This window comes from Python bivittatus, unplaced genomic scaffold, assembly GCF_059951505.1.
Source record: "Python bivittatus isolate LINGU-HERP-01145 unplaced genomic scaffold, Pbiv_v1 ctg000840_np1212, whole genome shotgun sequence".
In the NCBI taxonomy this organism is placed as follows: domain Eukaryota; kingdom Metazoa; phylum Chordata; class Lepidosauria; order Squamata; family Pythonidae; genus Python; species Python bivittatus.
The window spans coordinates 12,411,244-12,483,332 of NW_028277113.1; the positions used below are offsets into that span (position 1 = coordinate 12,411,244).

Consider the following 72,089-nt stretch of genomic DNA (forward strand, 5'->3'; position numbering starts at 1 on the left):
TTTAGCATGGAAGCTGAAATGTGAACTCTACCATTTTCAGTATGCAAAATTGTCTAAGTACAATGGTATTTTTCATCTTTAAAAATTCTTGTTTGTAATTTTGTTTCTTCACCTTTGTTGACCACTGGCCTAGTTGCCAAGACGTTTTTGGTAGCCAACTAAATTCCCTGGTATGTGTCAAAGGGAAATCTATCAAATCCCAATGACTTTTCCAAGCCAAACAGTATGCTCATTTTTAATGTGCTGCAAGCGTTCATTTTCAGTTGATCAGGATAAACCTCAAGTTGAACTTATTTAAAATCAATCATCCAGGAGAGGATGTAGGTATTCATTTTATAAACTAACAGATCAGGAAGCTGAAATATTCAGCTTGGTCTAGTGGCTAAGGCACCAAGCTAGAAGTTCTAGCCCCCCTTTAGGCATGAAAGCCGGCTGGGTGACTTTGGGCCAGTCACTCATTCTCAGCTCAACTCACCTCACAGGGCTGTTGTTGTGGGGAACATAGGAAGAGGAAGGAGTATTAGGAATGTTCACCATCTTCAGTTATTTATAAAAATAATAAAGGCAAGATAAAAAACCTTAAAAAAAATAACCACTATGCGGCAAAGGCCTCTTTATAAAGCCAAATGATTAGTAACCTATCTTCATTTCAGCTGATTATATATGCAAGAAATTGGTCAACATTGGAAAAGAGAAACATATCAACAGTACCTATCACAGTGAGCACTAACTATTCTTTTCTCCTAGGACAAAGAAAGACAAGCCAGCAAAAGTCTTTCAGCCAAATGAACCATCAAAGTCTTCATGTAACCTATAACAGATGGACTACTTGTTTTCACATGTCTCCCTTCTCAAGAAGGACAGAGAGAAAAAGGACAAAGGAATTACATAAGAATTCAAAAGATGAAATTTAGGCACACCTTGATTATTCTTAATGATTTTAGGCTATATTTTAGATTTTTTACTTGCCTTATATGCGGTATTTACCTGGGGTTTCCTTTTCATGAGCCCCAAGAAATGAACGAATAAAAAATGTGCATTAAAGAAAGGACACTCCTTGAAGTCCTGGCAGTTGTGTTGCTGCAGAATGTTTGCATGCCATTCTCTGTGAAGGACACTAAAAATCTAATTGCAGCAAAAGATACGTTGCTAGATCAGAATTATTCCCGTCCACGCATCCCTGTGTTAAAGATATTTTTGTAGCTTCAGATAAAATGCCATTGACTTTTTAAAAGCATGCTTCAATACACCTTTAAAGTTTATTTATTAATTTACAATACTGATATATTCTTGATTCCACATGGATTCCCAGAGGTTTACAACATATCCATAAAACTAAAAGACCAGCTAAAAGCATATCATAATGTAAAATAACCATACAATAAGTAACTTGCCTTGGCAACCAGAACCCAAACACATTATAAATTATATATTAAAATGATAAATTAAAAGCTCTGCAGAACAGTTCCATTTTTATTGTGTTCCTGAAAACCATGAGAAAAAGCATAATGTGTAACAGAAACAGAAGAATATTGAGTTCTGGCCCCTCTCCCCAAATTTCGCATGGAGAGGACCTTCAACATCTAGTTTGCAATGCCTGCACCAGATGACATGGAGGAGTTATACTTGAAGCAAGGGGTGCTATAGATACCTAGGAGACACATTATAGGGGCCTTTATAGATGATAACCAGCACTTTGATTTTGGAAGGTTACCAGAAACCAATGCAATGCCCACAGTTGCTGCATTATGCGATTATGATGTTTCTCACTTGCAAATAAACTGGCTGCTGCTTTGTATTCCATTTAGGCATAATGGAAGACAGGATTTTTCAGTTTTCATGGGAGTTGAAGCAAGAATAACAGGGTGTCCACAAACAGTTATGCCTGCCAAGAATAACCACAGTTATTTTAAAAACAAGAATGTTCTTATTTCTTACTTCTATAACTCCTGCTGAAGTGATGTCTTCAGTTAGATTATAAAGATTACTGAGTTTACTGGTTATAGCAGCTGAGTTTGGAAAATACTGTATGCTAGACCAGAACCTTTTTATACCATGGCTTAGCCCAATGTGTGAGCTCAGTGTTGCAGTATGTAAGTGGAAGAGTTACTTAGCTGGGAATGGTATTTTCTCATATATGTAATCATATACAGAAATGATGAAGGTTAGCTAATACTTAAAGACTAGAATGGCCCTGGTCTTTTGCTGCCCCCTTCTGAAACATGAAAAAATCAGTGAGGAAAACTGTTAAAACACAGTTTTGTTTTTCACATTACAGTATTCTGTGTTTTGTCTTTTGGTGTAATAGTAGAAGGCCCTTCAAGACCATAAAAATATCAAAAATAGGTTACTATTATCTTAGTTTATGCATAAAACATTTCCTTTGCAGAATCTTAAGGATGTTTCTGAGTTTAGAAGTCATAAAACTAGTGCATTGCCAAGGTTATTTGAATGGTGGCTGGTGTGGGTCTTCCCGGCTGTGTGGCCGTGTTCTGGAAGTTTTGTTTCCTAACGTTTCGCCAGCACCTGTGACCGGCATCTTCAGAGTGCAGGAGCACAGACAGGAGCAGTTCTCTCTGTGCCCAGGGTGAAGTGACCCTTCTGTGGGTATTTATAGAGATTTGAGGGGGGGGAAGGGGGGATTGGGGGGGGTGGAGGGGTTGGGTTACTGAGTGGCTGCTTGTTCTGGTGTTAGAATCTGTGTGTATCTTCCTGGGATTAGGCAGGGTTTTTTCTTCTATTGAATTGTTAACAAGGGGCTGCTGGGGGTGATTAGCAAGTTCATTGTGTGAACTGTTCACACTTCCTGGTGGTTGAGCTGAGTTCATTGACCTTTTGCAGGCTGTATTTTTCAGGATTGGTACCCAGGTTTTGTTGATTTTTAGACTCTCCTCTTTTTTATTGAAACTGTGCTGGTGTTTGTGAATCTCAATGGCTTCCCGGTATAGCCTGGTATAGTGGCTGTTGGTGTTGTCCAGTATCTCTGTGTTTTCAAATAGGATTTTGTGTCCAGTGTGCTTGAGAGCATGTTCAGCTACTGCAGATTTTTCTGGTTGCTGTAGTCTGCAGTGTCTTTCGTGTTCTTTTATCCTGGTATGGATGCTGCGTTTTGTGGTCCCGATGTATACTTGCCTGCAACTGCATGGTATGCAGTATACTCCTGCGACGGTGAGGGTATCCCTTTTGTCTTTTGCTGATTTTAGCACTTCTTGTACTTTTCTGGTGAGTCTGAAGATTGTTTGGAAATTGTGTTTTTCCATCAGTTTTCCCATGCGGTCTGTAGGGCAGAAATACTTTGTTGGTGGGTGGCCGTTTTTCTTCTTCAGTCGCATGTTGTTTTCTTGGTTTGATGACTCTTTTTATTTCATTCTTGGAGTAGCCATTCGCTTGTAGGACCCAATTAAGGTGGTTAAGTTCAGAGTTTAGGAATACCCACAAAAGGGTCACATCACCCTGGGCACAGAGAGAATTGCTGCTGTCTGTGCTCCTGCACTCTGAAGATGCCGGTCACAGGTGCTGGCGAAATGTTAGGAAACAAAACTTCCAGAACACGGCCACGCAGCCCGGAAGACCCACACCAGCCATCGTATGCCGGCCGTGAAAGCCTTCGACAATACATTATTTGAATGGCTTTATTATTTATCAAAGAGACAAATATTCTATAGTTCCAATAGGAACCTTGGAAACGTGCAGTTCTTCCCATTAGCTAAAGCAGCCTTCCCCTACTTGGGGCTCTCCAAAGGATAACTACAACTCCCATTATCCACCAGTCAAAGGACAAGAAGTATCTTTGTTACCTTTAACTGAACTACTCACTTGTAACTGTTAGATGAGCCTCTGGAAATGAGCAGGGTCATGTCAACCAAAGATTACTTAAGTGATTCCAGCTCCCCCCGTCCCCCCACACACTATATCAGTGTTTCTCAACCTCATCGGCTTTAAGATGTGTGGACTTCAACTCCCAGAATTCCCCCAGCCAGCATCCTGGGTGGGGAAATTCTGGGAGTTGAAGTCCACACATCTTTAAGTTGATGAGGTTGAGAAACACTGCTCTATATAAAAAGGAGAAATCCAACGCTGTCCACCTCTTGCTATTGCCATAGAACCACAAAATTATTACTAATATCAGTTACATCTCGTCTCTATTGCACAAGGCAATTTATGTCCAACCTGCCATTTCACCTACAGAAACTGCAGAAATGTTTTTCTAAGAACCACTTACTTTTGAAAGCATTGGTAAATGAAACATACAGTGAAGGTGACGAGCCTTCAATAATATGTTAGATAAGGAAAGGAGGGGAAGGGCCACCCAGCACTCTTTCCTGAGAAGTTAAGTGGCAGACAAACTCATTCTTTTAGGATGCCTTAGACACAAAACCTCTAACCCACAGCAAGCATGAAAAGACCAGGATTGATGGGAGCTAAAGCCTCCCCATGTGCTCCATAATATCAACTTTTGAAAGGCAACTCTTACTTTTATCAAGGAAATTGTGGACTCAGCATCCCAATCCTCTTTTGACTGTGATTTTTCTTCTTCCTTACTGTAGAGTTGAAAACATGCTCTAATCTGCCATCAACCTGCAGTTCTAAACATCCAAAATTCCCTCTAAACTAGACTAAGGCATGGGATAATATACACATAAGGGACCTAGTGCTCTCCAGATGTTTTCAGTCCTTGAGTGCAAAATGGGGCAAAAATGAGAGCTTACAAGTCAGGTACACTGTCTGTGTAAGTCAGGAGTAGGCATGTGGCCCCTCAGGACATGTAAAACTCCTAGCACCCCATTGACTAAATTTGGTTACAAAGTGGCTGAATTTTGATATGCAATTTGCTCTCCTCCCCTACCAGATAACAGGGGGAGTGGGGAGAGGGAGCAAGAGGTCTCTGGAAAGTTACCTGCTCCTACTCCCAATCTACCCTTAAACCTCTGAAATAATAGACTGTAATATTGACACAAACATTCAGCCATTTTGCTACACTATCATTCCAGCTCATATTTTAGGAGTTGGCAGGGTGGTGTTTAGGTGGAAAGGAAAGAGCTTTGGTTCCCCACACAGCGAAAAATTCAATCCTGTACCTTCTGGTGACATTACCAGGTGGCCTCCTGTGGCATTCTAGCAAGATGGGAGACCAACTTGCAGCTTTGATCTTCAGGAATTTGTTTACTCCTATCCTTAATGAACTGCCTTGGTCAAGATCTTCTCATCTGGATGTTTATGAAGATTCTCAGTCATCCAGGTAGAATTGTCTGAAAGTTGAGTCATGGCAACTGGACTTCTTTTCTTTTGGTTAGAGACGTTTCGCTACTTGTCCAAGCAGCTTCTTCAGTCTAAAAAACATTATTGTCAACAAATGAGTGTCCTTTTTCCTTTAGATGAAGGTAAACTGCTGATTCTGGTCCTGTGTTGTTGCTCCTCCTGTGCTGGGCCATCCTCTTGTGTAAAGGCTGCTTGGTTTCCCCAATGTAGAGCTCTGAGCATTCCTCACTGCACTGGATTGCATATACTACATTGTTCTTCTTAGGTCTTGGTATTCGATCTTTAGGGTGTAATGTTCACATTTTGGACAGAGAAGATAGCTGCTTTGAAAGAGGAGTGAAGGAATCCATTTATGCCAAAGTGGAAAATCCTTCCCTCAATAGAGGTGGAGGCATCAGACACAACTTGTCTTCTATTTTCCAGGCTGCCCTTTCCACAGCCCCAGGAAGATTAAGTTCAAAGGTTCACCAGGAAGCCAACACTTAACATCCCCTTGGGGATGAGTGAGGGACTAGGAATAAGACATCTACATCTCAAAGACTCTACTAATCACATCTCCAAATGTCCCTTCAACGAGCCTATCATGCTAGTAAGAAACACAGACACCCTGGAAGACTTTTATGGGGTCCCCCTAACCAACTTTTTTAGACTGAAGAAGCTGCTTGGAGAGGTAGCGAAACGTTTCTAACCAAAAAGAAAAGAAGTCCAGTTGCCATGACTCAACCTCCAGACAATTCTCATCTGGACATTTTTCTTCCTCCCTTCATTGTATTTCAGGTTGTATCCGGGCCAGATTTGTGCTTCTTGACTATTCTTTTCTACTTAGATCACTTTTCATCTAGTTTCCAAGACAGTCTGGAATATCAACCTACTTGTGTTATTTATGACAGGCAAGAATGAATGTATTATTGCTGAGAATCTTGTACATACACAGAAAAAGAGGGAGATAAATATTGTTTGAAAACCTGAATGTAATACAAGCAAGCGGAAACCCAGAACTTTGCCATTACAAAAGAAACTAAAATATAATAAAGTTATTGCCTCTTGTGCCATTTAATATGCCCAATTGTCAAGCACAGAGATGGTTATCTACTGCTATCCTATTAAAGAGGGCAAAGCATCAAATGAAAGACACAGACTTTTGATTTGCAACTCATTCTAACTATTGCATCTACCCAGGCATAAGTTGAACATGAAGCTGCAAATATAAGGTAATAGGGCTAGGGGACTGAGAGTGTAAAGCTTATATATTATTTTCAGAAATATGATAGAAGACGGGAAAGAACAGAGAGGTAAAAACATCCGCCATAAAAAAAAAAAAGGATTATCAGAAACCACATTGAATAGGATGATTAAGGGCTGTACTTCTGTGCTTTCTCCTGAGGTTGATCCTGGGCATCAGTGCCCACCTGGGGGCCCCTGAGCAAGAGAGAGAAGAGATTGCAGAATGTGGCTGTGAAGGGGCTGTAGAGATTAGAATCTGTTCAGCAGATTGTATCTACACCAACAATTCAATTTGACGCTGCATGCTTGCCAGGATTTGTACAGTGTTGGCACAATCCCTCTTACGGTCTTGCAGCTCTGCTGTGGCATACCAGTTCAGAGATGACAGGATTCTGTCGGTTACTGTCTGAATCCTTTTGTCTGCTATTCATGATAATTCCGTGACCAAGTCATTTTTCGTTTTCCTCTGCTGCTTATGGACACTGGTCAAACATTCTTCAGAAGGAAGGGCCATGCAATTGTGCCACAGAGCCAATGATGAGGATACCAAACTTGCATCTGAAGATACAAAAACAGCTATTCAAAGCCACACATCAAAATAAGAGAAGACTCATTGCAATATGACTTAAAGGACTTCAGGCATGTCTAATATCAATAAAATGAGTCAATACTACATTTACCCAATCTTGAGCCTTTGGTTAACAAACTGCTTGTGTTGCTGGGTGGGGAAGTAACCAAATGATTAGATGGTGGGGAAGGAGCCAAATGATTAGCTTCTAATAGGAACAGGAAAAAGTAAATTATAATTGCATTAAACATAGTTTTGTATATTTATCAGCAATGTAGTTCATGTGCAGAACAATATTCATAAAAGCTTACAGAGATAGCAGCAAAGTACAACTTCGCAGTCAGTTGCATTCAAAATACAAAGTGGTGTTCTTATGTGCCGCTGGCCAAGATAGGCTCACTGACACTGCTACTTCTACTGTGGGATGCCATGAATTGGTACCCTCTGAGAATCCTTCTGGGAGAGTCACATTTTGCAATGTTCTTGGGAGCTGAAAGCTAGATTCCTTAAAATTCATGTTTTTTTAAAGAACAGAGTTTACGATCTGAATACTAACGAACATATTTGTTGATGGAGAAATTTGCATCCATGACTTTAATAAATAGGACTTAAAATCCCATTGCTGGATTATAAATATTACTTGTGCCATCTTCACAAAATAAATTTACTGTACCTTCAAAGAACAATATATAAGCCAAAATAGCAAATGCATATTTTAGACTCAGTTACTAAAAAAGACTAAGTTCTTTTATGCTGCGCTAGTCCAAGGACCTTTGCAATTATACGGTCATCTAATACCGTACTCATTATTAATCATTCATGGAGAAAATCTATCTATGTAGTCGCTGGGAGTCGAAAACGACTTGATGGCGCTTAATCAAAATACAATGAGTTCAATCATTCCTGGACCAAGTAAAAACTGATCAGTCCCTTGAGGTGATGATCAGCACCAGAAACCTTTGTTACTACGGCGTTGAGTTGGGGATTAATTTCATTTTAACTGTACCGCTGTTGCACTTTGTTTTGCACATAACCTCCTATGCCCGTTGCTGGAGCGTGTCCTTTACAGAGGCTCCCTAAAACAGAATGTCCCATTATTGTCTGAGGAGATCTAAGAGACATATTCCCTTGCTTTCTGTTTTCGTAGGATCACTGCCATACCCGGGGCAAAAATATTCGTAATTATATGTGGAACAGAGAAAGGCTCTGCTTTCTTCTCAATGGCGTCCCGGGCTAATTTTTTTGCAACCAACGCTTGGCAGATAGCTCGGCTCAACAAAGAGCCGGAAGTAGAATCACCGATAAACCCTTATTCGTTCGATCTCCCAGTCGACGGAAATTATTCCCCTTTTCCAGGCTCGCGATGTTTACCTCATTTCCGGTTTCTAAAACGACCAGCAAGTTTTTTGGCCTTCACCTTCTGCCGCCTCGTTTTTGTGTTCGTAGTGCGCATGCGCCACTCACCAACCTCCTCACTAGTCCTCCGTGGTGGCGGCGAAGAAGGAGTTTGGGAGTTCAAAATGGCTGCGGCGACGGTGGTGGAGTTGGGGATGCGGGGACGCGGGTAAGTCTACTTTTTTAAGATAAAGACTCTCTCTGTCCTTGTTAGCCACGCTTCACATACGAGGAAATGCGAGGAAGCAGAGGAAAAAACGAGCGGAGGGCCGAGAACGCGCCATTGCCGGGCTGTTATAACGGTCGCGAGGCGGCCTTTATTGGGCCTGACGCTGGAGTTCTCGGAATCTGCTTCTTCTTAAGTATGGAGGCCGGCCTCCCTTGCTCGATCCGTCACACTTAGTTGTGCAGTCCTGACCTTACCGTTGCTTCCCTGCTCAGTCGAGAGATGAAGGCCTTACAATATACTTCGAGGCTCGTCCGAGTCCTTGCTTTCGGCTGCACAGGCTGCTGACTTCCAAGGCCCTCGCCACAATCCTTTGGTTAGAGTGCCGGAAAAAGAAAAAAAAAAACATGAGCCTTTGAAAAGAAAGCCTTCTTTGTCTGCTTTAAATCATGTAGAAAGATGATGCACGTGTAGGTCCCTGTGTAAATATCACATTCCCAAATGTGTAGGTACACATGCACAGTAGGAATAATCTTACTAGTAGATAGGCATTTTTTCATAGAGGAAGTATGTAACAAAAAAATCAAGGACAAGTAAGTGTTCATATGCACTCTTATTTGAAAATAAATTAAAATAGGTTTTTTTGAGGAAAGTGGAACTTGGATACAACTGGGAATGTGAGCCTTCATATACTTAAAGATATTTTTTTGTGTATCTACTATATGGTTGATATTTCACTGTTTATTCTAATGTACTTCAGGTAACAGTCTGTCTTTTTGAGTACTTGTAAAGTGAGAGATATTACTCTTTATGTAGGTTTGACACAAATTCCCCATAAACTGTAGTGGACTACAGTAGTGTTCTGTAGTGTTAGAAGAATTTGATCCTTCTCTGTGACTGATTTCACAAGTTACACTAAAATATAACTAGGACGTTAGAGATCAGTCTGCATCATCCCTGACCATTGGATATAGTGTTGAAGGCTAATGAGAGTTGGGCTCCAACAACATAATGAGTTTGGCTAGCATTAGATTCTAAGTTGTTGTGTACACATTTTTATGGAAGAAAATTTGCCTGAAATTGACTGGGTGGTAAAATAGCTATAACAATAACTTAGATATATAAAAATGAAAAGAGAAGATGACATACCAGTCTTAAATAACCTTTTTAATAACCATACATTAAAGTCTGGTATCTAAATATTAAGTTTCAGCTTCTTTAAAGTACTATACCTTTTGATTAGACAATTGCTAAGTACAGTGAAACCACAACTTCAAATACAATGGACCAAATTTGCATTAGACTACACCCCCAAAATATTGGACAAATTAGTTGGTTCTGATCTGTCTGTATAGTTATCGTTGTGCACATGCCTTGGTGTTTTTCCTTCTGTGCATCTACTGGCATTCTTGCTCACTGTCCTTGAATCACCCCCCATCTTCTATTTCAACAAGAAGGAGGGATAGATGTTTCTTTAGTGCTTCATGTCTCTTTAGTGCTTATTCTCCACCTCCTCTGTGATACTTTGCAAAGGCTATCCCTCACTCCTCACCACTTACCACTTCAGCCCTCAGGTGCTATTTTCCATTCCTTTGTCTGCTGCCCTCTGTATTCCTTTCCAGCCCATTCTGCAGCTCCCCATTTCTCACTTATGGCACAGATCATTTGGGGAACCTTTTTGTTCCTTGACCAGTGTGCATGCAGAGCCATTTTCTCTCCATACTATTAACAGCAGCAGAAAGACAAGGTTAACTGTATTATCTCTTCATTTTATTCCACGCCCCATATTTTCTCTCTTTTTCTACTTTGGATTTAATAGATCTTTGACTTAAAGGCCACCCCTTCCTTCTGAAAGGTCCATTTAATCAAGATTTTACTGTAAATAATATGTGCTTGATATTTGTGGAAATTTTTAAAAAATTGAACTAGACTGATTTGTTTATTAGACATTAGAAGTAATTTATGTTTGGATAGTGCAAGCTGAATTAGATATGCTTTCATTTATTAAATTAACTGCTACTTTCTCATTCAAAGCTGGATTCTCACTGCTATTGTTTTCATAACAACTCATGCCCATCATGTGGTCAGACAAAACTTATTTGAGGATAGGTTGGCATAAATATAACATTTGGGGAGCTTGCCTATTCATTTCCTTCTTTGTTTTCTCAAGCAGTAAGGATATTGATAAGGTGAGATTTCTGATATAAAAGGGCAATCTATTTGTATAAATAAGCACTATGTAAATAAGAATGATTATATATTTTTCTTAATATCCCTACTCTTCACTAGTATTAGGCTACATTATTTGTGGTAAAAAAAAAAATTGAATCTAGCATATTTTCTGAGATTTGGACATTATATTTAAAGAAACTAAGAACTCTGATAAGTGGAGAAAAATATGTTGTAAGAAACCATGTTTCAGTGTTGGAAACAACTGATTAATAAGCAGTTAAATAATATGCAGTTGCAATGTATTTTAAGTTTGTCAGTGTTTTAGAACAATCACCTGTAAAACAAGCATCATACATCTTAAAAAGTGCCAGACTTTTCTGAAATGGAACATTTTAATCCCAGAAAATTTTCTGTCCACTTCTGTTAAAAACAGGTTTAGAAGGGAGAATGTTTATCCATTTTGTCACCAGGTGTCAAACCTGGTTCCCTGACATCTCACTATTTTCTTTGCCACTTCTACTTTTTGTGTGAAGTTCTAAATATTCCATCTATATAGCTTTCAGCTGGAAATAATTTCTCACCCATTTTCTGCATATTTTGCTATTTGAATTATATAATATGACATCTATTTGATCTAAGCAGTAGAAGTAAACATATGCATGCCCAGCAGATGATTTTGTTGTCTCTCTACCCTAAAAATGTTTCAAATTGTTTAAACTTCTTAAAAATTGTCTGATTGGAAAGTATAGCATAAAGAATATTTTGTTGACTTAAAGTTATTTAGATTCTGATTTTTGAAATATATTTACAGAATTGAAGAAGCTGATATTTCTGAGCGAAGTGCAAATGAAGAAAATGGGGATATTTCAGAAGGAGACCAACCACAAATTAAACACAGCCGACATAAAAAAAAGAAACACAAACATCGAGGCAAACATAAGAAACATAAACATTCTTCAGAAGAAGATAAGGACAAAAAGCATAAACATAGGCACAAACATAAGAAACATAAACGAAAGGAGGTTGCTGATGTCTCTGATAAAGAAGATGGGCCAGCAAAAAGAACTAAAATTGACTTCTTAGCTCCTCTAGAAGATTTAGAGAAACAAAGAGCATTATTAAAAGCTGAGCTTGAAAATGAGCTAATGGAAGGAAAGGTTCAATCTGGGATGGGATTAATATTGCAAGGATATGAGTCAGGTTCAGAAGAAGAGGGAGAAATCAATGATAAGGTGAGAAATGGAACTAGATCTGCAACTAAATCATCAAATGTTAAGGGAAAGCTTGAGATTGTAGACAATAAAACTAGTTCAAAGAAACGCAGTAAGAGCAGATCAAAAGAACGGACTCGACACAGGTCTGATAAAAAGAAAAGCAAGTCAGGAGTTGATGGAATAAAAGAGAAAGCTACTAGAAGTAAATCTAAAGAAAGAAAAAAATCGAAAAGCCCATCTAAAAGAACAAAGTCTCAAGACCAAATAGGAAAGTCAAAATCTCCAACCCTTAAAAGGCGCTCTCAAGAAAAAAATAGGAAATCTAGGTCTCCTCCTGAAGATAAAACTAAAGCAGAAGATAAAATCAAATCAAGAGATCGTAAGAAATCTCCAGTTATTAATGAAAATAAAATTAGAGATCGTAGCAAAAAATCCAGATCTCCAGTAGAACGAAGAAGCAAATCCAAAGATAGACAATCAAGATCGAAAGATCGAAAATCCAGGAGATCGGAGACTGAAAAAGAAAAGAAGCTCACCAAATCTCCTTCAAAAGATGTGTCGTCAGGTAAAGAAAACAGGTCTCCTAGTAAAAGACCTGGTCGTAGCCCTAAAGGACGAAGTTTATCTCCAAAACTACGAGATAAGCTAAGACGCAGCAGATCACCCCTCCTTAATGATCGCAGGTCTAAGCAGAGTAAATCACCATCTCGAAATCGGTCTCCTGGTAGGAGAGCAAAGAGCAGATCAGCAGAGAGAAAAAGAAGAGAATCGGAAAGGAGACGTTTTTCTTCTCCCAGGTAATGCTAATGGGGAAAAATGAATTTGATTTAGGTTTTACTCACAATTGTGAAAGTGAGAGGGGTGGAGGATAACTTTTGCTAATATTTCTCCTTGCATGCTCCAAAAATCTGCTTCAAGATAGTATGTATCATGGTATTGGAGACATAAGAAATCAAAAGTCATGTCACTTTCTGGCTGTTTGTTGTATTTCAAGCTGTCCATTAATAAGGAGTCCTATTTGTAGGAGATGAAATCTGGATGGACCCAAATAATGTGCAATAAAAAAAAAGTTTACATATATGTGATTCTGGTATATATCAAGATGGAAAATAGTTGTAAGAACACTAATTCATTATTTCTGTGTTTTAGTTTAGCAATTATATTTGTTTATAGGATACAATAGAACGGGTCAGTTGGCAGAGAATATGAACCCTAGAATTTGCAAGCATATGCTTTATTTATTTTGTCTGTGACTTGTATTACTATGAATTGACTCATTTTCATTGGTTTCCACTACAGTGCTATTCTGTCATTTTCAACAGAAACTACCTGCCTAATGGCTACAATACAGAAAATCCCCAGATTAAAGACAGTTCTGTGTAAGAATATGTTCTGTTAAACAAACACAAGGAGCTGCATGTCTATGGCAAGAGTCAGTTTACATTGAAGGGATTAAGAGCAATGTATGTGTCATGGAACTATCATCAAGTCTAGTCATGTTTTTGGTTTATATTTAAAATGATATCTGTGTCTAAAGTAACATGTATATGCATTTGGATGGGAAGGAATCTTTTTCTAAGGAATCAGGATAGAAAGCCTGGTGCCTTCCCCTATGCCCCCAGGCAACAGGGCTAGTAGCAAGAGATCTTAGAAGCGGTAGGCTATAATGTCTGGAATGTGCTAGGTTTCATATTTCTAGGTTTGGTGAATTCAAATGGATAAATCTAATAAGAGCTGCTCATTTTGATAATAAAAAGGACAAATTTTTTACTGTATGCAAAGGCAGCAAAATCAAGAGATTAACAAGAGACGTATCAGGTGGAGGCAGATAGCAGCAGTTTGATGAGCTTCTGAAGTCCTCATCTAAATCTGGTCCTAATTGTCAGATAAATTGCTGGGTTACGTGACAATCTGAGGTGTGGTTATATGGTTGGGAGTGGAAAAACACATTAAATATAGTAATAAATATATTTGCATTTTGAGAATTCTAATTTAACTTAACATTGTACCATTTTCTTATGGCAGATATTAGGCTTGTGTTCTATTTTTTTCTCTGTTCTTGTAGTTCATAAGCAAAACTGTAAACAGGGACTAGATGGCTACAATGTAAATTAAAATATTTTCAGTAAACAATCCTCAGGCTGCTTAAGTAGATTGGAATTTAATTAGTGTCTTCATTGGTAGAATTTTATTTTCAGGATCAGTTCAGTGATGTGTCAATATGATTACATTAGTGTGCAGTCACTGAATATTAATATGCCTTCTGCATTTTAAAATACAGCATATTTTAAATGAATTTCAATTTCAGTGGAATTTATTTCTGTGTAAAGTATCTTTAATTGTCATTGTGAGATGTGATTCACGAAAGTATATTGTGAACATCAATTGAAGCAACAGATTAAGTACATTTTGAACTTGACAATGAATTATTGGTGATTATGTTTTCATTTTGTGTGACAGGCATAGACACAAAATCAAATCTAAAATACAGAGCTGACACTTTTCATATTTAACATAGAAGCAGTAACATCAGTATAGTCTTTTAATTATGATTTAATTTAAGATTTTCATGAGTTTGCATGGATTATAAGTAACCATTATAAATACACTTTTTATCAACATACTGTTTGTATACTTTATCTGATAGTATTTAAATATCAGTTTTTATTAATTTGATATTCTGGGAGTGGGTTCTTCATACCATTCTTTCTTTTGGCCACTTTCATTTTCAAATTGTTTAACTTGTATGTGTGTGGTGGTCATCTAAAGCTCAAATACTTAAATGAGAATTGGGACATAAGAGTAATTTATTTTCTTTGGATACAGTGTTTATCAGTCAGATGAGCCAATACTTTCATAGTTGTCCTAAATGAGATAAGATTGATTTCCTCTTTAAATTCAGAGAAAGGAGAATAATGGTCTAGTGACTAATATGAGGATATATTATCTAATTTAAAAAGGAGAAGAGAAAATTATGTCCTCAGCAGTTATATTGTTTTAGCTTGCCTTACTTGATTTGGAATAAGACAATTGAAAAGTCTAGAAATAGAATAGGTTTGAATTGTGTAACATACACAAAGATCTTGTAGGGCTTAAGAAAGCTACTATATAATTGAAAGTTATTCACATACATAGTAATGTTAAATCAGTAGTGTTTAGTCTTGAAAAATCATTGGGTTTACAGTGTTCCTCTGTGGAGATGATTTTATTCAATTTCACCTTCCCTTTGGAACATCCCCCCTCCCTTTAGTCCTGAAGACCTGAGCCCTGCAAGACTCGCAAACAGTGCGAGGAAAAAAATGCAGTGAGGAAAGAGCAACTCCAATAGGAGTATCTTTTTAGGTTGAGCAAGTGTAAAGTGATGCACATTGATGCCAAAAATCCTAACTTCCCATACAAACTAATGGGATCAAAGGTAGCAGTGACTTGATGAGGAAAGAAATCTTGGAGTAAATGATAAACCATTCAGTGAAGGTGTCAACACAGCATGTATCTTCTGTTTAAAAAAAAAAAGGCCAACAGCATGTTAGGGATAATAATAAACAGTATGGAAACTAGAGATGTCAGTGGTCCAACTGCATCAGGAATGCTGTGTACTGTATTGATCTCTGCACCTCAAAAAGTTGAGCTAGAGAAGGTTCAGAGGAGGGCAACTAAGGTGATCATGGAGCTAGAGCAGCTTCCCTGTGAGGAATGGTTGTGACACTTAGGGCTTTTCAGAATGAAGGTGAACAAGAAGGGATAAGATTGAGGCATACAAAATTATAGATAGTGTGGATAAAATAGACAAGGAATGAATACTGGAAGAAATCTATGAAATTGAATACTGGAAGAATCAGGACAGAAGAAAGGATTTTTTTTTTTTTTACCCGATGTGTAATTAAACTTTGGAATTCACTAACATGAGAGGTAGTACTGGCTATCAGCTTGGCTGGCTTCAAAAATGAGTTGGACCAATTCATGGAAGTCATAGACAACGATGGCTATTAGCCATGATGGCTGTGTGACTGCCTCTGAAGGCCATATGCTGGGAGACTAGTAGGCTTCCTTGTGCAGTTGGTTGGCTGCCGTGAGAACAGACTGCTGGGCTAGGTGGGTCAGGGGTCTGATCCAGCAGGGCACTTCTGCTGTTATGCTGAAGTTCATTTCACAAGTAGAAGAACTCTCTGGATCTGATCCATTAAGTTTAACTTAGATCTAAGATACAATAATGGTTAAGTACAAAGTAGCCATAGATAGACATTTAGTAATCAAATGCTTGAAGTACTCTATTGACCAGGGTTGTAAATAACTTCAAGGGTTCCAATAGAAGTGAAAACTTTTCAGGGATGACAAGCTTTTGAAACCTGGGGGGGAGGGAAGCGAATTTTTCAGGTTTTCCTTATGCCATACTTTATGCAGTGTGGTTAAGCTTAAGTATACTGAATGTGAGAAAGCAAGCTAATGTCTGTTGAATTATTTGCAGTATTGCTATAGACTAAAGGTGAGGATTAAGCGTAGGCAGCAGCTAATACTTTGCTAACACCGAAAGCCATTGTAATATGGTGTATAATATGAAGGAATATTGTATCTGATTAGGAGATTAAATTTGTTCGTGATATGCTTTGGTTATTGCAAGAATCCTTTTCCTAATTCTTGTGTAAGTAAAATTACACTATTTGTACATTGTCTAGTGTGCTATACTTCAAACCCTATATGTACTATTTTAGTCCCATTTATGTCTTGGAAGGTAGTGGATAAAGTTCACACTTTTTTTGTTGGTATTGGTATGCATATCACTTTAATTCATATCTTCATTTCTGTAGTCCACAATGATGTATATTGCTCAGATACAAGGCAGTATATTGAAGAGAAACACAGGTTTCTATGCTCAGGAAGGCAAAAAAATGTGATGGCTAATGAATTTTACTTTCTCCCTCCCCCCCCCTTAAATCATACATCATGGTTTATCCTCAACAGCTTCTTTCTTGAAGCATTTTGCTAGGGCAAGCAATTCAGTTTTTATCTGCTCACAAACCAAATTATTGTAATAATTGTGAAGCCATCATAACAGATTCTGGCTTTACTTTCATAGCTTTAAAAAACTTAACTTATTCTTAACTTTTAAAAATATTTTTCTACAAGAATTGGGAAAACAGTAGAGCCTGTTATACATTTTCACTTTATTGTTCCCAGATTAGTTTTGCAACAATATTGTACAATTAGGTAAGCTAAGCAGGGGCTCTCTCATTTTTGTTGCTCCTTTTTACTAACAGTCAGCAGGGTAGGAATGAAACCACAATTTGAGGTTTAGAATATACTGTGAACAGAGAAGGAATAAAGCCACAGCTTGAGATTTAAAATACATGTTAAAGGGAACTCTCTAGTGAATGTTATGCAGCTTAAATGCTTATGTATGTACTCAGTAATTACATTTTTGCTCAATCTCTGGCTGGTAGAACTTGGTCTTTCTCTTCTGGATTCTTCCCCCGAGCCTTCTGTGCGGGTAGATTGGTCTCCAATCTTCAGCTCACTTCTCTGAATTGTACCATGCTCCACTTCAGGAGTCTTTGAGTTCCTCTCAGAGTAAAACTCCTGACTTAGATCCACCCTCCCTAGTCCATCTTGGGATCAGCCAACATTGCCAACGCTATCTAGATTCACCTTAGATTGCTAGCAACAGCTGTCCTTTATTAGTATCTTCCTGTTCCTGTTCATGGAGTTCTGTTTTTCAAGACTACACCTTCCTTTATCTGTTCAGCAGCCCCCCATTTCTTTCTCCTATGGGAAAATCTTTATACTGTATGGGAAACTAAACTAACTCCTATTCTCAGGTTCTGCTTATCGGCTCAGTAGAACAAAGTGATTGTTTGGGTGTTTGGGCTCTTCATGACAGATTTACAGAGAGACATGCCTCCTGTAGCCTGTCATGTGCATTAATGATTTTAGCATTTTTGACATTACTGCAAACTTCAGAGAAAGAATCTGTACAGTAGTGATAACTCTGCTTTATTGTATGTTTTTAAAATATCTCCCCTCCCCCTTCTTTATACTCTGCAAAGTTTGGGAGTCCGCTGAGTCTGTTGCTCTTCCTTTCTGTGTGTGTCTCTCTCTTGTGTTTATATGGGAGGGAGGAGATATACCTACATAAGCACAAGTGTGGAAGATTCAAACTAATGCATATGAAGAGGCAGTTTAAACATTTCATGCAAATTTAGGTGCTGATAAATCATGTTGTTCCATTCTTTAGAAACAACACTATCTTTAAAATGCTTCCACTTTCTAGATTCTCTATTTTAACATGTAAAATAGGAAATAAGTCCTGAGTTATATGTAATTCTTTGTCAGATATAAATAAACCCTGTATATACTCCAAAACTTGTGAAAAACTTTCCAACCTGATATCCTCTACACTTTTGAACTACAGTTTCTATCAAAGCTCAGTTAGGTGGCTAATCATTAGAGAATATGAGATTTGTATTCAAAACATTTGGAGAACATGAGCTGAGTTAAACCTGAGTTAGGAAGCAAAATCTTCCAGTTCTTTAACATTTTTCTTCTGTTTAAATTTGTTATATATTCCTTTATAGTTTAGTTTCAGATTAAACTTTTAAAGTGACTTATATGTAAGATTATAGTTCTTTTTTATTTCTTTTGCCCACTTCAAGAACGCGAACTAGAGATGATATCCTCTCTAGACGGGAGCGATCAAAAGATGCCAGTCCACCTAGATGGTCTCCTTCAAGAAGAAGATCCAGGTCTCCCCTTCGACGAAGATCCCGCTCTCCCCTTCGACGTAGCAGGTCTCCAAGAAGGAGAAGTAGATCTCCCCGGAGGAGGTATGTAAGCGGTTTAGTTTGAAAGCAGAAATAAGCACCATACAAGTGGTATTTTCCATCAGCATGATGTGATTGATTTTCCCCACCAAGCTTCCACCTGTCATCAAAATAAACTCCTATCCTGAAATATGCTCTCCTAGCCATCTGAAGCAGGTTGTGAGAATGTGTAATGCACTGCAGTGGGGAGGAGAAAGTCCTGTTACATGATGCAGTATAATTCTATCATGTATGTTAAATAATAGTTCTTTTCTAGTTGATTTTACTTTTTCTGAATTCATACCTAAGGTATCCCTCATTTCAGATTATACTGTATTCCTTTTTGTCAATAAATTTTTGAATAAAAGTACAATATCATCCTGATATCAGGGTAGGCAAAATAGGTAAGGTTGTTCATCTAGATGTTTTAAACTACAGATTCTGTAGTTTCTGATTGTCTGCCATACAGTTAGTGCAAAACTTCTGGAAGGCATCATGATACCCTGGCGTTACTGCTATGTCAGAAAAACTTTATTATGCTATCTTATCAGTGATATAGTGCCCTCTTTCAAGCAATTTTGCTCTTTGAATTGTAAAATAATAATTTCAAACAAAACTAAATATGGTAGTTGTTATAAAAGTACATTTTTCATTTTTAAAAATCCATTTTCAGAGATAGGGGTAGACGCAGTAGATCTCGTTTGAGAAGACGATCCAGATCACGAGGTGGCCGTAGACGGCGGAGCAGGAGCAAAATAGAAGATAAATTTAAAGGAAGTCTTTCAGAAGGGATGAAGATTGAGCAAGAATCCTCATCTGATGAAAAGTAAGCATTGTATTTCAATCTCTTATATAGTGTGATGCCCTGGAATGGTAAGAACCCTTTAGTTGTGATTTTACACTAATAAATAAAGTATCAGGTTTTAATGGGCTTACATTTGTTGTTGCATTAATCATTATGCTCTTCCATTAATCATTATGCTCTTCATTAAGATGGGGTAGAAACATGGTCAGGGAAAACCTAATTTTTTCAGTTGATTTAAATCTCCAGAACTGGATTGGTACTGAAGAGACTTAATAGTGTGACTGAACATTTACATATTAACTATGAAAAATCCTAGGAACCGGTGAACTACCAGATGATTGATGGAGGCTAGATATATGTATTAATACCTTGGGAAAACTCTAGAGCAGATCATAAGGAGAGCTGATTTGAGCACCTTAAAAACAATGCAGTAGTCAGCATGGATTTGTCAAGAACAAGTCTTACTAGACTAAACTTATCTAGCTTTGAACTTCCTTATTAGATTTTAAAATGCTGCAAACCGAATATAACTTAATTTCAGCAAATGGTGAACATTTCAACTACCATATTTATCAAAGAATCCAGTGACATTCTGATTAATAGACTACTTAACTATTAACCAATTAAATGGATAGATAATCTGACTCAAAAGTTATATCAAAGCATCATCAGTTCTTCATCAAACTGGAGGGGGTGTCACAGAGTTCAGCTCTGGGCCATGTATCCTTCAATTTTTTTTATTAATAGTTGAGATATAAAGAAGAGATGGTTATTAGGTTTGCAGATGAGATAGAATTAGATGAGATGGACAGAAGGCAGAATTAAAATTCAAATCTAGTTTGAAAATTTAGAAAAATGGAAATGGCAGAATGAAACAGAGTTCTTTAAACTTAAGTGAAGAACTCTGCAAAAAAACCCCCAGCAGATGCAATAGACCATGTACCCTTCAACTTTTTATATATCAACAGAAATATAATGATGGAAAATGACTGATGTGCTTAATCTGTATGGTCACATCATGCCTTGGGTATTTTGCCTAGTTTTGCACATTACACTTTAAGAAGGATTCAGAGAAACTGCACCAGGTTCAGAGAAACGCAAAAATGATTTTTGGAGACAAGAAACTAAGTCTGAGGAAGTAAGATTGAAGGAACTAAGAATGTTGAGAAAAAAACATTGAGGGGGAATATGATAGCATTGTCCAAATAATTCTTGCCAGCTTATGCATGAAGTGCATTCTAGACCCATGAGCCTTTAATTTTGCACAATCAGAGCAATTTATGTAAAATGAACTGTATTTTTTAAAAATGCTTATTAACTTCTGAAATATATAAATGTTTACAAATATTGCAAATTAGCAGTTGTATAAAAAGGGGGGAGTCAGAAACCCAATAGTTCTTTTTTAATTTTTCTTTTTAATAATTGTTAAATTTGCTCTGTTTATCTATTTTTTCCTTTTATTAACATGTATAAATAAATACAGGCACACACGCACATACTAAGTAACAGTACAAGGGAGATTTTAATATTAAGTAATCAGCTTAAAATCAAAACCTGTAGTATATAACAAATACCTTTTACAATTAAACATTACAATTAAAAAGATAAAAACTAATGCAAACTACAAAAAATAAAAGAATAAAAAGAAAAGTGCAGAAAAGTTAAAAATAGAAAAAAGAAAAGAAAAAATAAGAATATAATAAAAAGAAAAGAAATATATAGAAGTGGCTTCCCCTTCATCACAAGTATAAACAATTTTAGTAACTTATCACCTTCTCTTAAAATACAACAAATGATCTCTTCTTCCCATATCTCATCTCTTTATCTGTAAATAAATCCTTAAAACCTTGTCTTTCAGTCCTTGTCAGCAAAAGTCCACTAAGGGTTAGAACAAGAGATAAGAATATACCTGTTTCAACCTTGATCAAATAAACCAATTTTATATTCCTTTTACTTTTAACAATCTTGATCTTTAGTCCCTTCAAATAATGTCCTAGAACTTCTCACAAAATTCTTCAAAGCTTTAACTAGTCTGTGGCTGGTGTGGGTCTTCCAGGCTGTGTGGCTGTGTTCTGGAAGTTTTGTTTCCTAACATTTCACCAGCACCTGTGACCAGCATCTTCAGAGAGCAGGAGCACAGACAGGAGCAGTTCTCTCTGTGCCGAGGGTGATATGGCCCTTTTGTGGGTATTTGTAGAGATCTCACAGGTGGGTATTTATATAGACATCACAGGTGCTGGCGAAATGTTAGGAAACAAAACTTCCAGAACACGGCCACACAGCCCGGAAGACCCACACCAGTCATCGTATGCCGGGCGTGAAAGCTTTCGACAATACATTGAACGCCTCTATGGGGAGGAAACGTTCCGCCAGACACGGAGATTAGGAACACTCCGGAAGATACACACAGATTCTGACACCAAAACAGGCAGCCACTCAGTAACCCAACCCCCCTCACCCCCCACCCCCAATCCCCCCTTTCCCTCCCCCCTCAGATCTCTATAAATACCCACAAAAGGGCCATATCACCCTCGGCACAGAGAGAACTGCTCCTGTCTGTGCTTCTGCACTCTGAAGATGCTGGTCACAGGTGCTGGCGAAACGTTAGGAAACAAAACTTCCAGAACACGGCCACACAGCCCGGAAGACCCACACCAGTCATCGTATGCCGGGCGTGAAAGCTTTCGACAATACATTGAACGCCTCTATGGGGAGGAAACGTTCCGCCAGACACGGAGATTAGGAACACTCCGGAAGATACACACAGATTCTGACACCAAAACAGGCAGCCACTCAGTAACCCAACCCCCCTCACCCCCCACCCCCAATCCCCCTTTCCCTCCCCCTCAGATCTCTATAAATACCCACAAAAGGGCCACATCACCCTCGGCACAGAGAGAACTGCTCCTGTCTGTGCTTCTGCACTCTGAAGATGCTGGTCACAGGTGCTGGCGAAACGTTAGGAAACAAAACTTCCAGAACACGGCCACACAGCCCGGAAGACCCACACCAGCCATCGTATGCCAGCCGTGAAAGCCTTCGACAATACTTTAACTAGCCTGTTTTGTAAATCCAATATAGAAAAGTTATCCAGGTCATTCTTTTGATTTGCTATTTGTATATCCCTTTTAATTATTAAGACATCAGGTAGTTTCATTTGTATGTCCAGTGTAGCATCTTTTTCCATATCATTCTTGTAACCTGTCATTTTTAAATCCACTTTCAGATCAGTCTCAGCCTTGTCCAGTAAAGTTTGTTCCTCTTCCATAACATCTTTTAAACACAGTCTATCTATAATGGCAGATACTTTTAAAGTTAACTTCTGGATCTATTGTTCACAAATATCCATCAGTAGGTCCAATGTTAAAATATTTTGTTCCATTCTGTATTGGTAAGTCAAATTTAAGTGTTCTTCTCCTTTAATTGTAATCTTTAGTTCCTTCTGGTTCCCTCTAGTGTCCAACCTTCAAAATCCTGTCCTATCATGTTTTTTTTCTTAAGAATTCAAAACAACCGCATATTTCCATGGGAAGAATTCTTATAATTAATTTCAAAATCTTATATCAAATCCATCTGGACCCTTAGTCCGTTTGTAACATTCCAAAATCAATGTTTAATCACCCTTTTCCTGTTTATTTCCCAAAAAAGATTTTTTAAAGTCCTTAAACTTATATTTAAAACTTCTTTAACTACAGATTAAAGGAAACTCACCTGGTGCCATAAAACATGTCACTCCATAGGTTCCTAATAGCTGAAAAGCAGTTAAGAAGCAATTTCCAAAAGCGATTAGAAAAGGAAGTATGCAAACCTAGTGCCCATAAAGATGCCAACTGTGGTTTGAGCAAAGATGGCGATCCCTTGTCTCCGAGAGCTCTAAACCAGCTGGAGACTGTCTGGAGCCCTTGCAGATGATCTCAAGTCCTCTCCTTGTCCAGAGATGAATTACAAAGAGCCAGTCCACTCACTGGCTCTTCATTCTGCTGCAGTCACTGGCTCTACTTTTAGCAGAACTGTCTTCAGTTCACCACTTCTTCCCCAGAAGTCTAGTATATAACCAATATTTTGGTGTGATTTATAGTGGTTCTTTTTCAACATTATATTCAACTTTGGACAAAAAAGCCAAATAATTTTATGTTTGTAATATTGACACCCTAAATTGTAATTAACATTGATAATTTTTTTTCCTTTCTCTTCTCTCTTCTCAATATTCTAAGCTACCCAAATAATAGAAAGTTATTAATTTTCAATCATATTATACAAATGTCAATGTATTGATACAACACAATATATGAAGATTTATAACAATATTATAAAAAGGGGGGGAAATCTGAAATATTCACTTCCATAACTGAGAACTAAAATGTTTTCTAATAAAAGAAGCAGTGCTTTTAACATTGTAAATATTGCAGAAATACAGAATTAGCTTTGCACATTGTTGATCTAAACATTTTGGCAGTTGGGCTGCAATTAAAAATTGAGGGAAGGTGTGCAGAATAATGATGCAGAATAGGTAGATGCCATTCTTTTTATTTCCTTTTCCATATGATAGGAGGAAACTAAAAGGAGATACAGGCCCTTCTTGTGATCTAAACAGATTTGAGCTTATATTTAGGCATAGAACATGTAAAGGCATATATATGAGAGCCAGCACAGTTAAGGTATTGGGGCATGACCAGCAAGACTCAAGATCACATCTACTCTCAGTCATAGAAACTCACTGGATGATTTTGGGCCAGTTACACACTCAGCCCAACCTGCCTCACAGGATTTTTGTGTGGTGGGGGTGGGGAAAGTCTGGAGAAGAGTGTGCTATGTATACTGCTCTAAACTCCTGGAAGAAAGGCAAGATACAGAAAATAAATGTTAGGTGGGGGGAGTGGAATAGCATAGTGGAACTAGGACAAAAATTCAGGAAGAATTACTAGTCTTCCTCATAGTTTAACCAGCACAATGACTGAATAAACATAACTTAGGTCATATAATTAATGAAAGGAAGGGAAAAAGTGCTTCCAATTCCTTGGAATTCCTTAAAAGAAAATAATTCCTATCCATAGAAGTATAGAACTTCCTGAATAGCATATGAGGAGTTGAGAACTGCTAAAGGGGCATGCATCCCAACATGGACAAAATCCACTTTTCTGTCTAATCAGCTTTCTTCAGGAAGACTTTCTAATCATCTAATTAAGAAGCTTTTAGGATATGGTACAGCAAAATAGCTGCTGCTTGAAGACAGATATGAATTTTTCGGTGAACTTCAGGCCAAGGATTTTGAGTGTTTATTTTGGAAATATACGTTCTTGTATCAGTACATGCAATATTGAGATATCAAACTGTTACTTTTTAAAAATAGCCTTGAAGACTTCGATGTTGAAGAAGAAGATGAGGAAGCTCTAATAGAGCAAAGAAGATTACAGAGGCAAGCAATCGTGCAGGTTTGTTATGTTGCTAATCCTCTCCAAACCAGCCTAAAATTTTAAATAGACCTATAGGAGGAAATGTCATCTACTTTTGTTTTCTAAATTCCAGATATTATGTAGACAAGGTTGTAATTGTCACGTTTTAAAATAGTTGTGTTATTTAAAGTAGTAATGACTATGAGTGAAGTTCGTTAAAACATTCATCATGTAGGCCCTTTTTTAAAAAGATGATTTTATGGGCTGCAAAGAAGAAATATTTGTAATAAATGAAAACTAAGGAATTACTCTTAAACTTATGTAACAACTGTATGTAGAGCCATATGCCTGCCCATTATGTGTACAAATATTCAAATGGCCATGCATTTCCAAACATTTTCTGGCATAATTGGTTGTTACTGTGTATCTTCCAACATATGTGGCAGCTGAAAGAGGAAAGGAGCTAAGAAGAAACACATTGAACAAAGGGCTTGCATAGTAAATGCCAGCCTATTGCAGTCTAGAATATATTAAATGGTTTTCTTGCAGAGGTCTAGAGTTGCCTGGATGGATATTTGCTTTCATAGCGGAATCTTAATTCTTGGGAGGTTGCTCTTGAGGTTCAGGAACTCAGAAAAAATGTAGGGATATAAAATATGGCTTTCATAGAGCAGAAGAAACTGTGAATAGATTCTTTCAGAATGCTGGAGGAAATTTAAATAACATTTTTGTTTATCTCACTATCAAATGCAGTATAAATTATGGTGTTTCATTTTCTTTTTAGAAATACAAGTACTTAACTGAGGATAGTAACATGTCTGTGCCATCTGAACCAAGTAGCCCTCAAAGCAGCACTCGCAGTCGTTCAAACTCACCAGATGACATTCTTGAACGGGTAGCAGCTGATGTTAAAGAGTATGAACGAGAAAATGTGGACACTTTTGAAGCCTCAGTAAAGGCAAAGCACAACCTCATGACAGTTGAACAAAATAATGGTAATAATTAACAGAGTTTCTAATACATTTTCAGAGAAGAATTACCAATCAACAGTAAGATATTTACATCAGGACAGCTGAGCAAAGCAGTTTATGTCCTTAATTTATTACACTGTGAAATAATATTTTTGTCACTTGTAGAACTTAGCTAAATTATGACTAAAGCCACTGTTGGACTTGAGATGCTGAAGATGAAAATATATTCATCTTGATAGACTAAGTTCAAAGACTTTAAAGATTCCTGTTCAATCCTTAGCGTTATAAGTAGAGTCTACCACAGTACTGAGCAGATTTTTGTTCATGCAGTGTGATTTTCTTCTTTCACTCCCCTCCCCTTCCTGCAGCGCTCTTTTGTCCTCGGAGTGTTCTGGCTGAGAACCCCTCTGAAGCACATTTTCATGACATATAGGGTTGCAAAAGATAAGGGAATCTACTTCTTGTTTCGCTTAGCAAACTTCTTTATATCCATGGAACTGACCAATGAATTTCACCTAGACTTAATTTGATATCCCAGATGGGGATACAGTGTACATCCTATTATTTCTAAATAGCACCATGTGTTAGCATTTCAGAGTTTATCTAATAATTTAATTGTAAATAGAATGCCATGTGTTTAATATTAGGATTCCTTAGAGTTAAAGGAGAAATAGAAAATGGAATTAAATGTCCATCTCTTTTAGCTAGTATTTCAGCTCATTGTCACTCATTGTTAAATACCAAAAAAATCAAAGAGGCTGTCCCATATGCAGTGATGGATTGATTTAATGTACAGTACCTAGTTTACTGACGAGCTGTGTAAATAGAGCATCCTACTAGTTTGCAAATAACAGCTATTGCTAGTTTTAATTTTGGAACTTCTAAAAGGTGAAACTGTGGGCAATGTGTAGTTTAAACTGTAATAAAAACTGTTTGGGAGATTCATCTCTTAACTCCTATCAACCCTTGAGTTGAGTGGCACAGCTTTCTCCATTCAGAATTGTAAAATAGAGTAGCTCATCTTAAGTTTGGTGTTACATGAATACCTTATTTTTCAGTCATTTCAAACCCATAGATTTTAATTGACCACCGTGGTTGTGACAAATGTGAGGTTGTGTTTATTTTATTTATGGATTGTAATTGTGTATATGTCATTCAAGAAGATCCTAGATCAGTTGTACATTTTACAAAATTATTTCTATCTAACTTGTTTATCATTTCATTATCTTTCATTTTAAGTCTAATTATATAAATATTTGTTTTAAGGTTCATCTCAGAAGAAAATCACAGCTCCTGATATGTTTACAGAATCAGATGATATGTTTGCTGCATATTTTGACGTAGGTGCACTAATACATATATTTTATAACAGTTTTTGAAATGCAGCACTGTTGTAGTGAAACAAATGTATAAAAACCTGTTAAAACTCACTAAATTATTTTCTGAAACAGGTTAGATTGTGATTCTTTAACCATTTTTATTATAATCACCGAAGGAATTATTATGATGCTATTTCTCTTGGCATGTAAGTGGTAAATATTAAAATATTTTTAACCTTAGTGAAGTATGCACTGGTATCTTACTCTTTTAGGTCAGTAGAAGACACTTTATGTGGTAGTGAAGGTGCTTAATATTATTTATCACTAAGAGACCATTAATTTCCATTTATGTTTAAACAATATATTTTGTATTCAGATATTTAGAATGTGAGGAAAAAGCTTAAACAACTCTTTATTTCAGAGTGCACGTCTTAGAGCTGCTGGCTTTGGAAAAGACTTCAAAGAAAATCCAAATCTCAGGGACAACTGGACAGATGCTGAAGGATATTATCGTGAGTACAATTGCTGAATTTCCTTTACATTATCTGCAGAATAAAACTGGTAAATTAATGTGTTTCATTATTAAAGTGGCTTCACTCAGCATAATTAATTGGTATAAGGAGCAATCCTCCCATCAGTTCTTTTGCTTTGTTGTGGATATACAGGGTATCTTAAGTACTCAAACTGCAACTTAAATAGCTTTTCTTTTCCATCCCCCCAGGTGTTAACATAGGTGAAGTTCTAGACAAACGTTACAATGTATATGGTTACACTGGCCAAGGAGTTTTCAGTAATGTGGTTAGAGCCAGAGATATGGCAAGAGCAAACCAAGAAGTGGCTGTGAAGATCATTAGGAACAATGAACTTATGTAAGTGAGAAAGTTAAAATGTTTTAAATTTTGTATTGAACCATTTGGGAATAGTAGCAAATGTTGACAAATACTACAGAAACCCTGATCAGTAACAGCCACAGATTTGCAGTATAGTATCTATATTATATATTTAAACTGTCACATTTATCAATCATATGTACAATTAAATAAAATTAATAAACTGCAGCTGCTAGTTTTAGAAATAGACAATAGGATTTTTTTCATATGACATATCACTTCTTTAAGTCAAATGTTTTCTGTAATTTAACAAATATATGTGTGAGAATTGTTTGGCCTCATCTAAAATCTGTAATATCTGTAACATTTAAGTTATACAGTAAATGGTGAGTTAGCCATATTTTACAGGAAACATTGAAATGTTGCCTATTTCCTTGTTGTTCTTTATATATTTATATCACATTTGAAGGGAATCTCTGGCAGCTCTCTGATCTTGAAAGAGAGGATAATGCTTAAACCAGAAACAAGTGATTTCAAAATGCAACAGAAGTAAGATGGTACTAGAGGTGTGGACAAAATTGAAATTACATTTTGTTCCAAGCCTGGAGTAAATGACAACTCCTAGAAGTTTAACTGAGCCATATTGGGTCAGTTTCCGTTAGGCAAATTGAAAACTTGTTGACTTTTATGGTGGTTCTGAATTATGCCAGTACAAGTTGTGGAGGGATCCTGGCATGATTTTGCAGGGCAAATGTGGCAAAGCTGGTACACATCTCCCCTGCCAACCTCAATAGCTTCTAGTATACCATATTTCACTGACCTGCCTTCCCTTGTCTTCCAGTGTCTTCTTTCCTCTGCACCTGCATAGCTACTACCACCGCCAGTGCTGTCCTCAGTAAAGAACAGACTCTCAGTATGGCATAGCTCACTAGCTTTCCTACCCTTAATTTTCCCAGTCCTTTCCTCCCTCCTCTATCTTCCCTCAACTGCAGCCTATGCTCTTAGCCTTTCCCCCCCTCTTCTTACTCACACTGCCACCTCTACCTGGAACAGTCTGTTCTGATTGATATCCAAAATAAAGTAGTCCTATTTCTGTCTATTTTGTGGACCAAAACGTGTAAAATGCATTTTTCATCTCAGACATGTATCACCTAAAAACAGCTTCTGTGCTTGGAACAGTGTATGCCAGAACATTTTACACATCCCTAGATGTTGCTACATTTAATAGGAAAGGAATATGTAAGAAATGAAACGTTACTTCTCATAGTCTTTGCTACCCATGTATCACATATATGAGTTTCAGGGTAAAATGAAAAATGCATGCCCAGAATTTGCATTTTTATTAATTTGTCTGGATTTGAAGGGATATGAACTTTAAATTCTGAAGTCTTTAAAATATTGATGGAAAAGTATAACAGTGAAAATTATATGATTAAACAGAGAGGGAGGAGTGTTTGTTTTTCATGTTCTGTTATCATAATAAATTATCTTTTTTCAGGCAAAAAACTGGTTTAAAAGAATTGGAATTCTTGAAAAAGCTCAATGATGCAGACCCTGATGACAAATTTCATTGTCTACGTTTGTTCCGACATTTTTATCATAAGCAGCACCTCTGTTTAGTATTTGAACCACTCAGGTATGTATAAAAAAATCAAGTTAAGCCCTTTTAAAAGTATGCTTTTTAAAGGTAAAACCTCTTTGTTTATACCATACTGATTTATGAAGTTGTACATTGTTGTAATGCTTCAGAAATATTCTCCAGATTTAACGATAAGTAGTTATCACATTTGATAAACATATTTGAGGATGAGTACAAATCTATTCATGGATTCAGAGCTTAAGAGTACACATGCACTAAATTTCTGTTCAGTTTTATTTGAAGTGGGCGTTGGAGAATAACATTCTGCAGTTGCTAAGAAACACCCATACTGTAATTAATGCAAATAAGTTTTCATAATCACCCATCTGTTGCTCAGCTGCTTGGTTTTCATACAAATCCAGTTAATGAACATAGCACACCTGCTCTTTTCGATGGTCCTTAGCAAGTAATTTGAGGAATAAAAAATGCTGTGTAAATGTTTTTAAAATATATTTATGCCAAGTCATTTTTTAAAATATCCAGCAGATTATCATGAAAATGAATTTTGTGTATTATAATTTGTACTGATTTCAAAGAAGATAAAGTAGATACCTATTTATGAAATTATGTATTTATCATATTTGTATAGCCGCCCATCTCACATAGTATCCATTCATTGATTACAGTCCACCCTACCTACCAAAAGTTCCTCTTGTGGATTAATGGACCTTGCAGATCAGCATGAGATAAGTACAGAGTAGGGAAAGACATAGCAGGACTAGAGATGGAAAATTTCCAGAAAGTTTAAAGCAATAGGTAGAAAAATCTTTCCCTTGGGAAAACAAAAAAAGTAAAAAATCAAAATATGTACAATCCTTTTTTTAAAAAATCAAAATATATACATCCTTGTTAATATTTGTTACAGATACAAATCAATAAAGAAATGCTATTGCCATTGTCCATCCCATTCCCATTGTATTGAAGCTATTTTGAATAGCATTATTTTATGTATTCTGAGTTCTTCAAGTGCTATGATTTAATTTCTCTGTACAACCTCCTATGTAGCCAGTTGCAGGACTAGTTAATGTTCCTAGTATTATAGGCTTAGATTGAATGGGATGATTTGGAGCGGGAGGACAAAGCAGCGGTTATTTAAGCACAGTGCTAAAGGGTCACCGTGAACCATGTTTAGTTCGTGGAGAAAGGAGGAGGAATATTGCCATCAAAAAACTGGTAATGCTGCTGAGGTTATAACCTGTAAATGCAAAGTTTGCTTCCATTACAGGTAGTCCTCATTTAGCGACCACAGTTAGGACTGGCAACTTGGTCATTAAGCAAAGCTATCACTAAGTGAAACCGTGACTGTGCTTATGATCTTCAGCTTTCCTTTGCTTCATAGACCTGCGGAGGTTGTAAATGTGGGCATTACTCACAAAGTTACTTTTTCATCACTGTCATAACTGTGAATGGTCACTAAATGAGGCATTTAGTGCTAAACAAGGACTACCTGTACAGTGAATTGGATTGTTGGGTTGTTGGTGTATATGTAAGCTGCATATTCTCTTGTGCTCTGTCAATGCTGAGCTCCAGCATGCATCTAAAACTGGAAATGTAATTGTTAATTTTGTATAGGTTTGTTGAACTTGGCATCTGCATGTGTATTCTCCTGGGTCCTATTTTTAACCTTCAGGATGCATTCAGAACTGCACATCTCTGTGGGTTTCTCAATGTTATGATTAAAAATAATTAAAAACAATTCACATGGGCAGTTTTTCTGTATGTCAGGAGTAATCAGCAAGAACTGCCACCACTTCTACAGTTTTGGCCCTGGGTGAGAAATAAAGGAGCAAAGAGCTTGTTCTGATTTCCTGTTTCTATGGCTGGAGTTCTCAAAGGACTTTTGTGCTGTCTGAATGCAGAACATTTGAACTCTTTTGAAAGTTGTTCCATCCAATAATAGCCAATGTGAGATGTTCCAGTAGAAGATTTATGGCTGTTTTGTTGTGAGCTTGAAACAAAACACATTTCCAAGTTTATTCAAATCCATATTATAATATAGTTTGTCCTCTGTTTGCAGGAATTGAAATGATATACTATGTAGAAGTCTTTCGATTATGTAGTTTTTAAAAATCATTTTTTGGAGTAAGGTATCAGTAGCAATATATTAACACTCCTTAACCATTTTATCTTTATTAGCAAATGTTTCATAATCCCATTCTTATTTTTTGTTATCATTTATCAGGAAAAAAACAAAAGAAAGGGGACACACACACTGCAGTGTATTTCCACTGTGGCTTCCTATCTCATAAAAAGGGAAGAAATTCAGTAGGAACACGTTGAATAATCAGAAATGTTTTTCTGTTCATGCAAAATATTTCTAATATATTATTTTCCAATATATTATAATTTTCACAAGTACTAATTCCTCTTTCTACCTCTTTTTTAAATTTCATCGTATCGGTTCTCAATTTAGTATGAATTTACGAGAGGTACTGAAGAAATATGGAAAAGACGTTGGTCTCCATATAAAGGCTGTGCGATCCTACAGTCAGCAGTTATTCCTGGCATTAAAACTTCTGAAAAGATGCAACATTTTGCATGCTGATATCAAACCAGACAATATTTTGGTAGGTAATACTCAGTTATAGTTCTATAGCAGTTTCTTTGAAGGAAACAGAAGTATTATATTATTTATGTTCAGTTTGAGTTTGTATGTGAATGAAAAATCTTTATCCTTCAAAATAGAATATTTTAATGTAATAACAGATATGTTACAATTGATGGTTGGTCTAAACGTAATGACTGTACTACTGAAGTTAATTAAAATAACTTGCAAGATGGTTCTTCATCAGCTGTTGCATTACACTGGGTTGCCGTGTCAGTTGCTCTCATTGCCATTGTATCATTTTTGTGGTCCCAAGACAATCTAGAGATTGCTCTTGGGAGAAAAAAGTCAATAGTGCTCTGAAAATGCTTGAAAGAATCCTTTTTTTCTACTTGGGTCATTTGATCTGGAATGATTCTCTTACAGATGCAAGTATGAGTGCGTAAGGCATGTGTTACACACCAATCATTGTTTTTATTTATTTTTTAACATGCTTGCATACTTGAAGTGTAGTTTACATGCATACATTAATATTCCACAGTGAAGAAAGCAATGACATGCATTTCTTCATATTAAAAACTGTACATATCACTTCTACCCACCCTTTGAATAGTTCTGCAAGTCAAATGCATATGAAACAACCATTCTTATTGTTCTTTGCATCTATAAAATAGGAGCATCTTCATATTAATAATTGGACAAAAAACATTTTATATATTTAAAATATCTTTTTTTTAAAAAATCTGTGGGAAGTATCTCTATCACACATTAATGTATATGTGCAGACTGAAGTTCTTAACAGTATGTTGATTAATTTATTAAAAACTGGGCCTTTCTGTGTGATCCGGGGCCTCCTCTGCATAGTTAAAACATCTTGTAGACTGAAACTAGGTAGTGGTTATGTGCAAAATGTACTGCTCCAGGAGTGGAGCATTCCAGAGAACTCCCAACTGTTTCTCCTTCAGACAGTGCCATTCTGGGGGCAGTCCAGTGGTTTTCTAGAGATTAATCCTTCAAACCAGAAGCAGGACATAGTGTTCCAGACAAAATAATAACCTTTTCAAACATGTCCAGAACATTATAAATTGCTTCTTGTTTAGAGAATTATTTTCCAGAAAACTGCTGGATCATTCCTGGAAAAAATAAATTGGCATGGCCAAAGGAAGAACAGAATGTTTGAGTTTTGTAAAATATTCCTTTCCAGTAACCGTAGGCTTTGTACATCCCTTTTGTGCAATAAATTCATTACCAAAAAAGAGGGATTTCTACTGAAAGTCCAAAATGCTGTTCAGATGATAAGTAGAGGAGTATTTTGCCCATTGTATTTCAAAGTGGGGAAAATGTGAAATGCCTTATGGTTTGGAGTAATGCTGACTTCATTTTTTCAGTGAATTATCAAGTGAACAAATTCCAATTGTTTTTGACAGTGTTGCTATAAATTCTTCTTTAATAGGAGTTGTAGCACCTTCAGCAAGTAAGATCAATACATTGTAACACAGTCAGCTTCTCTATATTTTGACATTTATGCTTAGAATATCAAAGTAACTGGCTGGATCAGACCAAGGGGTTGTTTTGTCCATATTCTGTTTCTTAGTAGCCTATAGCAGAGCATTTAAGTGTAATGATTAGCATTCACAGTAGCATATAGTAGTGCCACTTACTACTTTTATCCATAATTATTATTTTTGCTTCTTTTAGGTGAATGAATCAAAAACCATTTTAAAACTTTGTGACTTTGGATCAGCTTCACATGTTGCTGACAATGATATCACACCGTATCTTGTTAGTCGATTTTACCGTGCTCCTGAAATTAGTAAGTTAATCTACTATGATATTTAGGTTCAGATTATTAATTAAGATTAATTTAACTTTTATTAGAGTTTTATAATAGATAACATTCTTTGATGTGAAATCAGATATGTATAATCCTTAATTAATATGAAAATGTCTATAGAAATTGGAATTTGAAGTTAAGATTACAGCTGAATGGGAAGGTAGAGGCCACCTACAAAATCTCATGGTCTTGGGGTTTAGCCAGCTTAATCTTTTTAAGTCCTCAGCTTTCTTCTTTGTTGAGAACTATGCCACTGCTCTTGCTTTTTTCTAAGATCCTTAGTTTGTTCTTCCCAATCTTTCTTTCTCTTGGTTGGTTCTCTTCTCACAACCTGGTTCATCTATCCTTTTTGGTCCTTGTTTCTGTCCACTGGAGAAGTCCCTGCTTCATCTCTTGTATGTTTATCTGCCTGACAAATGAGGAATTTGAGGTGGAATTTTGCATGTGTGATAACTTAACTCTTATTGATCCTGCTTTTTCCTGACTGAATGGAAGTTAGAGGTGCACATTTGAAACAGTATAATTTGACTTAGATGTTGCTGCACTATGCCATACTATTTTACCCAGTCTCTTTCCATCTACCACTTAACACAGTTGATTTGACAAAAGTTAGCTAGTATGTCCATCAGTGATTTGTAAATGACAAAATAAGGAGGAGTTATGAGGAAAATTATAGTTTGTGGCAGGAAGACACTTACCTGAGTTGATGGCATGGAGAAATACTCTAGATATTATAATTCATGTTCTTTTCTGGCAGGCTGATCTTAGAAAAAGTAATGTTATTTATTGCAGTCTGTTTAATATGATCAATAGTTTGAACTCTAAAATTGTTCTCCTTCAGTTATAGGCAAAATCTATGACTACGGTATAGATATGTGGTCTGTAGGCTGTACATTGTATGAACTTTACACAGGGAAAATATTATTTCCTGGGAAAACCAATAATCATATGTTGAAACTTGCTATGGACCTCAAAGGAAAGATGCCAAACAAGGTAACAAAATGAAGTCCTTATAAAAGTCAACAAAGCTAGGGGTTTTTCTTGAAGTATCCAATGTTTTCTGGAAGGGTGGGGTAGACTTGTTTTACTTTTCGGGAGCTAAATTTGTAGTGTATGACAGAATGAATAAAACTTTTTCTCATTCAAAGCTAAATAAATGTACTGAACTTCATTTTTCTATTCATCAATCACTGAAATAGCTTTCCTCTTGGGATTACTGTTTTTAGGATAAGCACTTAAACTTGCACTTTTAAAGATTTTTAATGCTGTTATTTCTAGATGATCCGAAAAGGAGTGTTCAAAGATCAGCACTTCGATCAAAACCTCAACTTTATGTACATAGAGGTAGATAAAGTAACAGAAAGGGTAAGTAAAGTATAAACAAGATTGCTGTCTTTGGCATCCTTAATTAAAATTTTGCACGAAGGCCTTATAATGTATAAGAATGTTTCATAAATAAGTGTCTTTGGTTTACAGGAAATTGTGTGATATAGTGAAGAATTCAAAATATACTAGTTTTTTGTTTGTTTTTTTATGAAGACGATAAACCTGAGCTGACCAAAAAAAAGTTGCTTGGTTTGGTTGCATTTATTCCTTACAAAATATCGTCCTGTCTTCACACTGTTAGTCTTAAAGATCTAGGTTTTTAACCCAGACGGTATGGGAGACAGAAGTAGCTAAGGCTAGTCTACAGGAAAACACACTTTATAAATCATAGGTTCCAATCCTGAAGCTCCAGAGTTGCACTTAGACTCTGAAAGCATTAACACCTAAGAAAAAAAATGTGTTAAAGTCTGGTCTGCAGCACTGATTCTATATGAGCCATAGCTCCGTAGAATAGATTTGGAGAGAGTGGAATTAAGGCATTGGTCATGTAAGGTTTAAGCAGGAAGTTACAATACTGTGAAGGTTTTGCTTTCCCCTTCCTATTCTATCAATTTACAACACTAGGATAGGACCATGTTACAGTCATTATTTGGGGGAGGTGTTTTGCTTTCAAAAGCCAAATTTCAATTCCATAGTGTGTAGTCTAGTTTCTAACTGGACTGTCCATTTCATATTCTTGATAGTTTTATTATTGTCTTGAAAATAAGTGCTGGATGCCCTTGTCTTTGTAGGAAAAAGTGACTGTGATGAGCACCATTAATCCTACAAAGGACCTACTTGCAGATTTAATTGGGTGCCAACGCCTCCCTGAAGATCAGCGCAAAAAGGTTCACCAGTTGAAGGACTTGTTGGACCAGATTCTCATGTTAGACCCAGCTAAACGGATTAGTATCAACCAGGCATTGCAGCATGCCTTCATCCAGGAGAAAATTTAAATCCAGCGAAGATGTTCAAAGGGTTTGAATAGTTAATATACAAAGACTGATGAAGTTTCACTGCAATTTATAAATGTACATATAACATATAAATAATTCCCCTGCAAAATTGAGGAAGAATGATATATTTCAATTAACACGAAGGTGGATTATTTCTTTTAGAAATGTTAGAGTAAATCTGTTTGTCTCTTATGTGAAGATTTTTTCACTGCAGAATTGTTTTAATTGCCAAGACTGCACAGGAGTACAATGTTAAAATATATGGTTGCAGTTCCTCTATATAATACATACACACATACGCGCACATGGACTATATATATAAAAAAATTCTGTTATGAAATATCAGTAAGACTGGGTGGTTGATTTTGGTTTTTAGCAAATTTGGCTTCATTTTTGTCTCTGAAAAATGGCCAGCATAAATGCTGTTTATATTACATTTTCCTAGGTGTGTGCGTGCAGGCCACAGCAGCATGCCCTTGGTGTAGTCAGTGCCGAAGGGGGTCTGTTCCTTCTTGAGCCTGCCCACAGGGATGGTCTCCTCTTTTAAAGCAGGTTTCGTACAACTTTCAGTACACTGAAGGTAAGCTAAACCATCAACATCACTGGTGTTTAAGATGTTAATTGTACTGGATCAACTGACCAATGAGAGTCAGTCACTTTGTAGCAGAATTCCCTGCATGTTTTATAAAGGATATATATATAAATATATATATTTTGTTTTCTGGCATTACAACTGTGGCATAATTCCAGCTTCTGTTTGATCATCACATTCAAAGGAAAAAAGTGGAGGAGTGTGCACTTGATGGAGAGAGCGCCTTCAGTGTACTGTTTATATTACTTTTTTTAAAATATCAACTTGCTACATGGACTTTATACCTTTTGTTAAATACAGTTCACGATGGCATAAAACCAGTACTTAAGTCATTTTCATTTACTAACAACAAATGCTGAGCTCTGATTCCAAAAGTCCTTATCTCCTCTTGGCCAGATAGAAAGCACCATAATTAAATTTTTAGCTATTTGTATGTCATTTGAAAATGTACTGCTTTATGCTAAAGGTGTTTTCATTTGTTCATTGTTTTCATTATTTGTGATCATGTTGTCTTTCAATACAGGCATAAACCTTCCACTCTTGAACAAAGCAGCTGCTTTTTAAAAGCGGTAATTGCTTCTTTACCTTTTATTTCTTTTGTAAATGAAACTTTCTTTAAGAAATGTGACTTAAAGTGTTGTCTCTTGCATAAAATAGTTGACATTCACTTATTGTAAAGTGAAGATTGTTCTGCTGCATGTAAAGTGGACCATGCAGATTTCTGTATGTTTTTGGTATGCATCATTAGATAATAAAGTCTTTTGTGAACAAGGCATTGGTAGCCCTTTTTAAAAGATTTTTGTCTCCAGTGTTGCCGACTCAGGTAAACCATAAGAAGAAATCTTCCATTTTTGATAGTCCTTTAATTAAAACAATTACTAAAAGATGTGATCCCCTGAAAGAACTTTTAGATTATTAATTATTGACAGTTCAGTGTAAATACTATCCCCAGCCCCCTGCAGATATTGTCTGCTTTCATTGTTAGGAAATTTATTCCTGTAGGTTATTGAATTAGATGCAGGTTTTAACTAATGCTTGTGCTGTTTTTCTTACTTTTCCTTTTTGATGGTGCTGAGAGAGACAAAGGAAGGCAAGTCACAGGCCACTCAACGCCTACTCCAGGGGGTCTGGTTTGCTGAGACACCATCTTCACCTTCCTAACAAGGTTATTTCTGACAGCATGTGTAGATAAACATTTAGCAACAACTTAAAAATAGTTTGTTCATCATGAAGATACCCAACTGAATCAATTAATGTTTGCCAATCCAATTTTTTTATTAAAAGCAGTTCATATAACAGATGTTTCATATGTGTTGCACGGGTGTATGAAACCACCTAAAACTTAGATGCTTTATAATATTTTCAAGTTTGTAAATAGGATTTTTAAAATCTATAAAGGCATGTACTTAAAATGAATCCATATTTAGTGGAGCCAAACGTTGTTTGCTAATGGGATGCTTCTTATGAGCTATTCCCCACTATGACAAAATAACAAGCTACAAAGGTAGTTGATAATATTATTTGTCTATTTTGAACCTCTACGCTGTCTCTCTAGTTTAATGTTACTTTAAAAGTAGTAAATGTGATTGTCAACTTACTTAAAATGTTTCTTGTTTGTGCAGGAAACAGAAAGCAACTTCACTGAAATGAAGACATATATTACTTGATAGTCTTGCACACACAGTAAAGGGGCACACTGCTTTGACAATACTATCAGCCTACCTTGCACATCTGGTGGCAGTATGACACAGATGTCATACAATTTGATGGTCTTCACCATTTGTTCATGTCCCTGCTTCCAAATAATAAAAACAGTTATCGTGGCAAGTCCAGTAGCAGCTACAACCCCCCACTTATGGCTACAAAAATTTTAAACTTTCCTAAGGAAAAACAAAGTTGCTTGTTTACTTATTCTTTGTGTTATAGGTGCCGTTCAGATGAAGATGATGGCAACCAGAAGACATGAACAAAGGTTTCTGTTCTCTAAAAGATATGCAAAACATTCTTACGTCTTTTTTTTTTTTAATTTCTTTTGTTCGCAGCTCACAGATATAGACTTCATTTACAGTTTGTCATGCTGACAATTCTTAGCATAGTATTATTGTGGTGGTGTGTTTTTGTAAAAATGTGTTGGTTTCATTTCTGGGTGATAAGATTTTTGTTGTAGTAAAACTGAGATAGGCAACTGATTGTATTTTAAATACTTTATTATGGAGCCCCCCCCCCCATTCAGGGTATAATCAAATGCTGTAGTAAGATTTCTAACATACTGTTAAGACCTTATAAGTGTATAGTCGTAGGGGACAACATTTTCTTGGAGCTTGCATTAAGTATGTTTTGGCTGCCTACTATTAATGCTCTGTGTTTCAGATGTTAAAATGGACATAAATTATTCAGTCTTTTTCATTGTTTTGAACAACACAGTATGTGAATCTGGATCTCTGCATGAAGAACCAGCTGGGTTTTGTTCTAGTTAATTCTGTGCAATCCAGTCCAAATCCATACTGTACTTGTAGATTAGATTTTGTTCTGCCTTATCCAGCAGTCCTATTTAGATTTTATGAATAAGGTGGTTTCACATGGAAGCCAACCTAAGCTTTACAAAAGATCCCAAAAGGAGGTTGTGATGAAGCATAAGTGATTTTTTAAAATCCTAACTTCTGTAATAGTATGTCAGACTTGGAAATACATTTTAAGTACTGTATGCTTTATTTTGTTCATTGGTGTTTTGTGCTACTGCATAGGTGGTTATAATATACTGTATAAAGATGTTTAGGAACAATTTTGGTAAGTGATAATACTCTGCTAATAATATCTTTCCCTTCCTATATAGGGTAAGTGGAAAATCTCTGACAGAAATTTACATGGCTTGATGTGAGCTCAAGAAGCTGAACCAGTCTATGAAAATTCAGAGTGATAATGTTTTTGCCACTGAAATTGACAAGCTGTAACAGAGCTGTGGATCAGCGTGAAACAGACATTTCCTTTAATAAAGTTTCATTTTTTATTTTTAACATTGTCTCTGATAAAGCTTATTTTTCAGTTTCTTTGTTTATTCTGAATTCTGACAGAAAATAGTTCAGTAACACTATATGCGTCAGCAGCTGAGTTGTAATGAGCTACCACTTCATTTAACAGGATGGTTGACAGAGATCACGTTACTGATTTGCCATTTCTCTGGACATTGCCCCTCTGCTCCCCAGTGAGAGAATTGGAAATACTTTTTACAAACTAATCATCCTCTTCAGCTCAGTCTTCTCTAATGTGTACCCCTTTTATATTTATTGGTTAGATTTGTATCCCACCTTTCAGTCAGGAGTTCAAGGTGGAGTGCATAGGGTTTCCTCCTTCCATTTTGCTCCACAACAACAACCCTGTGAAATAGATTGGATTGAGAGAGCTATTGTCCCAAAGTTGCCCAGTGAGCTTCTGTGGATGAAGATGACCTAGAACTTGAGCCTCCTTGGAGCAAGTCTAACGTTTTTACTATATCACATGGGCTTTGTGTGGTTTTCAATTCCCAGAATCTCAGCATTGGACATACTGGCTGGGAAATTCTGGGAGCTTAAGTCCAAACACTGGGAAGGCTGAAGGCTGTAAATGGCATTTATTTATTTAAGTTCTAGTAAAATGAGAGAAATTTTAAAAATATATTATTAACAAGCCTCAGAAACAACAGGAAAACAGTTGAAAGACAATATTTTCCATATATCATACATATCTTTCAGATGAACAGTATGTAGTAATATGTAGTACCTGATATTAGGGCTGAGCATGCTAAAAAAAGATTTTGAAAAGGTATTTCAGAACTTGTGGATGCAGTAACTCTTTAAAGCTGCTGTATCATTTTTCAAGCTTTCAAGAGAGCCTGAAAGATTTCACTGCTGTAATGAGTCAACTCAAAATTTCAAGGAATCTTGAAAAAGGATGTAGGCATTTTAAAGAGGTGAATTTTTGCTCCCAAAGCACCTCTGAATAATTTCTAAAGCATGAACAGCACTATCTGATACTGGGTTCTAGTTCATGAAACATCAACATCAACACAATGTATTAAATGTTAATGTGCTACAAGCACATTATTTAACATTTGTTTTTCTGATATTGAACTTGAATATAAAATGTAGATAAAGTTTGAAATTTTATCTGTTTATAAATATTTCAAAAGTCTTTTTGGTAGAAATTCGGTGAGATGCCTCTCTGGAAATTGCTGAACAATTCCCAACAGACCCTTCCAACATGGCTAGTGGTTAAGAATGCTGATAGTTGCATCTCAGCAACATCAGGAGCACCAGAAATTTTCTACCCCAGGGAAAAGAGCGAGGAATTGAATAATCCAAATTCTATTTAAATGCATCGTTTAAAGCCAAAATGCCTATGATCACTTCCTGTTTTTCAGTCTACTTTAATTAAAAAGGAACCCTGCTCAATCATTTTTTCCTGGTGTAGAAATGATTATGACTGCCTTCCTGTGAAAATAACAAGTGTTATAGAATTCATGCAAAAGTACAGGTAGTCCTTGGATTATGACCACTCATTCAGTGACAGTGCAAAGTTATGATGGTGCTGAATGAGAGGTACTTACAAACTCCTCAAAGTTCCAGCAGTCACAGGACCCCCATGGTCACATGATCGTGATTCCAGTGCTTGGCAACCAGCTCACACGACAATGGTTAAATTATTGCAATTTGCAACCTTCCCTGCTGGCTTTGCATGGGCAAAGTCAATGGGGAAGCCAGCAAGGAAGGTTGCAAGTTGCTCCTGCCACTTTTCTCCCATGGAGACCTGGGAGATCCCAGGGATCTTGTACTCCATATCACCCAACTATCCACACTAGCACACACCCATCTGCAGCACTGACCTGCCTGCACACCATAGTGCCTCTGCAGCCCCCTTCAACCTACCTGCATGCTGTAGTGCTTGCTCGTGGCACCCCCATAGCACCTGTGCACCCCCCTGGGCTCTGTATTGGCACACCCCCCCACACACAATGACCTGCACGGTCCTGGGCTAACAATGGCAGCCAGGACTGCTAGGATTGCCATTGCTAAGTGGTGTGGTCACGTAATGTTACGCTTTATGACCGCTTTGCTTACTGATGGCAATCCTGATCCCAACTGAAGTAACCACCTTTTATGGCTTCTGCAAGAGTCTGAAGAACACTCTAATGAGTAGCAGAAAGGCAGAACACTTATCTCTAATTTTATTTAAAATGGGTGCAGCCTTAGAAATAAATATCTAAGTCTCCAAAAGGAGAATAGCTGTACTTGTTTCATTGGAAGTGCATTTATATAGACTTAATCGTTACTGTTGTTCACACACATTTAGTATTTCTTGGAATGCAGAGTTGCAAATTCATTTGTTATTTAAAGCCTATATGTGTTCTGGGTCTGTGCTAAGCATGCCTTTTATTAAAGATATCCTGAAACAATTTAATTATAAGATTTAATTTGATGTGTTCTGAATTCATTATTTAAAACCAAGAATGTGCATGTTCCTTTTAAGAGTGTGCTCCCTTTTGAAACTCATGTGCTAAGGGTCATACAGAAATAAGTGCTACTGAGACTCAACAGATGTAAGGGTTGATAGTTTAGTTTTAAAATGAATCTTAAGAAGGAATAACAGTATTTGCAGTCAGTAAAAACAAATGGTAGCACTTTTCCTGAAGCGCAGCAATTTTTGCTCTTGAAATTAATCTTTAATTGTCTTGCCAGGAAAATGCATTCCCTGGTTGAAATAGAAGGAGGCGATAACTAAACTCCAATATGCCCTTTTCAGATGTGCTATCAGAGTACTTAAACACAGTATTGTCCATGAAAGCTTTGCCACTTTTTGCTACATGTTTGCACTGCTTCTAATAATAATGTAATCTATCATTTCATCAGTGCAAACAGGGTAATGCCTATGCAGCTCATCAAAGGACATAATGCTAAAGATTAATCTTACGGAAGAAACAAGTGACTAAATTTATTGCTACAAAAATTTCTATTTGATATTCTGGACACCCCATCCTTACTGATCTACCAACATTCTATGTTTGCTGCATGTTCTCTTAACACAGAGGTTTTTATCTCAGAATTCGAGTTTTGGGAGTGGGGGTCATGGTTGTCCTGTTTGTACCCCTCCCAGCTATGTTAAGATGGTGAATTTCTCCACTGATCTCCACAGGTATTTAGAGATCGGAGAAATTATACAAATAGTTTATCAGTGAGAAATAGGAAATACAATTTAGGTGATTTATACTTTTGAGGGAATTTTTGTATGGAAGAACAGTCAAATCTTTAGATTTACATGAACTCTGAATTGCTACACAACAACTTCACAAGCTCATTTTCTATTTGAGACCAAACGCTAGGAGTTCTGGGAGATGGAATCTGGACTTTTAATCAGTACTAGGTTGCCATCCCTAGTATAATTTTTTTTTTTTTAATTTCTGTTGGAAGACCATTGACAGAGTGGGACATTACACTAAGCAATTGTGTGGTTTGCTTGATTTTTGCTCAGTATCTTGTGTGAACACGAACCTTACTGCAGTGTTCAAACTTTGGAACATCGATTTCAGGCCAGAAGACTTCTGGCAGTCAAAACAACTTTCAGATTCAACAATGAAACATTTTCCTCTGTTCTGCTCTCAACCACTTCCTATAGTTAAGAATATATTGAAGTTTCTACAAGCAATATAGGAATATGTTGGAATGGTTACAAGCAAAGCCAGGACACCCATCCTGTGTATTAACAATAAAGATACAACATTTGACTCAGAGCAGTTCTGTTTGATTCTGAAAAAATGGGATAGGGGGATCATTTTTGCAAAGCCCTCTTCTGCCTGTGCTCTGGGAAAGCTGTGTAGAGTCATACATGAAGAAACAGTGAGTGTTACTTCCCCCCATTAATGGCAATGGGAAACTGACTTATTCCCTGGAGGCCACCCATCAATTGGCCAGCAGAAACAATAGTTGGACCTCCATGGCGTAGGAGCATTTGTAGCCCAGGGCCAGATGCCGCTGTCACTTGCCCTGAAACCCTCTCAGTTGGCACAAAGTTTCCATGGGTGAGGAACACACGGGCACATTAGTTTTTCCCAGCCAGACAGGACTCATAAGACCAACACCTACTGATGGGTGCCTTTAATTGATTATATCTCACCCATTCATTTAATCCTCAAGAGGTTCATACCATTGTTCTTGCCATGCAGCATCTATGCGCTTGCTCCTAAATGGGAGAGGTAAAATAATTCTATCTGCTATCAGTTTATACAGACCCAATTGGTTCTGCACTTTTGGTATTACTTCACCTAGTATTTCTGCACTGTGCTGAAACTTTTTTTTCAAAAATGAGATTTCAAAAACAATCTTATTACACTTTTTTTGTAATACTGGACCCCCAGAATAATGTCCTGAAAGTAATAAAAGTCATTTTCAATGAGGTCAATATATTTTAATATATTCCTATCCAATGTGTATTTCAGTATAGTCCTTCCCATTTTGGAATATACTTAAAACTGGAAAGAGATTATAAGGACTTTATACTAGTCCCTGAATTAGATGACCCTAAGATCATTCTAAGTAGGCTGTGATTAATAATATCTATTGTACTGTTTAATACTATATGCAGGATTTCTAACTTGTTCCATTCATCAAATAATTCCCCAGAACCAAAGATTGTAATGATCAAGTGTTTTATTTGCTTATTACCATTTTTCAATTCAAATAATTTAATTGCAATATTAAAAATGAATTACTAGAAACCAAATTACTTTATTTACTACAACTCTTTTAAACAATATACATCTGAACATTACATAAAAAATTGTTCTGTGGTTATGGTTATCTGATACAAATGTAGAAATAATAATGTCAAATGTCAACAGATCTGGGAAAAGCATCTAAATACTTTTGTATAATTGTGGGGAAGAATGAACTCAGCACCTGGAGTAAGCAGTCATTTTTTTCTTCCTGGAATCCAGAGTTTTGGTGCTGCCTTAATTGGAGAGTTTGTTTTATAAAAAGGGAACTGAAAGCAAGAATGTGGGTGTCGAGGAAAAGAGAGAAGCCCACAGTATTGATCTCCAGAAAAACTCTAAGTGAAGCCATCATTTATCAGTGTTATGTGTGCAAAACAATTGAGCAAGAACATTTTGGATAGCTCCATCTAGTTCTTAATTTGCATTTATGTGGAAGAGGGAACTCAGCACCTGGAGTTAGCAGGCAGTTCTTTTTCCTGGCATCCAGTTTTGGTGCTGCCTGGGAAGGAGAGTTAAACCACCCCACCATCACCTTCATTGGAAGCCCTGCCCTCTCCTGTTTTATAAAAAGCCCCACCCTCTCCAACTGGGGAGAGCTGGGAAGGAGAAACTCCAGCCCAAAGGCAAGCACCTGAGCAGTAGTCTTCAGACAGCAAGAGAAAACTTCAGTTCTTGGAGCTGCAAGACTGCTGCAAGGCAGAGCTAAGAGAGGGGGAGGAAAAGAGTCTGATCAGAGTCTGCAAACCCAAGCAAGCCTGCAAACCAAACCAAGCTGCCCAAAATGGTCTTGCTCAATTGTTTTGCACAAATAACACTGATAAACAATGGTTTCATTCTAGAGATCATTGGAGATCAACACTATGGGACTCCTCCTTTGAAATAGGAGAGGCAGATTTTAGTTTTTGAGATGGAGGGAGGTTACTCTTTAAAAGTAACCTTTTTTTTTTAAGAACTTTCTTCTCCATCTTTCTTTTTTCATTCTTTGAACTTCCACCAACAGGTAAGGAAGGGTATGGCAGAGATGGTAGTGCATGTATGTCGCTCAAGCTTAAAATTCCTGGAGGTTTGGTGGACATAGAGTTCCTGCAAGGTGCTCAGGGCAGCTTTGATGATGAATGTATAGGTGCTGCAGAATTTTTGTGGCCCTCACACTGTTGGCAGGTGCATTTTGGAATGTCTCTTTCTTGCCCATCATGTCTAGAATTCTGGAAATCTGCATTCAACTTCACTTGTCAACAACCTGAACCATCAAGTGGCCTTGCCTCTTTTGTTTGGTGTAATTCTTTCTAGGAGTAACACGATGGTTAGCAATGAGAGTGGAATAAACAGTCTCCCTCGTCCGTTCTCTTAAGATGCTTAGGTGCTGTAACTTTTCCATTTCCACAAGATGAGGGACTAGGCTGTCAAGCGAAGCATTAAGTGGTGGGTTTCCATAAATTTTACTTGAGCCAGAGGGTCTTTCTGTACCAGGTTTCCTGAAGTCTCTGAAAAGAAAATGAAAGAAGCTAAAATTGTAAATTGTGTTCATTACATCGTACCTCTCATGAAAAGGCACCAGCAACTCTGTATAAAAAACTACATTTGCAACTGAAGTCCATGTGAAAATCTGAAATAAGGGTTTGTATTTCCATCAAATTAAGGCTTGATGCAAATATTGGAAGGATGGCAATGCATTGCCCCCATCCAGATTATAGCAAGCGTCCTTCAACAAGGATAATCAAGGCAGTCTCTGGCCCATGCCCTGATCTGAATCCTGAGCAAAGAAGGACCAGGGTGTGTCTCAACCACGTTTCAATAACCTTCCCTAAAAAGGGGACGTTAGAGACAGGTTGTATGGTTCTTCAATACAGACAAATTCAGGAAGGGCCTCTTTAGGAGGCGGTTAGCACGGCCTGTTTCAAAACTCCTGGCACTATTCTTCCCAAGTCAGACATCGATCAGCTAGATTCAATCAGGAACACTTTCCCCAGGTCCTGAGCCAGGAGGGGCACGAATCAAGGATACAAGTGACCGACAGCACATGCAGAGCACCTCATCTACTTTATCAGAGTTCACAGGTCAGAAGAACTCTGAGTTAGATTCACCTTTTCTCTTTCTCTGCCAGTGCTCTAGCATCTTTTCTACAACTTCATCTCCTGCAGGTCTTTGGTAAAGCATTGAGCCAACTGGGATCAACTAAGAGGTGGAGACCACTTGGGAGGAATTGCATGAATCACCCAGGACACTTCCTGCTGACAGCATGTAACCAGCACAAAGGGAATCGCTGCACATTTGCCCAGAAAATCCTAAGGGCCCATAGGAGACCATGTAGACACAGAAACCACCTGGGCTGCCCCTTCCTAATCAGGCTATTTGCCCTGTGGAGATCTTGGGGGGCCAATTTCATTGGGACTAGGAAGCGATCTGACCTCAGCAAAGGCCATATAGAAAGGCCCCCATATTTAAGCTCCCTACATACCTGCTGTGCAAGAAAAATTAGGTCCAAAATGCGCGTTATGTCCACTGTCACCAATGGAGACCCTGAGCTCTCAAATTCTGCTTAGAATGGCCCTGAAAGCATAGAAATTTAAATCACTCCACATGGGGACCCTTAAGGTTGTTATTAATTATTAACTATTGCTATTCATAGTAAATTCACGTTAATTAATAGGGCTTATAAAAATCCAAATGAAGCCATTCCCAGATAGTTTTCTTGGCAAGCAGACATCTCAACATCTACAATAATTTTCCTCTTCCACAATTAGTTTTTCAAATGTATTTTTTATAAACACCGACTTATACGCTGATGCTTTGCACTTCTGCACATGTCAATCCACTGAGCAACATGCTTTCCCAAGGGTGTTTTAAAATGAGCTTAATGCTTTTAACCAATCTGTTCTAGGCGTAATGGGATCGTTAGCAGACAGAGTGGAATAAACAGCCGCCCTCGTCCGTTCTCTTAGGATGGCTAGCTGCTGTAACCTTTCCATCTCCACGAGACGAGGGACTAGGTTGTCAAGCGAAGCATTAAGTGGTGGGTTTCCAGGAACTGGAAAATGAAAGAAGCTAAAATTGTAAATTGTGATCAGGACATCGTGCCTCTTAGGAAAAGGCATCAGCAACCCTGTATAAAAAACTACATATGAAGCCATTCCCACAGATACTTTCCTTGGCAAGCAGACGCATCTCAATGTCTACAATACTTTTCCTCTTCCACAATTAGTTTTTCAAATTTTTTTTTTAAACACCGACTTATATGTTGGTGCTTTGCACTTCTGCACATGCCAGTGCACCGAGCAAGATACTTTCCAAAGGGTGTTTTAAAATGAGCTCAATGCTTTTAACCAAGCAAAGCAGGAAATACACTTTTTTCATGCCTAGACAAAGAGCAAAGAATGAAGCTGAGAAGCAAGAACCGCAACAGTGCAGGGAGAGTACAGTGTTACCCTAAGTTGGTTCTGGTCACTTCATTTTTAGTAATGAAGACGTTGAGAGGTGCCAGTGGCTTGCTTGTGCTCTTCTTCTGTTAAATTTCTTTTTTTAAAAAAACACCCAATATATTTTTTTACCTGCTGACAGGATTACTGCCTTGATTACGTGGATAGTTTGAAGAATGGAACTGCCCTTGGTTGCCGCTGTTTGAATTGAGCTGAAAGATGCAAAACAGTTTTAACCAAAATTCTATTGATATGTAGCTTGGAAAAATCACTGAAATTAAGCATAACTAAATTGTAAAATAAAAAGAGTTTTGCAAACTTAGACTACCTGTGCTGGCCTAGAAGGTTTTGGCATGTTGACATCTGCCAACTGTTCCACTGCAGATGTACAGCGGCCCTGTAAGAGAGCTGAGCCCCTGTAATATTTCTGAAGCAAGACACGCACTATAAAATTCAGCCACTATTTGGAGCTCCGTGTTTGACCTCAAAGCTACACGCAGATCCACATGTTGGCCTAAGAAATTCCACAGATGTGCAACTCATACTTAACAATTGTACAGTTCCTTGAAAGAAAAATTGGGGCTTCCCCACATGCTTTACCTTTAAAAAGTAGAGGTCCTCTGAGAGGAAACTGTGTTTTTCCTGTCTCATCTCCCTTAGGATAATATGTCAAATTCAAGATAGTTTTCCTTCCAGAAAGTACATGCTATCCTTTTTCAAATGATGTTATGTGATTTTGGAATTCAGTAAAATAACCTTTCTGGCAAGACTTGAGGCAGATTATATCCAAAAGGAGACACACGTAAGAATCAAAGAGAAAGGATGACTGTCCAGGGATCTCATCCCAGTTTGTCTGAAATAATGTTTCAGAAGGTGGTGAAGGTCTTCTGTTTTTGGTTGGCCTTTGACAAAGAAACCTGTTGCGTTTATCTAACCATTCTTTTAACATTTGAACTACTGAATGGCTTTTTCTGCCCTGTTTCCTTCTGTAATTCTATGTTTTTATTTGTGTTGTAAAATGCTAGAACTTCATAAAGAAGAGGTGGGCCAACTTTGGCTGAGGCTGCCTTAATCTGTGTTGCAGGGGTAAGGGTCACTCTTGGCATCACAGTAAAGTGTATGGTTGGGGCCATGACACAAACATAGGTGGCACAAGGATGTTCTGTGTGTTTTCCCAGTTTTGGGTTTAAGTTTGGGGAAATTACTTAAAAAAAAACAACTATGTTAAATCTGTTTTAGGCTTATACTCGTTGTATTGTCTGTTCCTTGACTCAGAATGGTGTGAAACTGCCAGTAATTTTCAGCAGTGGTAGTCAGATAAAGTTGTGGGGGCTACAAAATGGGCTCAGGCCTAGCGTTAAAGCTTCCAGTTCCCCACCCTTCCTATGGAGGTTGGGAGGGTATAAATCTTTAAGACAAATATGAATAAATAAAAGATTCCTTATTTATTTATTTGATCAATTTGTATGGCTGCCCATCTCAACAAGTGACTCTGGGAGGTAAACAATATTAAAATATGTTAAAAACAATTCCAACTACAAATATAAAAATTAAAATACACAGAAGCCAAAGAAGGTATCACAATCAACAGTTGCTAACAAATCAAGAGACAGGTCCCTTCACACACTCAGGGACCCAGGCCCAGGCCCAGAACCAGGTCTTTAGGACCTTACCAATAGCAGGGTAAGGGCCATCCAAATCTCTGGAGGAAGAACGTTTCATAGGGCAGGCGCTACGGCAGAAAAGAAACGCCTTCAGGGCCCTGCCAACCGGCATTCCTTAGATGATGGGACCCAGAGCATGTCCGTCCTGCCAGTCCAAAATCAGATGGGTAGAAGCAATCGGGAAGAGATGATTCCTCACAGAACCAGGTCCCAAGCCATGAAGGGCTTTCAAGATGAAAACCAGCACCTTGAAGTGCACCTGGAAGCACCCTGGCAACCAACACAGCTCACAAAACAATGATGTTACATGCACCAAGTAACAAGTGCCATTTACTATCCACGCAGCTGCATTCTGCACCAGCTGAAGCTTCCAAATGCACTTCAAGGGCAGCCCCATGTAGAGCACATTGCAGTAGTCCAGATGAAAGGTCACAATGGGATGAGTGACAGTGAGCAGGGCTTCCCAGTCCAGGAACGGACCCAACTGCTGCAAAACCCAAAGGTATGCAAAGGCCCTCCTACCCACAACCAGGAGGAGAGAGCCATGAGTTTAGAAGGACCCCCAGATCATGCACCAGATCGGTCTGAGGTGGTACCACCCCATCCAGAACCAAAGATGAAAGATCCCTAGCACCAGAAGCTTCAAACACCCCATCCAGGCCCCCACAGCCTCCAGGCACTCAGAGGGCATCACTCAGGAAGCTGGGTAGAAAAGTGGGTATCATCAGCATATTGATGATACCTCACTCCAAACCATCAGATGACCTCACCCAGTGGCCTCATGGAGTTGTTAAATGGGGGGAGAAGACCGAGTCCTATAGCACCCTACAAACTAAGGGCCGTGGTCTGGACCTCTTCCCTCCTATCAATAACAATTGGAACTGGGTAGGAAGGAGGAGAACCAGCACAACACAGAGCCGGTCAGAAGAATACCATGATCAATGTTACTGAAAGTTATTGAGAGGTCAAGAAGGGCAAGGATGGATGTACTACCCCCATCCCACTCCCGCTGGAGGTATCCAAGACTGTGGTCAATTATGTCTCAATCCCATACCCTGGCCTGAATTCCAACTGAAAGGGGTCCAAATAATCCGTTTCATGTAGAGTCCTTTGATGTTGCAGTGCAACCATCTGCTCCACAACCTTCCCTAAAAAGGTAAGGTTGGAAACTGGATGAAAACTGTCCAGACTAGTTGGGTTGAGCTATGGCCCCTTGAGAAGGGGGGACACCACTACCTCATTAAGAGCTGGCAGGACCACCCTCCCCCTTCAGGAGGAATTAATCACCACCTGAACCCAATTGCACACCCCCTCCTGGACAGCCTTGATGAACCAGGAGGGGCATGGATCTAATATGGAGGCAGCCGATCTAAACATCTGCAAGAACCTTCTCCACTTCCTCAGGATTGACTATTGCTAAATCATTTATTGTTTAAACTATTTATGCTAAAGAAGTTATTTTATTTACACATATTATTTTTAGCCTCCTGAGGTCTTTATGAACCCTATTAAACTTTGAACCAAGTTTAGCAAGTTCTTGCTAAAATCAAGCCAGAATAAAATCTGATAGAATACAGAAGTTGATGGCAACTAGTGATTCATTTAACTAAGACTCAAAACTAATTACTAATATATGTGGTGTTCACAGGCTACCAAATTTTGAAAATCCTCTTCTAGAACATCTATGGAGAAGATTCCATTAATGGGTTATCCATGTAATTCACTGGGGACAGTGAGCTTAGGTACATATCGCTGACCCCATTTGCTAAAACACTCTTGATATCTGCAGTTTTCAGCTTTATGTACTTCAGGCACACATATTTTATTAGCATCCCATGAGTACAGATTTCATTTAACCAGTTTGGCCTAAGAGAAATACTCAGTGAAAAGTTCTAAGTGTAATCATTGTGTGGCATTCAGAGAACAGTCTAATGATGGTTAAGCTGTGCTGTATTTCAATAAAAGGAAGCAAAAATGAAGAAAAAGAAAATACTTTTGTGGGTTTAGCAAAACAATTGCTACAATTGTCCAAACTACAATCATTACCTATTTACCACTAAAAGTAAAGGGGACCACATAGTCCTGTATAGTCTTGTAGATGCTGGCCCTGAATCAACACACTAGTCATCCTAACTGCTGTCCGAACAGAAGTTTCTTACTAGAATATTGAGGTGGAATATAAGATCTAGAACAGCTTAGCAGAACCTTATTACCAAATACTAAAGTAATCCTATCCATAAAGCAGAAGGCTCCAACCAGAGAATGTTTTGATTGTTCTCAAGTATGGATTCTAACCAGCTGGCCAGAAATTAGGATAAAAAGAAGTGTGAGTCCTTCCATCCTCTTCCAAAGCTGCCCTTTGCTCTAAATTCCAAACAGGAGTGGGAGGCATAAAAGGCTTAGATTACATTGAACTCGGACTTCCTCCTGCCTACCTCCACCCTCACCCCGCCTCTTGGGAGTTTTCCAGCCTTTCCAAGAGTTGGCCTCAAAGGCTGGCACACAGGCCAAAGGGGCCATATAATATGGGAGTCCTTCAAAGGGGGAACTGACACACTCCATGGCTCCAGAGACCCAAGAAGAGGACGTTGGCTTCCAAATAAACCTGCATGGGACTATACTGTATGGTGGAGAAGTAAAAGTCTAATCCATTTTGTGGTTGGACTGGAAAAACAAGATAGAGAGATTTTAAAGTTACACTGAAGTGAAGTCAGCTCACACCTGAATAATGTATGCAATACTTCTTTTGAAAGAAGAACAATGACCATTTAGCACAGGCTGCTATAAAAATTATGAAAGGAGTTATATTTTCTCTTACCTTGGACAGTGTACGTGAAGCCATACCTGCAAAAGACCACAAGGTTAGCTTTACTTATGTAAATTGTTTTATAATTTCTAAACATAAAGAATATCTGCGCTTGATCTCACCTCCTGTGGCAAGCTCACCTTCTGGTGGATGAAGTTTCTGTTCAGAAGCATGGTCAGTGTCCTGCCTGTAGACATATGGCGCCTGTAATTATATTCATGTTTAGTTTCACTAAGTGCAAAGAAATAAAAGTGTACATTTTTACTTGAATCCTTTTAGTAATGCTTTTATTATTGTATGCCATCCAGAGCTGTCATGGAGTTCAGGATGCCTATCATAGACTGTAGGAGTTGGAAGGATCTTTAGAGGCCATCTAGTCCACTTTCCTATTGAGTGCAAGAATTCACCCACTCATTCCAGACTGACATGCGGCCATCCACACTGTTTGGAACCTCCTGGGAAGGGAAGTTCACTACTATTTTTCCACTGAATCTTCATGCTGGTCTTTGACTGTAATAAAGGAAGATTTGATTGATCTTCATCTGCATTACTACTGTGCCGTCCCCTTTTCCCCAGCCTGATCCCTACCTATTTTCATCCCACCTCAGTCAAGCTACTTGATGCACCTGACGCAGTGAGCTGTTGCTCATGAAAACTTACGCCTTGTCATAAAAAAGTCAGTCTCAAAAGGTGATATTTCTGATTTTTAACTGTTCTGGGCAAACTGTTCCACTATTGAACCGGTTTTTTTTTAAATCAACACAATTCTATTTAAAAAAATATTTAAAAAATTTTTTTTAAATAAAATTATACATTTTTAGTTGTATATTTTTAGTAATGGTTTTATTATTGTATGCCACCCAGGTTGTCATGGAGTTCAGTACTCCCTTACCTTGGGAAGTTTCTGGAATTTCCGACCGTTTGTTTCTCAGGAGGAGGAGGAGGGGGCGCAGACTCCCCACCCATTGAGTGCATGCCGGAGCAAGAGGCGGCAGGGCGACGGTTCGGTGAACTTCTCGCGCCTCAGCCTCAGTCTTCAGGGCGCTTTGCGGGCCGCCCGTCGCCATGGGAACAGCTCAGGTGCCGCCGCAGCTCTCGAGGACCCTCGAGGTGCTCAAGGGTGAGGCGGCCGGCGGTTTCCTTCCCCTGGCGCTGCTTTTCCCCGCGCCCCTCGGGTCCCTTCTAGCCCCTTTCCTATTTCTGTTCCTGATGGGGGCACAACCCCCCACCCATCGAGTGCATGCCGGGGCAGGAGGCGGCGGGGTGACGCTTCGGTTACCGCCTCGCGCCTCAGCCTCGGCCTTAAGGGCGCTTTACGGGCCGCCCGTCGCCATGGGAACAGTTCAGGCGCCGCCGGAGCTCTCGAGGACTCTTGAGCTGCTGAGGGGTGAGGCGGGCGGCGGTTTCCTTCCCCTGGCGCCGCTTTTCCCCGCGCCCCTCGGGTCCCTTCTGGCCCCTTTCCTATTTCTGTTCCTGATGGGCCGCTGTTGGCGTCTCTCGGGAAGAATGAGCAACGGGGAGGGAAAGATTCTCGGCCGAGGCAGCCCCGCTCTGGCTCTGTGAAATACTCCCCTCGCTCGGCTGGCTAGGTGATACTGAAGAAAAGCGTAAATGGCCTCCTGAAAGGATCATACGGGGTACCGACGCGAGCAAAGCCTGTGGGGACTGTTTGGTGAGAGGTATGATTTATTAATATTTATTTATGAGTAGCATTAGTATTGTTATTTAGCAATTTTAAAAGGTAGCAATTGCAGGGTCCTATAGGTGCCTGTAGCTTTGGGGAGCATGTCTGCTTTCCCAGGGAAGACTGTAGCCCTCAAAATCTGTGCCATAACCTTTGGGGGGAGAGGGCATGGTTTCCTTGCTTTTAGCTGCAACAGAGTAAGCTCACGCTACTCTTTCGGAAGCTATGCAAGACTGACACCCTGTACAGATATATCCTTTTTTCTCATTCCCTCTCCTCCCAACCCCCTTTGTTTTTTAAATCAAAAGAAAGACTTTGCAGACTGTTTTATGAACCTTCAGTTGGCCTCCTAAGGGATTCCCCACAGCAAATACTTGAATAGATTGCTTGCTGTTTATTTTTATTTACAAGTGAAATACTAATCTGAGGATGTGTCCCAAAAAAGTTTGGACTGGGTGCCTGTACTCTTTTCTCTACCCCATTCCAGCTGAGGAGAAGGGAGAGGCTGACACCAGGAGAGTGCTTACACTTGTTAAGAAAAAAAGTGCAAAATTGCAGCTTGCTGCTTGTCATGTCTACATAGGCCAAATTACACATGATGTAATCACAGCTTGATTTGAATTTTATCCTTCACTGCCGCTAACATTTCAGTTTCAGTTCTGCTTGGGTAAGAAAAGCACAGCATGATGCAACAAACTTCAGACATCAGATATATAAGCTGTTTGTAGATATACAAGCATATATTGTACTTGCATTCCTAGCCTGTTTAGGGGATTAGTGGCAATTCTGAGGTACCCTGGAGCCACAAATTTTTATTTTTAAGATTAACAGCACACTTACATAAAGCTTACATAATAGTGTTACTATTCAGCAAATTTAAAATTTATACAATAAAACATGGGTGAACCACTTTAGTATGAAATTTACTCAGTTTTCTCTGAGAATAATAGCTTGAACTTAAAGCAGGAGCCAAGGATAGACCATATTCTATCTTCTTCTGATCTTTTTCATCTGTGGTCCGGTTGATCTTATTGTCCACAGGTTTACCCCTTTGTGGAAAAACATTCAACAGTTGCTAGAGAAAGAGGTTTCTGCTTTGCTGCCATTGTGAGGATCTGTTGTAATATCTGTTGATAGTGAGCCCACTGAGTCTCTGCAACAGCTTTGCATTTGATAATGTTCATGTGTCATCAGCCACCAGGCGGTTGACTCAAACTACAAGATGTAGTCACAATATTCTTTATCCCACATTTTTTCCAGCGGAAAGCAAGTTGGACTAGAGAAAGAGAACAAAATAGCTCTTTCTTCTATAGTCCTTTTCCAGATCAGTATAATTTGACCATACGTTTAAAAAAAAAAAAAGCTGTGGAGATCAGGAGAGAAGGCCAGGTTTCAAGACGAAAAGGTTGATCGCACAGCAATGAGTTGAGATGATTAAGCTAATTCAGAGGGTTGTCCGCTCTCTTTCTAAATAGGTGAACGCTTTTTTTTAGCTGCTTCTCCGCCTCCCCAAAAGCTTGTTTGATCCAGCTTGATAGGGTGGCATACACATCCAATAAGTCAATCTGAAAACGTTTCCATCACTCCCAAAATGTGTATTGCTGATTAAACTTCTGTATAGAAGATTGGTTCTGTAGATATGATCTGATAAAAGGGTTAGGAGCTGGGCCAGTATAAAATAGATTCATCAATGTACCAGGAAGATACATTGCGTAGGCTCGTGCCTATGCTGTTCCGTAAGTATTAGAAAAATCAATCTCATCATACTGGATTATAGTCAGTAATAACTCAGCTGGATGGAAAGTAGCAGGACCCTCATTCCATTTCTGAGTGATGCGCAACAGTTTTGGACTTCCAATTGCTTTAAATCAGTAACGGTGAAAAGGCTCTGCCCACCCTCTAAAATAAACTCTTGAGATAAAGACAAATGAAAGACTTGAGGGCGGGCAGGATTTTTTGTACCTGACTGTTTTTGGAAACAAATTCCTAAACTTAGCCTTTTTAAAGTATTTATTTAGTGCTGTATTTATCCCACCTTTTCCCTGGACCTCATGGTGATGTGAAGGGAGGTCACAAACTCCCCAGTCTGAGTCCTACCATTTTCCCTCTCGGTTGCACTGACTCTCAGTGCATGTTCTCTGTTTTTTACATCAGCCATATTTCAACCTGCCTTCAGTTGATAGACTTCTCAATTATAAAGGTATCAAGTCTACCTATTGCTATTATTAATATAAAGTAGCATTTCCATTTCAAGAGCCCATATGATAATCCAAAGGCATATCTAGTAAACCTGAATTTAACAGGTAGAATGGAGGGTAACCTTGTCTATTGTTTTCAAATATCTGCTCAATAAGAAAGTATGACATTTGTATTGATATCATTGTGCAAATGACATGAATTTCATAATTTGTATCAGTTTACACCACTTGTATCATGCTGTTGTTGTAAATTACGTTAATTCGGCATAAATGACATAAATATACCATAATTTAATGTAAATTTAGGTGTCACATCTGAACTACGTTGGATGCAATAAACCTGCTTACTTTGGGAGGAATGTCTGGATAGAAATTTTGTCTGTGGCATCGAAAATATGTTAAACTAGATCAAGGTTTTACTGTATGTACAATGTAATATTGGTTTCAGTGTACCTTTTATTCGTATGACCTATTTTATTACAAATTCTGGGCTTTTTTATAAATAGATTGTAAAATTAGGCTTAAAAGGGTATTTGCTTTTGTACATTGCATGTACAAAGTACAATATAACAGTGAATTCAGAAAGACTGACATTTTATTAACCCCAGTTGTCATGCAACCTTGAATGTAAATTTTTTTTTATATGTCATAATAAGATCCTATTCTTTATAAAGGAAAAAGCTTATACTTAAGCTTGGAGCAAATTCTATATGAAAACAGACTTGCAGCAAATAATAAAAGCAGATTTAAAATATCATATGACATTTGAGAATTGCTAGTAAACTTCAGATTTTCTACATAGTTTTTATTAGTGATAAGCACTAATTTAATCTAAGACACAAAAGTTACACGTACATGTTCATAATCAATCCATTTTCTTCTACTTAAAGCCATGTTCCATAGTTTTCTCTTTGTCCTTTTGGATTCTAATCCATTTAAGGAATATGATTTTTCCATGAAAGAAAATAAAACTGAGATATCAAAATAAAACCAGTGTTGTTCCATGTTTTGAAATTGTTTTCTTTACCTATACTAATTTCTCTCCAGAGCTAAGAAGAATTAAGAGCTAATAGAAATTAATTTAAAATGAAATTTTGCTAACTTCATTTTAAACTGAAGCTAAACTTTGGCATATTTTTCATAATCACAATCCCTGCCCACCCCCACCCCATTTGAAAGGGACATGAATGGCTCACCCACTGCTTCAACTTCTAGGCATGCAAGTTATTGTTAAACGTAAACAGTTTTGTTTATTTATTTATCATATTTATATAGCTGCCCAGCTTACATAAAGTGACTCTGGGTGGCATAGAACAATTGGAAAGAATAAATAGATAAAAAAACAATGACAAGTAAAAAATGATAAAATTACACAAAAGAGGAGGGGTTAATAATAAGAGAGCCATCTCAAAATGTCCCCGGTCCCCTGGGATCCCCAGGCCTGATCAGATAGCCAGGTCTTGAGGGACTTGCAGAATGTTAAGAGGGATGGAGCTAATCGCACTTCTGTGGGGAGAAGATTCCACTAGGCGGGTGCAACGGCAGAGAAGGCCGATCTCCTGGGACCCGCCAAATGTAATTCCCTGGCAAACGGCACCCACAGCATGCCTTCTCTGCCAGACCTGATGGGACTGTCCCTCAGATAACCCGGCCCCATGCCATGAAGGGCTTTAATTTTTTAAAATTCATTTTTAAGTAAAGGGCTTTATAATTGTTGTTATTGTTATAGTAATATTTCCATTCACAGACCATAAAAGTATAAAGAGTTCAATGCAAGAAATGAAATTAAAGCATCCTCAGTGGATGCCTTTCTGACTTCTGCTTGGACCCATCTAGTGAAGGAGAGATCAGTACTCTGGGTAACGGATTCCAATGCTGAGTTGCTCTTACTGCTATTTTTTTTTTCTAACTTTTAATCAAAATCAGCCTTCCTGTAACTTAAATCAATTCTTTTGTGTCCTGAATTCCAGAATGAAAGAAAACCTGCCACTCTTCTATGTGACATTCTTTCAGGTATTTGAAGAGGATTATCATATCTCCCTGCATCTTTTCTCCTCAAACCTAAACATGCCATTCTCCTCAATCTGTTTTTGTAGACCTTGGTTCCTAGTCCATCAATCATCCTCATTACCCTTCTGTGAATGTATTCCAATTTCTCTGAATTATTCTTCAAATCTGTTGTTCAGAACTGGACATAGTACTTGAGATGTGGGCTGAGCAAAGCAGACTAAAGTGAAATTAGTAGTTTTTGTGACTTGGAAACTATACTGTTATGACTGAATGTTTATTAGTTATAGAAAATCTTAACTCTACTGCTGATGGCAATATTTAGTGCTGTAAATGTAAAACAAATAATTGCGTGATCAGAAAATACATGAAAATAAGTCAGGCGAATTTTGAGAGAAGGCTGTGGCTCCATTTGACTAACAAGAAACACGAGATAATCAAATCACTCCTTATATAGGAGTTGCCCAGGGCAAGTGTTTGTTTCAGCCAGAAGGAAATGACATCCCTCCCCATGTGGAAATGCTCTAATCTAAGGACAAGAAAAGAAAAGATCTGTGTAGCCTCCATCTACCAATCTTACAAACCTGGGTGTTTTTTTCGTGGCCATATTTATGTGATTTGTTTCTATTGAAAGAATTGCTATGCGCTCCCCAATTTCCCTGAAATTAGTGCCGAAAGGAGGCAGCAGAGGCAAGGCATTTCTCCGCAACCAGAGTGGGGAAACAGCCCCCGCCTGCTCACGCCTCCTGACCACTGCAGTGTTTCTGCAATGCCCGTGATCGAGAAACAACCTTGGCTCAGCACACACAACTGGAAACTTGTCCCAGTAGTTTGACACCCCCCCCCCGCTGCTCTTGCTCAGGCATGGATTTGGGGAGGTGGGTCATGTTTCGCCTATACCTCGCATTTCCTTTTGTACACCCTGTGTAGTACAGACTGCACTGATTGAGAAGCCCTGCATTGGAACACAATGATTAGAAGCCTGTCTACAAAGGGAAGAGTCCTAAAAGTTTTACAAAGAACTGTCATAAATTGCTTTTTTAGAAAAAAAAATCTAGAAAAATATTTCAATATTTGATGTGGAACTACATCAAAGCTTCTTCCAAAAAGTATTCATCTACCTAACTAGGCCTATTTTAATCTGAGCCATGACTTTCGATAAGAGCAGAGTGAGATTTATCAGCAGCACATGATTAAGGATGCCCTGATCTGCCTGTTTTTTGTAAAGTTTTAAAGACCTGGTTCTTTCCCCCAGACATTGGGTCAGGAAGATGTACGATCCCATCCCATAGGACTGTTTTGACTGTTGAATTGCCCGGCAGAATTCTTGTAAATTATGTACATAATTTATATAATTATAGATACATAGATATAGATATAATTCAATATATAAATATAATTGATTTAATAATAAATAAAGCTGCTGCAAATATGGTTTGTAGGCGTTCACTTCCCTTTAACTCATGCTTTCATTTTTGTTGCTTAAGTAAAAAAAAATCAGAGTGTGTGATCAGGGCTGGCACCACTGTGGACAGGATCAAAGGAGCACACCCACTTCCACGTTGCCCCTTATTTAGTCTCCTTCCGGTGTGGCTATGTGTACGTCTATGTCCATTGAAAACTGAAATACCTGCAGAAACAGTATTCAAAAAGAGCCCCTATTTTTATGGAGACGCTGTAGGATTTTTCCATGATTGTAGAGAGGAAAGGAAATTTGCATGATGTGACTGAGTGGAGGAAGTTAATTTAACTCCAAACATGATGGGGTGTGTTTGGGGTCAAGCTAGCCTGCTCAGGGTTAATGGGCTTAGTCGTTTGATCTGTCACTGAAATGTCATGCTAATGACATTGAAATGTCATACTAACTCTTGGAAACCCAGTTACTCATGTCAAGTCAACAATGCCATTGTCTATCACTATTAAGTATATTTGGACAGTGTAGTTTCTGTCTCTTGTTGTTGCCTGTGACGTTACATTGCTGTTATGACACCTTGATTACCTAGTGATAGGGGCAGGGGAAATGGCTTTTCACCACCAGTATAAAGTTTCTGATAGGCAGAGAAAGTCAGAATGATATAGTATGCTGTATTGGTAATAACTGCTTTCCTAAAACTATTGCGTAAAAAATCAGTAATTTTCATGATGATTTCTTGGAAAAGATCTTCTCTTCGCTTCCCACTACTAGCTACAAATCAGCAGATAGTAAAGAAGGGAAGCTTTACAGAAATTGGCATGATCCACTGAGAGAACGATTGTAGGGTTGCCAACATTTTGACAGATGGCAACTTCTCAATTTTAAAGAATCTGATCACTCTGTAAGGGAACATGAACATCTTGGTTTCTTGGGGTGGGGAGTAGGTGAGGTGGAAAATCTAGCAGGTACAAAGTTCATGTTTAAAATTTTATGTAATGGCATTTATCACCCACCCCAATCCTGGAGGACTGGGTAGTGCACAACAATGAATAAAAACAAAAACCCACATCACGATAAAAAGAGAAAACCAAAACCAAACTCAAGATAAGCAGACCACAACCAGTCAAATGGATCCCAATTCTCCTTGGAATAAAACTGCTTTGAGATATTTCCAAAATATCAGCAAAATGGTCCCTTTATGTATTTTTGAGGAGGGGGTATGTAATTCCATAGAGTGGGAAGTATCATAGGGAAGGCTTGCGGTCTCTCCTATGTACCCCCATGTACCTTGAGTGCGGGGCAGGGGGGAGGGACAGTTTCTGCAGGCCTTCTCCAGATGACTGAACCAGATGAGTGGTTTCAGCTCTGGCGCAACTATTGCCTAATATATCCTCCCAGTGCCACACTATTTAGGACTTTAAAGGTAACCAGTCGGACTTTCAGTTGGGTCCAGAAGCCTACTATGAGCCAGTGCAACAATTGTAATACAGGTATAATTCCATACTGGCATCCCCAGAAATATGTCCACGCTTGTTGAAGTTTCAGAAGGAACTCAAAATTCTGCTCCAAGAAACATTGGGCCCCAGTTGACCGGTTGTGGGGTGCCCATCTTGAGTTAACTTATTGCCTTTTGTTGGGGTTTCAGTTATGATGTGATTTCTGGCTCTAGCTTCTGGATTATCTCCAAAGGCAGCCCCATGTAGAGCCCATTTCAGTAGCCTAATTGAGCAGTGATCAGGGTGTGAGATAACTTGTAAATGGAACATGAAGATTGGTACTCTTGCATGAATTTGGGGATAGGGCAGATGGAGGTGTGAGAAGAGTTGATACCTACTGTAATGTGTCTAAAGCAAAACAATACTATTTCCAAATTACACTGTTGTAGTTTTTATTTGGCTCCTTTGGATTCTGCAATAATGAGTGCCTTGAGTCATAACTTCTTATTAAGTAGAACCTTTTTACCAGCAGTCTCACCTCCTGTCCTGGCAGTTTGCTCTGCACCACAACACGTGGAGGGAATCAACCCAGTCATAGGTAAAACAGCCACCCAATAAAGGAGTGGATAAATAACTCCAAAGCAAAACGGAAAGCTTGTTTACAACAGAGAAGTGTCCCAAATGTATTACCATTAAGCATTGAACAAATGGTAATTTGGGGACTGGTCACGCTCCTGGAAGAAGTTAATAAGGAGCCCATTGTTCCAACAGCCCCTCTGGAAAACATGAACTGGTTGGGGGAGGCAGTTGGTAAACTAAGTCACCACATTGGGGGATGTTTGCCGCCCTCATTCCAAGTGATTTAAATGTCCCCTCAAGCCCCCACTTTGGCTTTAATGTGCACTCAGTGTGCAAATCGAGGCACTCAAAAAGCAGCTGGGTCAGATCTCTCTACTTGCAGATTTGTGGTCATAGCTCCACCAAACGTTGATGGCCGGATTGCCCCCAGGTCTCGTTTGGCTGTACAGGGAATCCTGGTGTTAAGCAGTGTGTAAGAGACTCAGATTCCAGAGGAGAACTTCAAGCTGCCCTGTGTAGTAGATGGGACAACAGTGTGTCTATTGAGCGAAGGGATTGGATTGCCCAGCTAATTCTGGAAAAAAGGATGATTTCCCAGTAAAAGAGAGAGATGAGCCAAAAGATAATACAGTGAAGGGTCAGGGTGCCTTTACATCCACAGGAAGGAGAGTCTGGTACAGAAAAGCAGATGGCAAGCCAGCAAAGGCAGAAGTGCTAGCAGTAAACCTGTTATTGTTTCTAACTGTTTTTTATTTCCTAGAGAAGCATCTTTTCTGAGCCTGCCGTGTATTTTGCTTGCAGTAGATTGTCGGGGTTACAAAGACCTCTAACATAATTATGCCTCAATAGATGATCCTTATAATTGTTGGATTTGTTCTGCTTTACCAGTAGATGAGCGTGGTGGATTTCTATTGCATATAGAGTCTTTATTAAGGTATGATTATCATCAGTTAGACTTTTTCTATCAATTTCTATAAAATGATGTATGTGGAGTCCTTGGGGTTCTCTGAGCGTGGTTCTTTTCTTGCAAACGTTTCATTACCCGGCTAGGTAACATCTTCAGTGCTAAAATGGGATGAGGTTTGCTCTCTCTTTATCTGCTGGGGCCCCAAAGACTATCAAAGATGGATGGGACAATTTCCAATGTTTCTTGGAAATGTAATCAACAAGAGGGGTCACTCTACCATATGTGGTGGACATGCAAAATTGCAAAGAAATGTTGGATTCAAATACAAATGTTGATGCAGAGCATACTAGAAATACAGATTCCATTTAAACCAGGATTATTCCTGTTGCGGATAATGGACTTCCAAATTGGAAAACATCTTATTAGAATTACTCAATACATGATTACCGCAGCAAGACTTCTTTATGCACAATTTTGAAAAACCCAGACACTACCAACAATACAAGAATGGTTGTTAAAACTGATGGATGTGGCAGAAAATGATAAGCTGACTTGCTTATTAAAAGAAAAATCAAACACTTATTACCTTAAAGAATGGAAACCATTGATGGACTATTTGCAAATTGCAGGTGGGGTGAAGCTCACATGGGGATTTGAAGATTAGATTACAAATGTAATGGGATATATTAGACAAAGAATTATTCTTATTTAATGTATTAAAAACTAGCACTTACGATAGCCTTATTATTTCTAAGACCAGAGATAGAATGGAAGTTATATATTTTTCAAACATTTTTTCCTTTTACTTTACTTCACCTTTTCTTTTCATTTTCTTTATATTTTGTATTTCAAATTTTCTTTTCTATTTCTAACTTTTAAAAATGTATCTTTAAAATTTCAATAAAGATTATCATCAGTTAGACTTTTTGAGAAAAGAGTTACAAAAGAAGCATGTTTCTTTATCTTACTTAACCAATGATACGTTTTTTGCAATAGCCATAAGGATTTTTATGACCGAAAGAATAGATGGGAAAAAAGCAGTGTTTTTGGAAACTGGAACTATGGGCTATGTTTCACACCCTTTGTTAGAGGGGGACATATTAGCTAATGAATTCTTAAATTGATTTTGGAGTCCTTGAACGCTACCACTGATGTCCTAGCAGCAGTAAATCGGGGCCCTTGTTGTGCTAAGAGCTGCTCAAGGAAGAACAAGTGCCATTAAGGAAGAATGCTGCGCGTTCATCTGTATCCACAGGGTAAGAAAGCAGAGGAATGCCATCGCACCCCTAGAAGTTGCTGGGGGAGCTTAATTAAGTGTTTCCAGGATGGGGAGTGTGATAGAAAAAGTTTTGGTGTCTGTATGATTATTATATATTCACCTTTATTATGTATGTGCATATATTTTTTTGTATTCACTTCTGTAGTAAGCAAACATATACATGCAACATATGTTTTCCATGATGACAAAGTCATCTTTATTGCAGTTAGGGAACATTATGAAAGTAGAACATGACACTCAAGGTTGGTCTAATGGAGAAGTTAATTGGAAGGATGGAGGTTTCTCTCACCCACCTGTTAGAGAATGTTGATGTAATGTATCCCAAATTTGCACCCCCACTGGATATTATATAGCAGTTGAATATGAAACAAAAACATTTGGTTGGGAAACTAAAGAATGGACCTTTACACTTCCCATGGGATTTAATATCAGCTCAATAGTTCAATTAATATGGAAAAGTAATCAAGTTCAATCCCAATTGCCAGCCTTATCTAAAAATGATAATGGGATGATATTAAAAATTAGTTAGACTTATTCAGGATATTGGGGATTTAACCGCTCATCATTGGTAGGATATGTTTTCAGGATGGCTATCAAACCAGCTATGACCAACATTTCAAACTGAGCATGGCACCCAGTTGTTATTTCTGTAATAGCCATTCTTACTTTGTTAATACTGATAAGTATTCTATAGATTAAAGTCAAACAATTGTATGCAAATGTGGAATTTTTTACTTGGAGATTTGGGATTTATGAACCATGAGTGTGAAGGGAAATCAAAATATGTCAAGGGGTGGAGTGTAGCGGCAATGCGGAAGACCATTGTTATTTCGAGGAGTTTAGGTGACATAGTTTGATTTCTCCCACACACATTAAGAAAGCACACTTTGACTCATAATAATGTTTAGCTGGGTTGTTTTTCACTTTTACTTAGAAATGGGGGCGGGGAGCAAAACCCTCAGGATTGTTTCAGTTAAACGCTAGCTTATTTTTACAGTTTTCAGGCTCTGGAATCCTTTGATGAGCAGATTTGACATTTGGTCAAGGTCACTTTCAAAGCCCCTCACTCCAAAACAGAGGCATGGGATTGCAGTGCCAGACTTTGATGAAAAGCCCTCACATTGCCCCTGGAACTTGGAGCATGGATACAAGCCTTGGGACTAGGCACTGTGTTATCTTAGCCATCTTGGGGTCTCTCCACTGTCGCCTTATAGTAGCTCCCGATGGTGGGGGAAGAGTTTTATCATCTTCTTTGGTCTGTGATGCTTTCATACTGTGCTCTTGTATTCCTGTTTAAAACTGTTTGCTAGAGTTAACAATAAAGCTTAAAATCTCCTCACCTGCTGGTATGTCCGGTGTCTCTGCATCTGAAAGAAGTGAAAGAACCCATTGCCTGGGCACCCGATCAGTGCCTAGACAAGTGGCAAAACACCTTCTCTTCAGGTTATATGGTTTCCTACTTTGACAAGTTCTCACTGAATCTGGTACCCAAAGAGGCATCTTGTTCACCACAGCCGGTTCATCTGCCCCTAACCAAAAGAAGGGTTTCTAGCAAGGCTGCCAGTGAGTGCAGAGCTTTGGGATTGTATAGACGAGACATTCCATTAACAACTATAATTGCAAGGTAAGATATATAATAATTATTCTTAGCCTCAGTAGCATGTACTATATAATAGTCTATTCAGCCTCTGTGGTTCTTTTTCTCTATTGTTTCTGTCACCTTAATATGCTTTGAAAGACATCCCTCTCCCAGTCCCAGTAAAGTTATTCCTGGATTATTTTGGTTCATAGCCAGTTTTGTTTCTAATACCCATGCAGTATTAGAGGCAGAGAATTTACTAACCTCTGCAAAATATAATAATATGACAAAAGTAGCGAATATGTGTAGCTCAGGGTTGAACTGTTATGTCTGGGGTATTCTCCGAGCTTGGTTGTTTTCCCGCAGCATTTCATTACCAGGCTAAGTAACCTCATGAGTGCATGGAAAAGTGATGTTTGATGGTTGTTTATACATACAGTAGTAGCTTGCCCTGCCGGTCCTGGTAGCCTCTACCGTGAAAGTTCCTTGATTACGGCATTGTTTCATTCCTCACAGTTTATCTGGACTGTTTTCAGCTTAACTAGCTGCTAGTCCTTAGGGACAATGTTGTTTGGGCTGTTTGTTTCCTTCCTTGACTTTTGATTACATCGTTTAAATGGTACGTACACGGGATTTATATTTATGTGTCTGTTGACAGCTGATTTGTTAGAATGCCAAGCTTCCAGGAATTCCTTGTATTATTGAATTTTCTGGATCTAAATGTCAGGAGTTTCTCAGTTGGAATTCTGATTGAAGTTTTCCTTCCTTCCTTCCTTCCTTCCTTCCTTCCTTCCTTCCTTCCTTCCTTCCTTCCTTCCTTCCTTCCTTCCATTTGTATAGCGGCCCGTCTCGCACTTATGACTCTGGGCAGCTCACATAGTTAAAAACAAATAACTAACACAAGCAATAAAGAAAATACAGGAACACTGTAAAAACATAATCCTTAAAATCAAATGAAAAACCTAATTAAAACCAAAATTACAACCAAAAAATATAAAAAGCAGGCGAGTGCAAGTCATGGATCTATCAGTATAACCATTTAGCACGTTATACTACCGCAGAACCAGATCCCCAGGCCCATTGACAGTCATGTTTTTAGAGCTTTTCGGAAGGGAAGCAGGGTTTCCTTATTCCCTGGAGGCCAGCCCATTAATTGGCCAGCAGAAACAATGGGTGGACCTCCACGGCGTAGGAGCATTTGTAGCCCAGGGCCAGATGCGGCTGTCGCTTGCCCTGAAACCCTCTCAGTTTGCACAAAGTTTCCATGGGTGAGGAGCACACGGGCACATTAGTCTTTCCCAGCCAGCCAGGACTCATAAGACCAACACCTCCTGATGGGTACCTTTCATGGATTATATCTCACCCATTCATTTCATCCCCAAGAGCTTCATGCCATTGTTCTTGCCATGCAGCATCTAAGCACTTCCCTATCTCCTAGGTGGGAGAGGTAAAATCGTTCTATCTGCTATCATCCTGTACAGACGCAATTGATTCTGCACTTTTGGTATTACTTCACCTAGTATTTCTGCAGTTTGCTAAAACATTTTTTCAAAAATGAGATTTCAAGAGCAATCTTATTATACAACTTTTTTTGTAATACTGGACCCCCAGAATAATGTCCTGAAAGTAGTAAAAGTCATTTTCAGTGAGGTGCATATATGTCAATATATTCCTATCCAATGTGTATTTCAATAGAGTCCTTCCCAATTTTGAACATTCTTAAAACTGGAAAGAGATTATAAGAACTTTATACTAGTCCCTGAATTAGATGACCCTAAGATCATTCCAAGTAGGCTGTGATTGATCATATCTCTCATACTGTTTAATACTATATACAGGATTTCTGACTTATTCCATTCATCAAATAATTCCCCAGAACCAAAGATTGGAACGATCAAGTGTTTTATTTGTTAATTACCTTTTTGAATTTAAATAATTGAATTGCAATATTAAAAACGAATGACTAGAAACCAGATTTGTTTGTTTTCCCACTTCCATTTTAGTCTGTATTATTACTGCTGTAAACATTTTCAATAAAAATTATATATAAAACTGTTTCATTGTACAAAATTAAACTCCCATCTTATACTGCTATCTCCTTATTACTATAAGTTTACTACTATTCTGTTTCTATCCTTATGTAATCTGTCCATTTCTATCTTGGGGTTCTCTTTCTATGCTCCGACTCCTATGTTATCACTATGTTTTCTTATCTGAACTATTTCTTCTTTCAATTTTTCTTTTCCCTCACGTCTTCAGCTCTCCATCCATTTGCATGTGAAGACCCTTTTCGCTGCCTTATACACTTGTGAATGGCATCTCTCTCTCTCCCCACCCGTCCCCAGCACTTGCAGTCCTCTGTTTTTGGAGTTGTTTTTACAGCTCTGCACTTGGGCTGCTGCATGCAGCGGGCTTGGTTAGGTTCGCAGGCCTGCTTGGGCTTGCAGACTCTGATCGGGCCCTTTTCTTCCTCCTCTCTCAGCTCTGCCTCTCAGCAGTCTCGCAAGTGCAAGAAGGGATGTTTTCTCTTGCTATCTGAAGGCTACTCCTGAGGTGCTTGCCTTTGGGTGGGAGTTTCTCTGTCCCAGGTCTCCGGGTTGGAGAGGGTGGGGCTTTCAAAAAAGGAGAGGCTGCGGCTGGTTTAACTCTCCTTCCCAGGCAGCACCAAAACTCTGGATGCCAGGAAAAAGAACTGCCTGGTCACTCCAGGTACTGAGTTTCTCCTTCCACATAAATGCAAATTGAGAACTAGATGGAGCTGTCCAAAATGTCCTTGCTCAATTGTTTTGCACAGAAAACGCTGATAAATGATGGCTTCATTGTAGAGATTATTGAAGATCAACACTGTGGGACTTCTGGTTTGAAATCAGCCAAAGATTTTAGTTTATGAGATGGAGGTAGGTTACTCTTTAAACGTAACCTTTTTTTTAGGGACGTTCTCCATCCTTTTTTCTTCATTCTTCAAAATTCCACGGATTTGGGGTAAGGAAGGGTCTGGCAGAGATGGTAGTGCATGTCTGTCGCTCGAGCTTAACATTCCCTGAGATTTGGTGGATTTGGAGTTCCTTCCTTGCCCACCACGTCTAGAACTGCAGAAATCTGCATTGATCTTCGCTTGACAACGTGCTGAGCCATCAAGTGGCCTTGGCTGTTTTGTCTGCTGTCGATCTGTTCTAGGCCTGATGGGATCGTTAGCAGCCAGAGTGGAATAAACAGCCGCCCTCGTCCGTTCTCTTAGGATGGCTAGCTGCTGTAGCCTTTCGATCTCCACGGGACGAGGGACTAGGTTGTCAAGCGAAGCCTTAAGTGGTGGGTTTCCAGGAACTTTGCTTGAGCCAGAGGATCTTTCTGCACCACCTTTCCTGAAGTCTCTGAAAAGAAAATGAAAGAAGCTAAAATTGTAAATTGCGATCAGGACATTGTACCTCTTAGGAAAAGGCAGCAGTAACTCTGCCTAAAAAGCTACATACGAAGCCATTCCCACAGATAGTTTCCTTGGCAAGCAGACGCATCTCAATGTCTCCAATACTTTTCCTCTTCCACAATTAGTTTTTCAAATGTTTTTTTTTAAACACCGACTTATATGTTGGTGCTTTGCACTTCTGCACATGCCAGTGCACCAAGCAAGATACTTTCCAAAGGGTGTTTTAAAATGAGCTCAATGCTTTTAAGCAAGCAAAGCAGGAAATGCATTTCTTTCATGCCCAGAGAAAGAGCAAAGAACGAAGCTGAGAAGCAAGAACCGCAACAGTGCAGGGAGAGTACAGTGTTACCCTAAGTTGGTTCCGGTCACTTCATTTTTACTAATGAAGACATTGAGAGGTGCCAGTGGCTTGCTTGTGCTCTTCTTCTGTTTAATTTCTTTTTTTTAAAAAACACCCAATATATTTCTTTACCTGCTGACAGGATTACTGCCTTGATTGCGTGGATAGTTTGAAGAATGGAACTGCCGTTGGTTGCCGTTGTTTGAATTGAGCTCAAAGATGCAAAACAGTTTTAACCAAAATACTATTGATACGCAATTTGGAAAAATCATGGAAATTCACGCAGAACTAAATTGTAAAAGAAAAAGGGTTTTGCAAAGGGTTAGACTACCTGTGCTGGCCTAGGGGTTTTTGGCATCTTAACCTCTGCCAGCTGTTCCACTGCAGATGTACAGCGGCCCTGGAAAAGAGCCGAGCCCCTGTACTATTTCTGAAGCAAGACACACACTATAAAATTCAGCCACAATTTGGAGTTCCATGTTTGATCTCAAAGCTACGGACAGTTCCACATGTTGGCCTAAGGAATTCCACAGATGTGCAACTCATACTTAACTGTTGTACAGTTCCTTGAAAGAAAAATTGGGGGTTCCCCACACGCTTTACTTTTAGAAAGCAGAGGTCCTGTGAGAGGACTCTAATTCTGTTCAAGAACTTCACTGAACGCTAGTGCAATTAAAATGATATATAAGACTGTTTTATTCGACAAATTTCAACTCCTATCTTACACTATTTCTTCCTTCGGGGGGAGGTTACTCTTTAAACGTAACCTTTTTTGGGGGGACGTTCTTCTGCATCCTTTTTTCTTCATTCTTCAAAATTGCACAGATTTTGGGTAAGGAAGGGTCTGGCAGAGATGGTAGTGCATGTCTGTCGCTCGAGCTTAACATTCCCAGAGATTTGGTGGATTTGGAGTTCCTTCCTTGCCCACCACGTCTAGAAGTGCAGAAATCTGCATTGATCTTCGCTTGACAACGAGCTGAGCCATCAAGTGGCCTTGGCTGTTTTGTCTGCTGTCGATCTGTTCTAGGCCTGATGGGATCATTAGCAGCCAGAGTGGAATAAACAGCCGCCCTCGTCCGTTCTCTTAGGATGGCTAGCTGCTGTAGCCTTTCGATCTCCACGGGACGAGGGACTAGGTTGTCAAGCGAAGCCTTAAGTGGTGGGTTTCCAGGAACTTTGCTTGAGCCAGAGGATCTTTCTGCACCACCTTTCCTGAAGTCTCTGAAAAGAAAATGAAAGAAGCTAAAATTGTAAATTGCGATCAGGACATTGTACCTCTTAGGAAAAGGCAGCAGTAACTCTGCCTAAAAAACTACATACGAAGCCATTCCCACAGATAGTTTCCTTGGCAAGCAGACGCATTTCAGTGTCTCCAATACTTTTCCTCTTCCACAATTAGTTTTTCAATTTTTTTTTTTAAACACCGACTTATATGTTGGTGCTTTGCACTTCTGCACATGCCAGTGCACCGAGCAAGATACTTTCCAAAGGCTGTTTTAAAATGAGCTCAATGCTTTTAAGCAAGCAAAGCAGGAAATGCATTTCTTTCATGCCCAGAGAAAGAGCAAAGAACGAAGCTGACAAGCAAGAACCGCAACAGTGCAGGGAGAGTACAGTGTTACCCTCAGTTGGTTCCAGTCACTTCATTTTTACTAATGAAGACATTGAGAGGTGCCAGTGGCTTGCTTGTGCTCTTCTTCTGTTTAATTTCTTTTTTTTAAAAAACACCCAATATATTTCTTTACCTGCTGACAGGATTACTGCCTTGATTGTGTGGATAGTTTGAAGAATGGAACTGCCGTTGGTTGCCGCTGTTTGAATTGAGCTGAAAGATGCAAAACAGTTTTAACCAAAATACTATTGATACGCAATTTGGAAAAATCATGGAAATTCACGCAGAACTAAATTGTAAAAGAAAAAGGGTTTTGCAACGGGTTAGACTACTTGTGCTGGCCTAGAGGTTTTTGGCATGTTAACCTCTGCCAGCTGTTCCACTGCAGATGTACAGCGGCCCTGGAAAAGAGCCGAGCCCCTGTACTATTTCTGAAGCAAGACACACACTATAAAATTCAGCCACAATTTGGAGCTCCGTGTTTGATCTCAAAGCTACGGACAGTTCCACATGTTGGCCTAAGGAATTCCACAGATGTGCAACTCATACTTAACTGTTGTGCAGTTGCTTGAAAGAAAAATTGGGGCTTCCCCACACGCTTTACCTTTAAAAAGCAGAGGTCCTCTAAGAGGAAACTGACAGTGTTTTTCTGTCTCATCTCCCTTAGGGCAACAGGTGAAATTCAAGATAGTTTTCCATTCAGAAGGAACAGTCTATCCTGTTTCAAATGACGGTATGTGATTGTGGAATTCAGTAAGAAAACCTTTCTGGAAAGAGTTGAGGTAGATTATATCCGAAAGGCGACACACGTAAGAATCAAAGAGGAAGGATGGCTGTCCAGGGATCTCATCCCAGTTTGTCTGAAATAATGTTGCAGAAGTTGGTGAAGTTCTGTTTTTGGTGGGACTTTGACAAAGAAACCTGTTGTTTTATCTAATCATTCTTTTAACATTTTAACTATT

At 38.4% G+C, this 72,089-nt stretch overlaps 2 protein-coding genes and 1 pseudogene across 10 annotated transcripts; 1 reads left to right on the forward strand and 2 right to left on the reverse strand.

The window, feature by feature from the left end:
• Positions 1–6,611: 6,611 nt before the first annotated feature.
• LOC148213702 (uncharacterized) lies at positions 6,612–8,427 on the reverse strand (annotated as a pseudogene).
• Positions 8,428–8,459: 32 nt separating this feature from the next.
• On the forward strand, positions 8,460–39,024 carry PRP4K (pre-mRNA processing factor kinase PRP4K). 8 transcript variants are annotated; one of them, XR_015793926.1, is made up of 18 exons: positions 8,460–8,615; positions 11,596–12,795; positions 18,646–18,816; positions 19,466–19,618; positions 24,948–25,029; positions 25,775–25,985; positions 27,228–27,301; positions 27,702–27,792; positions 28,002–28,149; positions 29,609–29,746; positions 32,163–32,316; positions 33,993–34,107; positions 34,970–35,121; positions 35,407–35,493; positions 36,246–36,341; positions 36,895–37,029; positions 37,565–37,610; positions 38,122–39,024. XR_015793926.1 is itself a non-coding variant. In XM_007430677.3 (17 exons), exons 1-16 carry the CDS (start codon positions 8,503–8,505, stop codon positions 36,994–36,996), a joined length of 3,087 nt encoding a protein of 1,028 aa, XP_007430739.1. In that variant the 5' UTR covers positions 8,460–8,502; the 3' UTR covers positions 36,997–37,029; positions 37,565–39,024. The 8 variants fall into 8 exon arrangements, 3 of the variants coding, with proteins under 3 accessions (XP_007430739.1, XP_015744004.1, XP_007430738.1); XR_015793924.1 differs by having other exon boundaries at positions 36,246–37,610; positions 38,122–38,206; positions 38,968–39,024; XR_015793925.1 differs by having other exon boundaries at positions 36,246–37,029.
• Positions 39,025–44,784: 5,760 nt separating this feature from the next.
• Positions 44,785–54,061, reverse strand: LOC112540935 (uncharacterized). Of its 2 annotated transcripts, XR_015793981.1 has the most exons (6): positions 53,561–54,061; positions 52,809–52,872; positions 52,681–52,706; positions 48,331–48,410; positions 47,241–47,332; positions 44,785–46,266 (listed from the first exon to the last, which is right to left on the reverse strand). XR_015793981.1 is itself a non-coding variant. In XM_025168221.2 (5 exons), the coding sequence occupies exons 1-5, from the start codon at positions 53,641–53,643 to the stop codon at positions 46,178–46,180; spliced, it is 342 nt and encodes a 113-aa protein (XP_025023989.1). In that variant the 5' UTR covers positions 53,644–54,061; the 3' UTR covers positions 44,785–46,177. The 2 variants fall into 2 exon arrangements, 1 of the variants encoding a protein (XP_025023989.1); XM_025168221.2 differs by lacking the exon at positions 47,241–47,332.
• Positions 54,062–72,089: the final 18,028 nt, after the last annotated feature.

Excerpts from the sequence above, each read along its gene's own strand:
- PRP4K (XM_007430676.4), top strand. The coding sequence starts at position 8,503 with ATGCGCCACTCACCAACCTCCTCACTAGTCCTCCGTGGTGGCGGCGAA. Across the intron at positions 27,302-27,701 it reads TGTTTGCTGCATATTTTGAC|AGTGCACGTCTTAGAGCTGC; the intron begins GTAGGTGCACTA and ends TCTTTATTTCAG. Across the intron at positions 35,122-35,406 it reads AAGGAAAGATGCCAAACAAG|ATGATCCGAAAAGGAGTGTT; the intron begins GTAACAAAATGA and ends TGTTATTTCTAG.
- LOC112540935 (XM_025168221.2), bottom strand. The coding sequence starts at position 53,643 with ATGCACTCAATGGGTGGGGAGTCTGCGCCCCCTCCTCCTCCTCCTGAG. Across the intron at positions 52,873-53,560 it reads AATTCCAGAAACTTCCCAAG|GCGCCATATGTCTACAGGCA; the intron begins GTAAGGGAGTAC and ends ATATAATTACAG. Across the intron at positions 52,707-52,808 it reads GAAACTTCATCCACCAGAAG|GTATGGCTTCACGTACACTG; the intron begins GTGAGCTTGCCA and ends GGTCTTTTGCAG.